This window comes from Chroicocephalus ridibundus, chromosome 7, assembly GCF_963924245.1.
Source record: "Chroicocephalus ridibundus chromosome 7, bChrRid1.1, whole genome shotgun sequence".
Taxonomy (NCBI): Eukaryota; Metazoa; Chordata; class Aves; order Charadriiformes; family Laridae; genus Chroicocephalus; species Chroicocephalus ridibundus.
This window is the reverse complement of record NC_086290.1, coordinates 31,695,820-31,756,767: the sequence shown is the minus strand read 5'-3', so window position 1 is coordinate 31,756,767 and position 60,948 is coordinate 31,695,820. Positions and strand designations below refer to the sequence as shown.

General features: G+C 46.2%; 3 protein-coding genes and 1 long non-coding RNA gene across 10 annotated transcripts; 2 read left to right on the top strand and 2 right to left on the bottom strand.

The window, feature by feature from the left end:
- Positions 1-2,216: 2,216 nt before the first annotated feature.
- FZD5 (frizzled class receptor 5) lies at positions 2,217-4,043 on the top strand. The gene has a single exon (XM_063342086.1). The coding sequence runs from the start codon at positions 2,313-2,315 to the stop codon at positions 4,041-4,043; it is 1,731 nt and encodes a 576-aa protein (XP_063198156.1). The 5' UTR covers positions 2,217-2,312.
- Positions 4,044-10,202: 6,159 nt separating this feature from the next.
- CCNYL1 (cyclin Y like 1) lies at positions 10,203-45,289 on the bottom strand. Its single transcript, XM_063341093.1, has 10 exons — positions 44,821-45,289; positions 32,114-32,188; positions 29,826-29,860; positions 28,060-28,160; positions 26,814-26,849; positions 26,064-26,115; positions 21,692-21,811; positions 19,469-19,635; positions 14,778-14,940; positions 10,203-11,973 (listed from the first exon to the last, which is right to left on the bottom strand). Exons 1-10 carry the CDS (start codon positions 45,059-45,061, stop codon positions 11,857-11,859), a joined length of 1,107 nt encoding a protein of 368 aa, XP_063197163.1. The 5' UTR covers positions 45,062-45,289; the 3' UTR covers positions 10,203-11,856.
- Positions 45,290-47,879: 2,590 nt separating this feature from the next.
- Positions 47,880-57,196, bottom strand: LOC134518604 (uncharacterized). 6 transcript variants are annotated; one of them, XR_010072009.1, is made up of 7 exons: positions 57,088-57,196; positions 55,548-55,647; positions 54,700-54,987; positions 54,260-54,371; positions 52,999-53,510; positions 52,386-52,434; positions 47,881-51,343 (listed from the first exon to the last, which is right to left on the bottom strand). It is a non-coding gene; the product is annotated as an uncharacterized LOC134518604 (long non-coding RNA). The 6 variants fall into 6 exon arrangements; XR_010072008.1 differs by lacking the exon at positions 57,088-57,196 and having other exon boundaries at positions 47,882-51,343; positions 54,700-54,825; positions 54,900-54,987; positions 55,548-57,077; XR_010072007.1 differs by having other exon boundaries at positions 47,880-51,343; positions 54,700-55,647.
- METTL21A (methyltransferase 21A, HSPA lysine) lies at positions 57,164-60,810 on the top strand. Of its 2 annotated transcripts, none has more exons than XM_063341583.1 (3): positions 57,164-57,613; positions 58,924-59,035; positions 60,020-60,285. In XM_063341583.1, the coding sequence occupies exons 1-3, from the start codon at positions 57,467-57,469 to the stop codon at positions 60,142-60,144; spliced, it is 384 nt and encodes a 127-aa protein (XP_063197653.1). In that variant the 5' UTR covers positions 57,164-57,466; the 3' UTR covers positions 60,145-60,285. The 2 variants fall into 2 exon arrangements, with proteins under 2 accessions (XP_063197653.1, XP_063197652.1); XM_063341582.1 differs by having other exon boundaries at positions 57,171-57,613; positions 60,078-60,810.
- The last annotated feature ends 138 nt before the right edge of the window (positions 60,811-60,948 follow it).

The following is a 60,948-nucleotide window of genomic DNA, read 5'->3' as shown; positions in this document are numbered from 1 at the left end:
AGGCTACAAGAGTTGATAGATTAACTGCAACGAAGAGCTGCCCCATTTTCCCCTTCTTATCTTCTCCCTTCCCTCCTAAGGTACCTGTTCCCCATTGCATGTTGAATCAAACCAAGATACTGCCCAAGGGAGCGCTTATAAAAATTAAAAATACCAGCAAAAAAAAAAAAAAAAAAAGAGAATGTCAGCTTTTGTGGAGCTTCATCAGCATTTTCTAATTGTACAGCAATGATGATAATAAAAAGGCTGCCCTCTGCTCTCAGCTATAATTTGGATAATCAACTGAAAGCTGTAATGAAACTGTCTGTGATTGCTTTCTGCTGAGCTGCTAGTTCACAGAAACTCATTGTTGGGGAGAATTAAAAGTTATGACTCCTGCTACAGGGGTATGCCACTGTGTTCCAAAGGAACACGTGACTTGTAATTCTCTTCCATATAGCTTTATTACAGGCAAAACTTCCAGCATAAAGCAAAGAGGCATAGGGATGTCAGCTTTTTTTTTGGTTTTTTTTTGCCTTTTTTTAAAAAAAGTTGTTAAGCTTTGATAAGCACTTGGTAAGGTTGACAGTGCCAAATGACACGCACGCCTAGGCTGGGTGGGCTTGTAGACACAGAGGATTTCGGGGGTGGCAATGAGGGTCTCTGGTCTTGAAACCCCCGAGGACTTTGGCGTGTGGTTGCAGCGGTCACCGTGCCGCATAAGAGCCAGTGGCCAGGGAGCGATGGGCAAGCCAGATTTTACCTCTGGGAGGAAGGCAGGAGCCAAGTCATGCTTTGAGTCTTTGCTTTCTGGGCTCTGGGATGCAGTCGGGGATATTTTGGGTGCTGGCGCTCCCCAGCACCAGGCCTGAAGGCGTGCTGTCCCTGCCTGTGCCGTGGGTATGTCCGGACCAGCAGGTCTGGTCCTTGGTGGGGGTGCTTTGGTCCAAACCGCCCTTCCATCCGCATCCACCGAGGAGGAGTGAGGAGCCCCTTCCTGTGCAAGGGCTCGGGAGCAGCCTTCCTCCTTGGCCAGCGCAAGGGCGCTGCCATAGCGGGTGCAGCCTGGCACCCCCAAATCTGGCTTCTGAAGCCGGTCTGTTCCCCCGCGTGGCCTGGATGTGCCGTGGGCTTCAGGAGCCGCGGAAGCCGCTGCAAACCGGGCGGGTAGTTCGGGTGTTTGCTAGTGCACGGATTCAAATTCCGGATGTCAGCCAGCTGAGCGCGGCCACCGCCGGAGCCCCGTTTCCCAGAGCGCCGGGCAGGGACGCTCGGCCCCGGGCAGGGTCTCCCGAAGGCGCCGGCACGGTTCCGGGGCCTGCCGCCCGCCGGGGAGGCGGACAGCGGCTCCTCAAGCGCCTCCGGGGGCTGGGCGGGCGGCGGAGCGGCGAGCCGGCCGGCGGCCCGGTGCCGGGAACGCGGTAGCGCCGCTGCCCGCACCCCTCCGGCGGGGCCGGTTTCCCTTCCCCGCCGAGGCGCGGCTTCCCCGGGGGCGGGAGCGCTGCCCCGCCGGGCGGCAGGAGGTGCCGCCGTGACCCTCGTACCCGGGCTGTGGTACGATCGCCGGCAAAGGCGGGCAGGACCCCCCGCACGCCTCCTCCCCCCGGGTTTCCCCCCCCCGCCCCATCCCGTTACGGCGGAGCGAGGCCCCGGCCCCTTCCCGCGGAGAGGGGCTGAAGGGCTCGCGGAGGAGGGGGCGAAGCGGCAGCGGCACCGCAGACGCCGTCTGCCTCCTCCTCCTCCTCCGGCCGCTGCCCCCCGCCGTCCCGCTCGGCCCTGCTCGCCGGCGAGGGCAAGCCGGCACGGGGCGGCCTCGCCGGTTCGGGCGGGGGGTTCCGGGAGGGCCCCGGTGGGTGAGACGGGAGGGAGGTGGGATCCCCGCGGCAGCCCAGGGGCCGGGGGCGGTGAGCGGTGAGGCGGCACCGCCGCCTCTTCCCGGGCCGGGTCCGCCGCGGGTGTCCGAGCGCCGGCGGGGGGGTCCGCCCCACACAGCCGGGGCCAGTCGGTGGGGGGGAGGGCCGGGGGCAGCGCAGCGTCCCGGCGGGGCGCCTCGGGGGGACTCGGTGCCCGGGGCGGGGGCGGCCGGTGGGAGCCCCGGCGGGGGCGTGGCGGGGGGGGGCGTTCCCGGGGCGTTCCCGGGGCGGGCGCGGGGCGGGGCGCGGGCGCGGCGCGGCGCGGGGGCGCCCGCCCGCCCCAGAGCGCAGGTGGCGGCGGCGGCGGCAGCGGCGGCCGCGGCGGGTCCCGCTCCCGGCCCGGCGGCGGCGGCGGCGGCGGCGGCGGCGGCAGGTGGCCGGTGGCCGGGGCATGCGGCGGCGGTAGGACGCGCGGCGGCGATGGGCGGCCGGGGGCTGCCGGTGCCGCTGGTGCTGGGGCTGCCGCTGCTGCTGGGGCTGCCGGCGGCGGGGCGCGCCGCCTCCAAGGCGCTGGTGTGCCAGGAGATCACGGTGCCGATGTGCAAGGGCATCGGCTACAACCTCACCTACATGCCCAACCAGTTCAACCACGACACGCAGGACGAGGCCGGGCTGGAGGTGCACCAGTTCTGGCCGCTGGTGGAGATCCAGTGCTCCCCGGACCTGCGCTTCTTCCTCTGCAGCATGTACACCCCCATCTGCCTGCCCGACTACACCAAGCCGCTGCCCCCCTGCCGCTCCGTCTGCGAGCGGGCCAAGGCCGGCTGCTCGCCCATCATGCAGCAGTATGGCTTCGCCTGGCCCGAGAGGATGAGCTGCAACAGCCTGCCGGTGCTGGGGGACACCGAGATGCTCTGCATGGGATACAACCACACGGAAGCCACCACCCTGCCGCCTTTCTTCGGGAAGCCCACGCGCCCGGCCAAGGATGCGGCCAAAAACCTGACGCCGCTCGGCGGGCAGCGCCCCTCGGGGCCGGACTGCGGCCGGACTTGCAAGTGCAAAGCGCCCCTGATCCCCATCTCCAAGGAGTCCCATCCGCTGTACAACCGCATCAGGACTGGGCAAGTACCCAACTGCGCCATCCCCTGCTACCAGCCCTACTTCACCCAGGATGAGAAGACCTTCGCCACCTTCTGGATCGGCCTCTGGTCCATCCTCTGCTTCCTCTCCACCTCCACCACCGTGGCCACCTTCCTCATCGACATGGAACGCTTCAAGTACCCCGAGCGCCCCATCATCTTCCTCTCGGCTTGCTACCTCTTCGTCTCCATGGGCTACATCGTGCGGCTGGTGGCAGGGCATGCCAACGTGGCTTGCAACCCGGAGTACCACCACATCCACTACGAGACCACGGGTCCTGCCCTCTGCACCGTGGTTTTCCTTCTCCTCTACTTCTTCGGCATGGCCAGCTCTATCTGGTGGGTCATCCTGTCCCTCACCTGGTTCCTGGCAGCTGGCATGAAGTGGGGCAATGAGGCCATCGCTAGCTATGCGCAGTACTTCCACCTGGCTGCCTGGCTTATCCCCAGTGCCAAATCTATCGCTGTACTGGCACTCAGCTCTGTGGACGGTGACCCAGTGGCCGGAGTTTGCTATGTGGGCAACCAGAGCCTGGAGAACCTGCGGGGCTTTGTGCTGGCACCACTGGTGGTTTATCTCTTCACCGGCAGCCTCTTCCTGCTGGCTGGCTTCGTCTCGCTCTTTCGCATCCGCAGCGTGATCAAGCAGGGTGGCACCAAGACTGACAAGCTGGAGAAGCTGATGATCCGCATCGGCATCTTCACTGTGCTCTACACCGTGCCCGCCACCATCGTCATTGCCTGCTACATCTATGAGCAGCACAACCGGGAGGCATGGGAGCGGGCACAGAACTGCTCCTGCCCGGGGGACCCCCACCGCCCCAAGCCTGACTACGCCGTCTTCATGCTCAAGTACTTCATGTGCCTTGTGGTGGGCATCACCTCCGGCGTCTGGATCTGGTCTGGCAAGACGCTCGAGTCCTGGCGGCGCTTCACAGCCCGCTGCTGCCAGGCCAGGAAGCCGGCGGGCGCCTCCGTGTACGGTGAGGCCAGCCCGGCGCTGGCGGGCAGGACGGTGCTGCCCAGCATGGCCTCCTACCACAAGCAGGTCCCGCTGTCCCACGTGTGACCGGAGGGAGCCTCGGTGACCCCAGCTGCAGGGAGGAGAGGGTTGCAAAGACCCCGGGCCACAGAAGGGGGGGTGGCAGCTGGGCCGCCCCCGGCATCCTCAGCCTCACCGTGGCGGTGCTGCCTGGGACCGAGCGCGTGCGCCTGCGGGGCACGGAGCAGCCGCAGCCCCAGGCAGGGCAGGGAGAGGTGCTGCCAGTGATGTGGGGGCAGAGGGACAGGGAGGTCTGGAGCCTGGCAGGGCCACATATACCTCATTTGGGGTCCCACGCCCTGTTTGGGGTCCTGGGGTGCTGCTGGCTGCCAGCTGGTCAGGTGGCAGGTAGCCCTTGATCACTGATTTGTGTCCCAAAACGAGCCCCAGGGCAGGTCTTGCTGGTGCCGGGGTGCAGGGGGGAGCTGCAGCAGGCAGGGTGGGCGGTGGTCCCCGACCCCGGGCGATGCGCAGGCACCAGCACCGAGCTGCTTGCCAGAGCCCAGAGGGGGCCGGGGAGAGCTGGCAGTGGGGGCTGCCTCCCTGCCGTGCTGTGTCTGGGCCCCCCGTGTGGATCGGGACAGTGTCCCCAGGGCCCCCACAGCCCCTGGGCACAGCTGTGTGTTGCAGAGGAGAGAGCTGGGGGTTCCCGGGGGGGACGCTGCCGCTGGCCCCGCTCGAGCAGCAGCACGCTGAGCGGCGGGAGGGAGCCACGCGGGCCGGGGGCTTCGTGGGTGATGGCGGTGCAGGAGGAGGGGGCTGCGGAGAGGAACTGCCACCCAGCCCTCGAGGCGGGCAGGGACAGGGTCCCAGCTGTCTGCAGCGCAGGTGGGGACCCGGCAACACCAGAGGTCCTTTCTCCACTGGGCAAACGTGTGCTGGCTCTTCCTGGGCAGGGGGCTCGGGGCTGGGCAGGGGCTGGTGCCAGTGGGGCTCAGCTGTGCGGCACCCACTCCCGGGTTTGATCCGCCGCCCTGTGGTGGGCAGCCAGCTCCGGCAACTCGCCCTGGCTAGCCGAGGGGTTGCATGGGTGATGAGGCTGCCATCCCAGCACCGGCTTCGCCCGGGGCCCCTCTGGCTCTGGCAGTGAGAGCAGCCTCCCCCTGCACTGCCGTGTGCTCCGGGAAGGGCCGATGCTGTGGCGTGTGGGTTACCGGGGATGAGGCTGGCGTCCCTGCCGGCTGTGGCACAACCAGCCCTAAAAGGGTGGTCGTGCTTCTGCAGCAGTGGGTGGTGTGTGCGTGGGGGTGTGTGGGTTCCAAGCCAGGCGGCAGGCTGTCTCTCCTGGGGAGCAGCTGGGGTTTCCAGCCAGCTTCAACACTTCTTGCTGCTTCTTTTCAAAGCTGCACCTGTGTTAGAGACAGCGCCGGGTTCTTCGAGAGGGAGCAGTTAATGTAGGAAAACAGCAGAGCACTCGCTCTCTCTTTGCTCCAGCTTCCCCAGCCCAGGTCAGGCAGCAGCAGAGCACTGACAGAGCCGGTGCCTGCTTTAGGCGGTGGTGACAGCTGGGTTTGAATGAGTAGCGTGACGGCGGGGGGACCTGTTGTCAACTTCATGGAAGGCAGCCGGGGCGAGGGGATCTGGCTGTGGCATGGGATGGGGCACAGCTGGCGAGGGGTGGCTGCCTCTGGCTTCAGCCTGTTTGTGAAAGCACCTGATTTTTAATTTTTTTTTTCCTTGCCCTAAGTGGTGATCACGTATGTAACCACCCAGCCGTTACTCGAGTCCTTTTTGCCTTCCTTCAAGCGTGGCACCGTGACCCGGCTGCTCCAGCACCGGAGAACAACTGCTGGCTTTGCTCCCGTGGGACTGCGGGGATCCGGGGTTGTTCTCAACACCCTTGGACCACTTCAGTCAAGAAGGTTTCCACCTCATTTTAAAACCAAAGCCTGGGACGTGAAGGGGGGGACACGCTCGAGTGGCACATTTACTGATAAAGGCACTGCCAAGGCACAGCGTGAGTGTCTCCCGGTGTTCTGGCCAGAGGAGCCGGCGGTGCCGGGCCGGGGGGGCTCGGGGAAGGCTCAGCCGCACATATCAGCACTCTTGCGACAGCGGGCTCGCTCCCTCCGGCGTGTTGCAGTACTTCATCGTGGACAGAATTGCACCACGTTGTGTTACAAACTGTAAATAGTTGTATTATAGCCTGCTTGTACGCACGGAAGCCGTAGTGACCTTTGATACGGGTTTGGGGCAGGTGTGTTCTCAGCAGCAAGGCAGGTCGGGCGCAGAGACGCTGTGGGTAGTCTCCTGGTGTAATCCAGGGCATTAAATGACTCCAACCTGCTCCAGTCCTCGCCTCGCTGGACTCCTCTCTTTCCATAGTGCCTTTTGTAGATACAGCTAAACACACATCATGCAATACAATGAACAAAACCATGTCAAAGGTGGTGTTTTGTTGTTTTTGTTTTTTTTTTTTCAAAGCGCAACTGACTGTGTAAAGAAAAAAAAAAAAACCAACCAAGATTAGCAACAAACCGTTGCCTATTGAAAAATGCAAGAGCGTTTTCAGCTTTGATCTAACGGTAGGTTAATACAATCAACTTGTGTCTGAGCCTGGCTTCTCGGCAACAAGTGGCCGGCGGGGGAAAGGAGCTGTTGCCGTGTGCCCCGTGTGCTGTAGCCAATTTACATGATGGGGGTCTTTTTGCCTCTTCCGTTACTGATGCTGTTAAACATTGTTTAAATAACTGTGCTATATTTTGTGAAAGAGCCGAAGAAATTTTATTCAGAGAGAAGTATTGAAATTAGTTATTTATGAGGACCAACAACAACAACAAAAAAGTGTGTGTTGTTTTCTTTGATTCTGATGATAGAATATTAAATACCATAACAACTTAACTGGGGGGGGGGACGGGGAGGCATGTGCTGGAGGGCTGTGCCGGGCTCTTATCACTAGGGATCGTGGGGGTCTGGTGAGGCAATTACACAGGAATAGCATGTCCCATGTGCCTGAACCCCACGCAGCGCTGCCCTGGGCAGGTGGGGTGTCACGCACCCATGCCCTCGCCGCGAGCGTGTCCTGGGCCACCATGGTGTCCCAGCCCGGCTGCAGCAGCCCCGGGCTCTGTGCTGAACCGGGTTTAACCCTGAGGGGCTGCCGCCCCGGCTGGCTGGTGGCCGTGACCTCGCCGACAGCGTGTTTCCTTGCCAGGCCAAGGTCGCGCCTGGCTGGCAGAGGAGGGTTAACTATCAACTTTTATTGGCGTTCTGCAGTTTGTACAGTGTTGGTCCCTCGCCCTACGCTGAGCTCTGGCCCTGAAGAGGTGCCCTTTGATATTTGTCAGGCCAAGCAGCTGACGGCTCTGCACCCAGCGGGTGCCGCACGCCCATTTGAGTGTCCGTGTTGCCATCTGCTGTGCGCTTGCTGGCGTCGGGAGGAGCGTTCAGCAAGGACACCAAGGGGTTAAGGCCGGCTCCCTGGTGACTAATGGTGCAGGACTCTGCTATCTAGTTAGGTGTGTAGGCACACACCAGGTCCCACTAGATAGGATCTCTTACCTGGAAGCAGCATTCCAGCACCCAGTGATAAACCCCACAGCCGCAGAGCCTGACTCACCCTGTTCCTCAGCGATCTGCACCACCCCCCCACCCACCATCCCCCCCCCGCTCAAGTACAGGCAAAACACGCTCAGGGGCAACTGTTTTGGGGTGTGGAGGGGACACGCACCATCTCAGCACAAGGTTCTTACCGCAGCCCTGCGGACACTTGCCACCTGCCTCTGGAAGTTTCTCCAGCCCCTCACTGGCAGCCTTGTTGTCATCCTCACCCGCCAGGAAGCCGCCGTGTCCTCCGCTCCTCAGTAAATAGGAGTTTGGTAGAGCTGCCACCCACCGCCTACCTGGAGCCGCTGTTCCGGGGCAAGGGAAGGGCCATTACTGCAGGCAGCCCTTTGCGAATCACCCGCAGGACCCTGTTCCTGTGAGCACACGCATGGTCACGCACAGCCCAGCCTAACGCTTGCGCTGCCGTGTCACTCCCATGCTCTCCGTGTCCCATTTGGTCAACTGAGGCCACCCTCGAGGCAGTCGCTGGCATCCTTGGGCGTTGGAACAGCGCACAATTTCAGGCTGGGTGGCATGGGGAATGACAGCGTCTGACAGCGCGGGAACCATGTGGCTTCTCAAATAGGTTTTAATATCACAAAGCAGAAGCCAAAATGGTTGTTCCACCTAAAATAATGCCTTGTCCACAAAGGCAGCCTGAGACTTTTCTAATCCTATGGCAAACAACCCCATGTTCAGCCAGTTCAATGCTCTGTCCCTGGCCAGTCAGCTGGGGGGGGTGGCATTCATAAGCGCACTACAGTCACTCTGGCAGCACCCTGTAATTCACTGTATATCGTCAAACAACTTTTTGGTGCAAGTGCAGTTTTCCCAGATAGCGTTATGGACCATCAGTCCTGTGTAATGTCACTGCCCTGTTGTGCTGTGGAAACGCCAGCGCAGGATGGGGTCAGCAGCCCGCCCGTGCTGAGCTCTGAACACAGCGGCTCTCCCTGCCCCATGCAAGCTCTTGCCTCAATTGCTCTTCTGTCCTCCTCTTCTGCTTGCTCAGGTTATGCTTGATGCCTATACTCTTATCCAGAAGTGATGGTCTTGACATTTATTCCATCCCTGAAGTGCCTGTCCTCTTAACTGCCAAACCCACACTGAAGTGGTTCTCATAAAATTCCCTTAGAAACAAAATACACAGTCCCCGTACACAAAGGGGAAAGGCTGCTGAAGCCCAAGGGCATCACGTAGCCCGCAAACACATCCGTGACTTCCTGCCCCTGCTGACCGCTAAAACAGGATTCTTGTCGGTGCTCACGCTATTCTTGCTGGGCTGTAACACAGCTATCCTCCCTGCAAACAGCACTGACTGCCAGATGGGGAGCGCTGCCCTGCAACTGAACACAGGCAGAGGTCACCTCAACATAGATTAAATATTATTGAGCTGTTGGGTTAAGAGAAACAAGGTACATTGATCCCATAGATGGCTGCTCTTCCCTGGGAGCAGAGGTAGGTAACCATCTCTGTAATTCCAGTAGTCTGATCTGCTATTTTTCCTTTGCCTTTTTGAGAAAAGTGCTGCCAACATATAAATAATAGTGAAAGTTACAGGGTATCCTCCCTCCCCCAGTTCACCTTCCAGCAGAACCACCCAAATGTAATTCCTTCTGAAACACCACCACTGCTCACCCCTTCAAAAGGGAGCTGTATGGTTTACTTTTTATTGTTTACCTAAGAAACACACTAGCTGTGTTTTCCAGAATCAAAGTCTTTTAGCGGGATCAGAATGTTAAATGGGATTCCTATTTTTCCTCTCTTAAGAAGCTGAGTTGTTGTTGAGCCCTGTTTAGCATCAACTGAACAGATCAAAATCCTATTGACAATGTGCTCTGGGCTACGCTACGGTAAACCTAAAGCCAGTTAGGGTTCGAGGCAAAATTAAGTTTGGAGCAGCAGTCTCCTGCAGGATGTATCACAGGAGCAGCCGTCAGCCCGAGTTGTCATTCACCTGCCATCCAGATCAGCAGGAGGAGCCTCCATCACATTTGGCAAAAAAGGTAAACGACTGCCCCGAGTTTCTGCTGAGCCCCGCACAGCTCAAGGGCTGCACTGGCAGAAGCCATGTGCCAGCCTGCAAAGTGCATCCAGACCCTTCCCACAAAGTTGAAGGCACCTGGCGGTGCTAAGGAAAGAAAAGCTCTTTAGCAATTAGGTCACAAGTCAATCCAGGAGTCGGTCACCTGTAGCTTCCAATTTAATGCTCCTCAAGGGAGGACTTAAAAAACATCAAATCATCTCCAGAGAGACTGGCCCTACCTAAAGGCCGTTTAAGTGCAAAGAAACTGTGAGTGAGTGTTTATTTGAGCAGCCAGAGTCAAATCCTAAATCCAAATGACACGTGGGAATAGCCAGGCAGCTTCGCAAGACTTTACCTCTCCTTCAGCCCAAGCAGGCGGCCAGGGCCCTGCCCCACGCTGCCGACCCAGCGGCTCGCAGTTGCCAGATGACCTCTGCTGCCGGCTCTGCAGACGTTCACAGGTCACTCCGCCAAAATGAAGGGGAAACAGATTAATGCACACCACTGGGTTTTTTCTTTCTTTTTTCATACTTCAGAGAAGCTGCACAGCACCAAATACTTGTGAGGGGGAATGAAATCAGACAGCTGTACAGAACACACAATTCACCTTTAACTTTAATTAAAATAGAGTTTATTAGCTTTTCTTTTAATACAAACATGAGAAAGGAAAACCACCTGAAGATGTAGCGTTATTTTCAAAATTGAATTGTGATCAATACCTGAAGTGCCAAGTTCCATGGATTTGGGAGCCAGGGGCTGGCGTGTTTGCATGCTGCAAAAGGCGACATGCGTCATTTTAACAGCTGAGTGCAGCCAAACTGATGGTTACGCTCAGCCAGCCCCGCTCTCAAAGGCACATGGACTTGCTGCTCAGTGTAAGTTTCTGGGCCTTGGCTGGAAGAGGAAGTGCACAAAACCCGTGCCATTCGGAGGGAGATCTGCTCCTAGGACAAACCGCCTAGAATCCTATTTGGATCCAAGAAGGGAAGATACTACAAAGACTTGTAACAGGAAGAGCCTAATAATACTTATCCTGTTTAGAGTTCAGTTTCAGAGCCTGAAAGAAAGCTCCATTCCAAAGTCTCAGAAAGAGCAAAACCCAAGCCTCTAGAGCAGTTGCACAAGATAAAATTCACTTGGCAGAAAAAAAAAAAAAAAGAAAAAAAAGGGTTTTATAGAAAGCTTTTTGATAATTCTCAGTTGAACACAATATTTTTCAATCTACCTTGCTAGGTAGTCCAGGATTCTCAAACTCATTACTGTCTCATTATGAATGTAAATCCCTCCCAGGAAACAAAATCCCAAGGAGGGCCAGATGGATGCACAATATCAGCTTTAGGAACTCCACTGTATATAGCACAAGAGATCTGCAGTAGAACTCGGAGAAGCAGTGCTGCACACACGCCATTCACCACTGGATTGCTACACTGTTTGGGATGGTGATGATGTTTCCAGACCAACTTTCTCATTCAATGCCTCAGAAAAATATACAGATTGCGTCTCTTCCAGAGCAATATAAGTATTAGAAAATGAGAGAAGCACCATAATTCACAAGAAATGCAGCATGGACCCTATACATTTTAACAACACATAAAACCATATCTCTGCCCCCAGTCAAAACATTCAAAGTCTTTTGACAATCTCTACTGGAGTGAAGTTGTGGGTGCAGAGCTGGAATTCCTTCCTGCTGGGCAGCTTCTTGCTTATGAACAGATCACCAATAATAGCAGCTTTTAGTAGCCAAACCAGGGAAAAGCTGTCAACACGTGTCTATGCTACTGTTTTCAGCTCCAGAGTGGCTTTATACTTTAAGAGTCCCATGTTTTGTTTTGTTTTTGTTAACACTGCATCGACCTGAAATACAAATGCAGTGAGACTCTGGATGACAGGGGAGAGGAGGGAAGAACATTGTAACTATAGTCATGTGGTTAGTGTTTAAATTCTAAAATTTAAAACTACTTATTATTAAAAACCTCAAGAGTTCACAGCTATAGGCCTACATAGTAAGCAAACATCTGTGGGGGAGAGAAGGAGAGAAGTTTGTTTTTGCACCTCTGGATACATTAGAAGGAGGAGAGAGTTGATTTGACAAAGGTCTTGTCTTTTGCACCAAGTATGCTCCTCAAGCTCTGGGCTCTCTTGGCTAGTTTACCCTCCACTCCTCCTCTTGCTGGAAGACACCATCACCGCTGGCTTGTGTGCATGGAGTGGTGGTATTCCTCCCATTCATACAGATGCTGGTTCATGGTGCTGCACCTTTCTCTCTCCTCAGGAGAGGATGGCATTAGAACGGCGGATACCAACTAAGTTATCAGCACTGAAAGATCGTCTCATAGCAGCTTTTGACAAGTCTTTGTATTTGTCTTCACACAGCCGGGAGATAGCCTGGATACCATGTTCAGAAACAAAATGAGAAGTACACATTAGAAAAGTTTGAACATTTCAAGGAAGCTTTTACAAGCGTAATATCAACAGAGCAGGCACTCCGTAGCAGTGACGCTATGAGCTTTTTTACCTAGAACAACAGTAAATAAAAACTACTTTGGAGGGAAAATATTAAAGGCGTCTGTCCTCATGCTAACAAGAGCCCTATCCATCAGAAAGGCATAAAGGCGGCAAGTGGTTTCCATATCCAAGTATCTTCATTCTTTTACCAGTCTTACTATCTATTGGAAAACTTGGATCCATTTCAGACTTAAGAGTTTGTGGAAGTTATGTTCAAAATTGCACCCAGTAGCTAGGTCTGGAGCACACAGCAGCACAAAATCTATTAACAGTACAAAAATGCACACAGTCGTTTCTATGAGAAAAGGCTCAAACTGAAAAGGTCTCTGCTCAGTGCAAGTGAGCCTAGGAAATTAAGTTCTACTAGGACATCCATTTTGCCTTTACCTTCTTTACACCCTCTCCCCCAACATGCTCCTTCTGGGATCGTTCACACGATCAGGTTCCTGACAAGGTCTGAGAAGGGAGGGCAGCCCACTGCTCCATGGCATGGCAATAGCCATGGCACTTTAATAGAGCTATTAAATATCAGCACATGTGGACAAACAGTATTTAACCGCTTTTCCACCCATTTATTGGCTTGTGTCTGCTCTGCTTATCTAGCTAGTCAAACAGCCTTTATTCTGGTGCAACTGTTCTAGTAATAAGCCTAATTATTTAAATCCTAATAACACATGATTGTCCAGAAAACTCTGTGTTTCCTCCCCTTGCAAAGCCTGTTTCTGATTGGAGCCTTCAGGCATTATCAATGCAAATAAATAGGGATACCGGTAATAAAAGGCTGAATTTCAGTCCTGAATATTCACTTCCATTAATAATTTACCACCTATCACCAGATGATCTTTCAGAGTCCTGCGATCAGCCACAAGCCTACACCTTCCCTTTAAGGCAGCACCCATTCAGCACAGCCCAGCATTCTGGAAGTTCAAAAGGTGAAAGGCACTCTGAGCATGAATAAACTTCTAAGTGTATTTTAAAATAATTATTTACATTTATTCCTGCTGACCTTCTGGAGGCATACATTTGGCTCGAGAGTGGCATTCTTTGAGACACTGGCTGCATGAGCTCCCGCTGCAAGACCAGACAGACTCTCCATCCTGTTTTAATGCTAGCACATCAATCATAAAGCAACCTGTGTTGACATATTTACCCCCAGTCACCCATATGGTGTAAATCAGTTTTCAGTCCCTGCAATACTAATTCACTGCTCCACGCAGGCTCCTACCAACTGCTTGTGTGCTTCTAACCAAAAGGTAGAATTAAAAATTTTAGCAAATGGTTTAAATATTTATCACATTTTAGAATTAAAAATCAAAGTGTCCTATATACATGCATTAGTAAATGCATTATAGCAAATCACATACTGTACTGAAAATCACTCTGGTTTTAAATACCAAGCCCCCAAATGCTAGCAAAGAAGAAACAAAACAGGCTCACAATCTGTAAATCATCCACTTATGCCTGGGCACTGAGCGGTTCAGTAAACAATTTCATGTGGAATATGAACTGCCCTACAACCACATTTACAACTAGTGACAGTGTTAGCTTAAAGCGCGAGTAAAAAGGGTGAGACAAAGCAGAAGAGCTGCATTGCTTAACTTTACATAGAGGGATTCATCAGCATATCATACCTATCATTCCAAAGGACCAGGAGGGATCACACTTATTGCCAAAGTTCAGCCACTTCTGGCACTTGGCAGAATTATTGGGGGTGGACAATAGAACAATATAAGCCAAGAATACCATAGCACACCCCTCTTTGAAAGGGCCTATGGTATCAGTGCACACAGGGCCTGCAGTAATGCCTTTGTTATAAGGTACACAAAACAACATGCAGAGTCATCAATTAAATCTGGACAGATGAAAGAACAAGAAATTTTGCCTGGGAACCCAGGTAATTCAGATATTTTCAAAATGTCTTACATATCTCCGCCAATTAGGGAGACTGACTCTGCAAAAGTTCCAAGTTTTTTTAAAATGAGCCTTCGTACCAAAGAAGGCTGCGGGGACTCACAGAGGGGCAGCCTTTCCCATCGAGGAGGAAGGGCCAGTAATCTGTATTTACACTCCTCTGGACATTCTGAAGGACTCCGAAGAAGCAGCTATTCCAAAATTTTATCTTAAAGAATAATTTCTTTGGAAAGGTGAGGTTCTAAGAGTTGTGAAAAGAAACATATTATTTCTCCAGCTGTCCCCAGACAAATGGTTTATTAAACCATGAGAGCAGTAAGAGCGCTCCCTCTAAATCTAAAAGCAGCTGTGCAGTGGGATGCAGTGGGAAACCTTCAGCTGGTAGTATTTAGAAAGGTCTGAGTGTGACTGTCTCTAGGTGCTTGGAATACAGACTGTGACCAGGGAAGGACAGACAATCCATTACATATGACAGTAATCCTTTCAACCTTAAGCAGCCTAGCTGAGCTACGGTTCCCAAAATAACATCCATTTTATTTGGCAATCTGCTAGACTTCCGTAATCTCTGTCCCTTCCTTTCCTCAGAATACTAGCTTAGCCTAGGCATGGTTTTAGAAGCTCTAACTGTAGTTATAAAGGGGTTAAATTAGCCTGTAATACACTGATCTAAAAGCTTTTTAGTTTTTCTAACTGCCACTTAACATGATTAGCAACAGATGCTCTTACTACACATACAGACAGAGTCCCCTGCTCAGCCAATCTCAGACCATTACCTCCAGTTTCTGTGCTCTCTCTTTACTGAGAGGCTCCAGCAGAAAGCTCAGGTTATTGTCATCTGCTAGGGAGCGAAGATCGAAGTAGTATTTGGCGTAAACACTGGCAGGAACATTGATATTAAACTGCAGTAGCTCCAAGAAGTGCCTTTCCATCTCGTTCCTAGGAGGCGTAAGGGAAAGAAGACAAAAGAAAAAGAGATTGTTTTAGCTGGCTGAAAACACCGAAGAGACCTCAAGCTTGTTTTTAAAACCAGCAACTTTGAAATAGTCATCGAGAGCTCTGCATTATTAGTTTGGAGAGACAGGCCATTCACTAGTGCTCAAAACAAGGTGCAGCTTTTGAGTCCTGGCACCTCCGGCTCAGAGAGAAAGGTAGTGCCCTGTCGTGCTCTCGCTCGGCTGACCGGGGAGGTTCATTCTTCGGAGTTCCATTAGTGCAGCTGTACAATTCATGCGCCATTCTCACTCTCGTACGGCCCCACACTATAGTGATCAGATGAAAGGAATGATGTATGCTGTTTATTAGCTCTGAAGAACTTGCAGACATTTTCACCAGGCTGATAACAGGAAGGGGGTTTATTGAAGTAGAGGCGGACTAACAAAAGGAGTAGGCAGATCACCACGGCAACAAATGGATCTATGAAGAGCTGCTGCTATTATCTCACAGAAAAAAGCCTCTTGAAGCAACATGGATTCATCTCCAATAAATAAATAAATAAGCAGCATTAGGTGGGAGAAGGAATTTTCTCCTCAATAGCATTAGGCAGGATAACAAAGTACTATGTCAAAGGGCACTGTCCAGTTTTTACTCACTCGTCTATTTTCACTGGGCAGAATATCTGGAGGAAAGTGGGGAGAGTGCCATGACATGAAAAAGGCTGCTTCAGCTACTGTACCATGGTCAGCTAAGAGATGTTCTATGGATGAAAAACTATGTTTTACAAATTAACCTAAAAGAAACTGGTGGCACCCAAACCAAGCAATTCAGTTCAACCCTAACTCCACGACTGTTCCTACTGGTAGCAGACCTGTCTCAACAGAATATAGCAGCTGTATAGGCCAATTGTGAATACACCAGAAGATAAGTTGCACAAATTCAGTGCCAAGCCTGTTCTTGCTTTTTTTGAGCTTTTAAAATGGATGTTTTACCTATCAGAGGGAGGGAAATAAATCAAAGAATCATCCAGGTTGTGTCCTGTATTGGATGGCGGGTCCCAATATGAATAGCAGCTTTGTGCTTGTTTCTAGCATAGTGGACTTGAGTATCATTGAACCTAGTGCCAAAATTAATTTCCTGTTCATATGGTCATAAGCCTATAGAAATGTAAATCAGATAATGTTTTGATGATCAGCTGATCAGAGCTTGATTTACCCTGTGAATAAATGCTCTTCACTGCCCCTTTTGTACTCACTACGCTAATACATTTTAATTGTGTAAAAATACAATTCTTCATTGGATTAACAAGTCTATTAACAGTGGTTTAAAACCTGGGAAAGGATAATGCCCATGTGTTTTCTGTGCCTTATTTACAAATATATGTAGCCAAAAGAATGAACAGCATGTGTCCCTTTACAAGCAATCATAGCAAGATTAGCAGCTGCACAGTTAATTTTTCAGTGATTATAGATTCACTCTCATCAAAGCAAGCAAGTTTTGACAAAGGATGACTTCCAAATGTCAATAATAGTTTCCTTTGCCTTTTTTTCCCCCCATTAGAAATAAGTAAAACAAAACACCCCCCAAAATCCCCAAGAAAACCCCTTTTCAGTAAAAAACCCACCCTGCCTTGGTTAAATAGGAACAGGCTTGCAATAGAAAAAATAAGATGAACACTTAACCTACGTTGAATAGGAAGAGGCTAAGGCAAATGAACTCATCTGCCAGTCGCGAGGCCTGGATCGTGTATCCTTTAACCCACTAGCAGTTTCTGCAAGGGCCACACAGCTCACACTGCTGCTGTATGTTGAGTGTTGTGGGGTGAGGCTGCCAAACAAGTGTCTTTAAGCAGTAAGGACAGTGTGTTTGGTGGGGATGAGGTGCACCTAAGCTGCCTTTAGAAGAGGTGCCTAGCTTGTACACATATGCACACACACCGATTTGTAAATTGGGTGAACTAAACCAGATATAAACCCTTTTGCCCCGTTCCAGAGTGGTGTAACTCCCATGCTTGGCTTGCAGTGGCTCAACAAGAGTATCCGTCAGGTTAGTGAGATCATTCTAGATACAGAGTGCCAAGAGGAAAATTCACGGAAAATTCACAGAAAGTTCACAAACAAAACTTGCCGCCAGGCCTTGCAGACAGGCCTTTACTGCACAGGAATGGCCCACCGTGGGAGCAATACCTGGTAAAGTCCTGCCAAGCAATCTTTACCTGGGGAGCTGCTGGGTTTTTTTGGATGGATTTTTTGGCAGCATCACCAGCCATCTCCAACGTTACAATGCAACCACGCCTGAAATCCTTTGCCAATTGTTTTCTCTCAGCAACACTTGTGTTCAGAATGCCTAATACTCACCATCAAGTGACCAGTTAAAAAAAAAATTGGAACTACTAAAGCTGACAATTAACTATAGCACCAACTATTAATTGAAAGTAGACTTATAAACTTTAAAATTCAGTTTTGCTGAGTTTTTTAAGCAGTTTTCTAAGGTCCTGATTAGGGTGATATTATCCAACCGAGGAGCAGTGAAGACCCTGCCAAGGGGCTTCACATCCCTGTGTGGGGCATGGGATGGACACCCCTGGGCCACTGTCTGAAAGGGGTTGTACAGTTTCTGCCCATACCTAAATTCAAAGGTCTAAGTCATTTCAAATGAGATGGGATTCCAAAAATCCCATCTTCAAATTGGAGGGGAAAAAAAAAAAAGAAGCCTAAATTCAGTCTATTTTCCTTACCACCATCACTGCTTTGAAAATGTAAGTACTGACAATTTCAGGAGTCCCAGCATCGGCAATAGAGAATAAACATCCTGCTTGTTACAGATATTTTCAGTGCTATCAATTTGATTTGTCCCAAATAGGGCTAGAAGAAGAGACATCAAAAAGAGCAAGATGTATCCTCCAGCACTCCTAGCATCGCTGACCCCACTTCAGCCATCTCAGAGTTATTTGCAGCAGCACTTCAAGTATGTTCCTCAGATAGATGAGCACTCTGAGCCAGGTTGAGTGAAGATGTACATTGTATAAAATCACTAATTATGCCTTTCTGAAAGCAGGGCTGGCACAGCCCTGCATTTGGAGACAAAGAACTCCCAGGCAAGGGGCATGTATAAAACAAGGTACTATGTTTGCTGTTGCTGTTTGCGAGGTGAAATAACTTGAATAACAAACTGTTTTGGTGCAGATAACTCCCACGTTTTTAGAAATACTGCTCCCCACCTAAAAGGAAGAAAACTGTTATTCCTCCTCCCAAAGAGTCACAGATAAGTAATTACTTACTGTACTTTAAACATTAGCTTTAGGCTGAATCCAGGGAAGAGAGCTTGTGGCAAGAACAGACTCTCTCACACAGGTAGCCTCCCACAGCTGCCTGCACACCTCGACCATCTCAGCCTGCTCCTATGCTAGAACAGACTGTTACTACATAGGCCTGGACACATGCTCAATTACAGCGCAGCAGTGTGATAAAACTCAAAATGCACATAAAACGTGTCATGAAGTTTATTAAGGCCAGAAAGCCTGATATTAAGCTAGCCTTCTAGCACTGTGATAATAAGGGAAATAGGGGAACAAGCTGGCAAACAGAATTAAAACAATAATGCTGGCATCTCAAAGGTCTAAGAGACAGAACTTTGTGATGAGGAATTTAACAGGAAATCTAATGGGCCAAAACACGCTTCTAGCCCATAGTATGAGCCCAGAGGCACAAGGAGGAACATCCTCTGAAACTGCAGAAATTGTAGGGCTTAAAGCTGAGTGCACCAAGAAAAGACAGCAGATTCAAAATTTCTGAAAAACGGAAATCTACACGAGACAAGAATATATACAAGGAACAGCCTTATGTAAACAAGTAGTAGTAAGATTGAGGATTTTCTTCTCAGCACTGTAGGCTAAGAACTAACTAAGAACTCACCCAAAGAGGATGAGCTGTATCAGTAGCTGGACGTAACACATGCAAACATGGATACCAACACACTGACACCTGGCTGCCAGCAGCAGTGGCTAGGAATTCAGATATTGAGATATTTAGTCCTTAGCTGGATACAGGAGCAGACACCTAAGTCACAAGTTATGGCTTACCTTGCAATTTTTCAAATTCTAAAACAGAAAAGGCAAAGAACAAGTTTAGTTAACTTTTTTTTCCCCTTCCCAAAAAGACTTGTGATAAGACTATAAATTAGACATTTTAGAGATACACCAATGCAAAAAAAATCAGTGGAAACAAGCAGCCAGTCCCATGGTTCACGACTGGGGGAAAGACGATAAAGAAAACTACCTTTGAAGCTGCTCACCCAAGTCACTAGAAATATTAATACGGATTTGTCTCAAAGTAGGGTTATCCAAAGTTTCCTAGGTTAAAAAAGGGAATGAGGCCAGACACTAGATATACATCTTGTACGTATATCATAGCACCAGAGACAGACATTTTTTCAATATGATCACAAAAATTGCCATTCGAAAAAAACAAACAAACCCCCAAACCCACCCCAAACCCCCACCACTGCAGACTGGCCAATTGTTGCAACTTACATGTCCTCAACAGTAATGTCCTTCAATATTTGGCAATAATCCACATTCCACACAGCCTGATCATCCCAGACTTTAGAAGCCAGCAGAATAGCTCCTAGGACTATCCTCTTCCAGTTACTAGGGCATATGTCAATCTCTGCATAGGTCAAAAGCCTTTCCAAATAAACCTATAGAAAGAAAAAAAAAAAGAGTTTTATGTGTGTAGTTCAGACCTGGAGCTGAGTTCTGAGCAGCAAGCAGGCCAGTCCAACACAACTATTTTATCCCATTACCATTAAGTGTGTCAAAATAAGTATTAGTGATTACTACTTACACTTTATAATCTAAACTTTCAGGAGTGACAGGTTCCATTTTACTATACCACAAAAACTGGACCACCAAGGTATACAATAAAGTTACTGAAGAATCTGTCCTGAGCAATGAGCAGTGCTGTTTCAGGCAGACACTGCTAGAGTTCCTTCTGTCACCGAGTCACGCAGTCACTGACAGGTTCTCATTAGGGCCTATCTGGGATAGCAAATCACTCAACATCACACTAGCATCTCATCACAGTTAAGGTTCAGCACTTGTAGCTTAACAGGAAGCGCTAAAGCATGCACTGTGATCTCTAGTCATGGGACAAAGATGCATTAATTGTCATCTTTCCACAATGAAAAGCGTTATAGTGCTGTTTCTACTTCACCCTGTAGAGAACAGACTTAACCTACAACGTCATCCTCTGCTTTCGTCTACATCACCAACTGCTTAGTGAAAGATCCCAAGTCCAAAGATAGGTCTTGCCCTTTTACTCATTCCTCCCATGTAACCTCAAATCATCCCAAAGATGTTCAATCAGTCCCTTGCTTAAAAATTTTCTGCTATTTCACTCCTATAATGATCCACGTACTAAGTAATTTGCACTTTCAAATTTGAATCTAGATTGTTTTTAAGGTTCTATTCCCTAAGCTAAGTCCAAGGTCCTAATGAAACCTCAGGTAAAAACAGGAAGCTGTTGTACAGGTCTAAGGGCAGGATCAATCTTTATTACTAGGGTCTCCCCACACTTTCTTCCCATCCTTTGCTTGTAGCCTTCAAGTGGACTGAAGGTGTTCCTATAATAACAGAGCCATCTAGTGGTAAAATCCACTTTAAAAACTACCTCTATTTCTGGTTTTTGTAAATACTTCAGCTAGTTAGATTGTCCGGGGTTAGCTATCATCTTGTCCTGTCAAAATTGCTTGCCACGTTCTTTGGAAAAGCAAAAACCTCAAGCTACTTTCAGAGTTCCAGTAGCCCTAACTATCCGGCCTTTTTAATTACTTATTTCCTTATTAAAGAGAGTCCTTCAAGCTGAGTTTGCCTAACTGCCACATTGTTTTTTTGGTGACAGTTCTCTTCTGTTCTCCTTTCAGACTGTTCTTCAGAAGGAAGCCACAATGAAGACTGAAGTCTAGTACAAAACAAAGCGCGAAGATATTGTCTAATGCAGCAATTACATAGGTTGTGGTTTTTTCCTTTCCCTTCATACACATATATGTATATGCATGCATATATGTGTGTGTATAAATGAAGTCATCAGTATCATCGTCAGTTTTTAATATCCATCTTGCTTTCTGAAATCAAACAACAAACTGTAATGAGATTATTTTCTTACTATTGTTCTAAAGTTCCAAGTACCTGCATGTCACCTGGGGAAAAAAATTGTAGCCTCTTTGGTTTAATAAAAAAAACCTGATAGAAAGGTGGTAGCGATTGAAGGACATAATAATGAGAAAGTTAATCTCCTGGAGTTCCTACAGTATTGATCCTCGACCTCTTAGGTGGTGTTACACTGTTCTCATTAATATGAACTCAAAACTCCCACTTTCCCCTCCACAAAACTGAAATAAAAGATGTCTTTGTGTCTGATCTTATTACACCCCACTGTTTAAGATGTCCCACTGTTCTGCCTTTCTCAAGGTTCTTCATCGAGTTATATATTATGAAACAATGTTTGATTGGACAAGTAATTAAGCATTACATATTCATATATAGAAAAGGTAAGCTCTTTTTTAGTTAACCACTTCAGTGACTACTTAGAAAATCTTCTCTAATGAACTTACTTGTACAGCATCTTCATTATTAACAAGATTTCATGAGATACTGTGATTATTTAAATGTCAGTTCAGCCCAGTTCACTCATTGAGGGGAGGGGAAAAAAAAGTCTTCCAAAAGCTCAAGTTTCAGTAATCAGGCATCTCTTACCAGTGTCACTATTGCACATTCAGCTGTCAGCTGTGCAGCACTGAAAAGTGTTCGAACGAACCGGTAGATGTGCTTGTGATCAGGGTCATGCTTGTAGTAGTCATCTGGAACTTCTTCCCGCTGCAAGAAAGTTCCCTGAATTACTGAAAGATCTGTTTTACTCAATACTGACTTTAAAGAACAGCCACACACATTTGCTGCTTCTCACTGAGTGGAAGTGTATACAACTCTTCCCTGCCACAGAGACACAACAAAATCATATACTGAAAGCAGCAAGCAGCCTTGCAATATTATGAATATTCCAAGCAAAACATAATAGCTTTAGTTGATACCTTTGTTTTGAACACTTTTTTAATCTGTAAGGCTAATGAGAAAGAGCATGAACTACCATCATTATTACAGGTCCTAACTATCATCCATGGAACATTTCAAAGACAGATAAAAGACAGATAAAGACAGATATCTCATTTTAAAGAGATAAAAAAACCAAAAGGTTTCTCCCTGCAAGAAAAATCACAGATATATACACACCAGGGAAGCACTGGCTCTTCAAAAGGCAAAATTAAGAGACTTCACAAGATTCCCCTTCCAGCTGAGGAAGAGCTGAAGAACACGTCAGTAATTCTGTCACAGACAGAACTGGATGGTAACTTACGCTGTATTCGTAGGACTGTTCTTGAGAGATTCCAGAAAGACAACAAAGCTAATGAACAGCTAGATTTGACATGATGCTAAACTATTTCTAAATACAGGGGAGAAGAAAAACTTAGAAATAAACCGACTGTAAAAGCAATCCTAAACCGAGTGTTTGAGTGTTTAGGAATTCCGACCCCGTTTCCCCAGACATTCTGATATTCAGCACTCTTTCTGGAGGGATGAAACTTCAAGAGCACCAACTTTACCCACTGGTTCTACAACACTGATATTGAATAGGTTTCTATCAACAGTCCAAGTTAGACCTATAGTACGGTAAAGATACCAGATGAGGACAGCATAGCTGCTTGACATTAAACAAACAGTCATAAGGTAAGCAAAACAGCAAGCATTTTCATGTGGTTTTGTAGTTTAAAATAGCCAGGTAAGAGCATCAAGTGAAACAAAGAGGTAAGTTAACTTGCAGGCTCTATACGAGTCAGCAGTGTGCCCCGGCGGCCAAGAGGGCAAATGTCATCCTGGGCTGCATCAAACACAGCACAACCAGCCAGTAAAAAATGGTGACTGTCGCGCTGTATTCAGCATTGGTGCAGCCTCACCTTGAACACTGTGTGCAGTTCTGGGGCCCACAATTTAAGAAGGACGTGAAGGTCCTTGAAGGCATCCAGAGAAGGGCAACAAAGCTGGTGAATGGGCTGAAAGGAACATCCTATGAGGAGCGTCTAAGGACTTTGTGCTTGTCTAGTATGGAAAAGAGGAGGCTGAGGGGCAATCTCATTGCTCCCTACAGCTTCAGGGTCCAGTCCTGTTCAATATATTCATCAATGACCTGCATGAAGGGATAGAGCGTACCCTCAGCAAGTTTGCTGATGACATAAAGCTGGGGGTGGTGGCTGACACACCAGAAGGCTGTGCTACCATACAGAGAGACCTAGACAGGCTGGAGAGTTGGGCGGAGAGAAACCTTATGAAATTCAACAAGGGCAAGTGTAGGGTGCTGCACCTGGGGAGGAATAACCCCATGCACCAGTACAGGTTGGGGGCTGACCTGCTGGAGAGCAGCTCAGTGGAAAGAGACCTGGGAGTCCTGGTGGACTACAGGATGACCATGAGCCAGCAATGTGCCCTTGTGGCCCCAATGGCACCCTGGGGTGTATCAAGAAGAGCGTGGCCAGCAGGTCGAGGGAGGTCATCCTCCCCCTCTGCTCTGCCTTGGTGAGGCCACACCTGGAGTACTGCGTCCAGTTCTGAGCTTCCCGGTTCAAGAAGGACAGGGAACTGCTGGAGAGGGTGCAGCAAAGGGCTACCAAGATGATTAGGGGACTCAAATACCTCTCTTATGAAGAAAGACTGAGGGATTTGGGTCTCTTCAGACTGGAAAAAAAGACGGCTGAGGGGGGATCTTATCAACACTTATAAATACTTAAAGGGTGGGTGTCAGGAGGATGGGGCCAGGCTCTTTTCAGTGGTGCCCGGGGACAGGACAAGAGGTAATGGGCACAAACTTGAGCATAGAAGTTCCACCTAAACATGAGGAGGAACTTCTTTACTTTGAGGGTAGCAGAGCACTGGAAGAGGCTGCCCAGAGAGGTGGTGGACTCTCCGTCTCTGGAGACATTCAAAATGCGCCTGGACGCGTTCCTGTGCAACCTGCTCTAAGGTGAGCCTGCTCTGGCAGGGGGCTTGGACTAGATGACCTCCAGAGGTCCCTTCCAACCCTACCATTCTGTGATTCATGAGGAGGGGAAGTGGAGAGGGAGGTGCTGAGCTCTTCTCCTTGGTATCCAGTGATAAAACACATGGGAAGAGTGCAAAACTGCACCAGGGAAGGTTTAGACTGGACATTAGGAAGCATTTCTTTACCAAGAGGGTGGTCAAACACTGGAACAGGCTTCCTAGAGAGGTGGTAGATGCCCAAGCCTGTCAGTGTTTAAGAGGCATTTGGACAATGCCCTTCGTAACTTGCTTTAACTTGGTCAGCCCTGAATTGGTCAGGCAGCTGGACTAGACGATCCGTGTAGGTCCCTTCCAACTGAAATAGCCTATTCTATTCTAACTTTGTACTCTCCACACAGCCTTCTAATACACCACTAACCAACAGAGGTTACCTCTTCAAGGTGTGCGTGCAACATTAGGAATACCATGAGCAGGACCCTCCTTGCATAATTCCTGCACTATGAGCAGTACAAAAGCACATCTGGAAGTGCATTTTTGCATAGGAGGAAAGGACTGATACTGGTATTTGTTGCTAAGCCCTGTGATGCTGGTAACTTCAAGTTTACTACTTCTGCTATGAGGGTCAATAGAGCCCAGATTTTGACTCCTTTGACTCCTTCTGAATCTTTAGAGAACAAGGTGTTCAGAGATTTCTTCCAGCTAGTAAACATTTTTAAAGCAACTGTAGGTACCTGCACAAAACCTCATTGCTATAGAAACTAACATGTCATTTGTATCTTTCCCCTCAGCAGTACGACATACAGCCATTACTATATTTCTGTCTGTACAGTGCAGTAAGGCAGAAGAGACCTTTAAGTGTTCCCTAAAGGACACAATGATTTTCCTTTATTCATACTCATTAAATTGGAGATAAGCTATATGAAAGGATCAAATGATGTCAGTTTGCTCAATAAAGAAAATAAATTGTCTGATGGACTTCATCTTAAATAAACAATTTTCAATGTGAGACAACAGATTCACGCAGTTGAAAACAGTCTTGGACCAGACTTTTCTCTTGAAGTGACACAGTCCATATACAAAGTCTTCTATATAGCTCTTCTCATGAAGTTCATTATTTTTATTGAGTAAAGAGTTGTATTTATTCAAGTGTACAATTCCTAGCACAATGGATTGCTTAGGGATGAAACTCTAACAAGCTTAGAATATTTGTTTATCAAAAACTGTTTATTAATAAGCCAAATCTGTGAGACAGATTAAGCTACATTCAACTAAGATAGGTCCCAGAGCAAATTGAATTTTTAAAGCCACTAGAACTTTGCTAAATTAATTTCCAATGAAAAACAAAGGAAGTGGTTCTGTAGGACAGTCATTAAGCTAGTAGTGCTCAAACTGGACATAAAAAGCACATGCTCCTCTCTTGAGCTTGCCTGCACTAGGAGGTTTTGCATTTAAAGATTGTCCAAAAAAAAAGTGTACCAGGACCAGTCACGTTAGAATCACATGCTGAATGCTCCTAGCTGTTACTGCAAGGAGCGTTAAGCATATCTGCTTTAAAATTTTGCCTTTCAGGTTTTTTAAAGACCAGACTCACTGTCTCCTACTTTGTGTGATGCTTCATGTATTACATTCTCCTGTTTGCAGTCATTTAAAAGGTTAGGCACATATCTACTAACCATGTCTTCCTAAATAAATAGGAAAGACTTTTAATTAAAGTAGTGTTAGAGAGGGGAAGAAAGGAGCCAGACAAGGAAGTTCCGACACAAAATATGCAAGAATCAGCACATGCTTACTTTTTATTTATATTTAGACAAAGCATAGAAACCTTTGCAACATTTAGAGAGACTGGGTTCTGTTCATGATTTAGTTGATATCAGAAGTCCAGAGGACACCGTCTGCGCTGTTTTATATATAAATACACAAATTAAGATCAATTTGCTTGTGACCTGGTACAAAGACATTTTGATGACTTATACAATACAAATAAAGATGTTAAAAACAGGTATATTGATACACATTCACAGGATCAAAAAGTTACACTTACTGTGAGAGGATGAGATTTTTCATCAAAAATATCCAATGATCTGTCGGAATCTCTACAAAGTAAAAATCTCTGTTTTAGCAACAAGAGTAAATTGGTAATGCTATGCTCCACTAAAAAGTATTATTCATTAAATGGAATAAACGGACACATTTTATAGTTCAGCTTTTCCTAGAATATGGTATGAAGTTATATTTTATTTTTGCAAAGCATTTAACGATGAGATCTTACAACTGAATATTTAAGCAGCTAAACAATGAATAGCTATCCATATTCTCACATTATGCTTAGTACAGTTCTCCCTTAAAATGTGAAACAGTCTCATTAATAGCATTTATTTCAAAAAGGCAGCTGCAATTTTGAAGCATATGCTGTAACTAGCTATAATGGCATGGGTTATTTGTACAGGGGACAGAGTGTTCCTTCACCCATCAAAACTAATCTGTACCTCTGCATTCAGGAAAAGCTAAAGAGCTGACTCCAAAGGCTGACTTGTAGCGAGTTAAGTGTATTTTCTTCAGTCCCTCTGTTTTGACTTTTTATGCTTCATTCTCAATGAAGCACATGCCATTGGATGGATACTGACCATTCCATATCGGCTCAAGAGGGGATACAAAGAGGAAGCAGATACAGCACAAAGTTACAGATTTTTAAAATCCTTTAAATTATACTAGCTGTTACTGAAGTGACCAAGACCATATCCCCAGCTCAAAAAGAAAGTTGTTATTTTTCAGAAAAAAAAAGTTCACTCACCTGTTCTTTATATGGTAGAATATTGCTAATGTTACACTAAAAAAGAGAAAGAAAAAAAAGAAAAGACTAAACAAAGCACATTCTGTGCACACTATTCCACTGCAAAAGCTGTTCTCCAGGGCAAAATGTTTAGAATCCATTACGTATTGGCTTCCTCTTACATTTTCAAGTACTCTGTATCTCATTTCTGACGTTTACCTGCCTGAACAGAAACTGGCCAAATCAAATTTGCTAGCCAAACTACTTTTATATTCACCATACAGATGTTTGTGCTGCAAAATAAATATTATACCACATTTTAAACACACACCTTCACTGCCTGATTAAGTGACATTTATTGACGATGTGGACATTTATTGAAGAAGCTCTGATCTGTTGCAAGATGTACACCACTTCAAAATGGCACAAGCACCATCTTTTAGGTTTTTTTCCTCTAGAAAGAGAGTGACATGCTAGGTACCTCTTGTTTCAAATCAAATTTTAAAGCAACAGATCAACTTAGATATTTCCAAAGTCTATTATGTTAAAACAGTAAAGCCTTCTGGGCCTAAATCTACTTTTCCTTACTTTCCCTTCAAGCACAGTGGAACACTTCTCAATTCTCAGCTGGTATTGTCTTTGCACAAACAACTGTCTCTGTGGTACCCAGAACAATAGGTCAAACAGCCATTTCCACTGGAGAACCAAGACGACTAAATAATTATGAAACTCACCTACCTGAAATAACAAATACATGAAGAAAAAGTAGAAAGGCTACAACTAAAACCAAAGCCAACAACATACTTTTATCCACAACTAGAGGGCAGACTAATACCACTGGCAAGTAGCAAACACAGTCCTACAAACTTTTCCTGCAACTCCATGCAAAATCCTTTTCAAGTTTTCACAGATCGGGAGTTTCTGGATTTGACTTCCAGTGTGAAGACTGAGCTCCCCACCCCCAACACACACTTTTAAACTGAAAATGCTGACACACTTCTGCACACCGACCCAGATTCTCAAGTACACAATGATAACTACTTTGAAATACAACAGTATATTAGTTCTGTAACTAAAAAAAAAGCTCACTTCAGCAGTCATAATTAAGCAGACCTCTACACCCCCTCCATGACCAACCTGAATAAGCAGTGCTGTGCTCCTCCCATTCAAGTGTCCAACTGGCTTTGGAACAGACAAGACCACCACAAAATCCCAAATAAGCCTTGCAATGCTACTAAGCCCCTTGTTGGCGACAAATGGTTCTTACCACTTTATTGTGCTTCTAAGGTTAGGTTGACTGACGGTGCTGTCATCTATAAATATTGTTGAGCACGAGCTGTATTTTTTTGTAAGCTGCCCAGGAGAAACCTTAGGGACGAAAAAAGAGAATACATTCAAGAAGAGGGATTCTGTAAGCTTCAGTTTCCCACACTGAATACTTGCTTTACATCTCAAGTAGTTACTGCAGAGAAGGGCTTTGTAGGTGATTGCTCCTGCTACGTAAGCTACTCTATAGCCACCAAGCTCCTGAGGACACTCTTTGTGCAAGCTAGGTTTAGAAATCACTGCTTTTATTATACAACATGATGTTTTTACGTAAGTAATTTTCAGCAGAAATAGCTGCAAGTCCTCTGATTTTCTCAGTTCTCCTCCATTCCATTCTTGCCAGTTCAGGTCTCAGCCTTCCCTCTCCGATGTACTTTATTAGATTTCCCTGTGACTCCATAATTAACTTCTCCCTTCTTTTATACCCTATACCTTTACATTTTCTGGTTATCCAGTATAATTTGCATTTGGGGTTTTGTCTTATTGTATTTTAGAAAAAAAGAAACCTCTTCCTGACATTGCTCACTTCACTCACACCTTGTTTAGCATCTGGAATCTGGAAATAAAGTACTACTGTTACCCTTACTTCTAGTATTTAGAGCTAGCAATATGTTCCATCATCTACCCTAATCCTTTAGACGAGGGAGAAATCTTCCTATATAACACCGAGTCAGGCTTCCCTGAGCACGTTTAGAGAATGCCTTGCACTAGACCTAGGCCATCACAATTGAGGGAGGAGTTTTAATCAAGCAATTCAAGACTCATTAGTTTTTGCCAGGATCTTTTTAAATGCCTTGTCTGAAAACTTGAAAGTCTTCCATATAAAAATATTGGCACCCTTCACAACTCAGTGGCTGCCTGGAAGTACCTCCCGTTCCAGCTGAAATTTGCCAGCAAAAACAATCCAATCACACTTTACCTTGGTGCTGGCAGACTAAAGCTGGAACTGTAATTGAAAAAGAAAGAAAAGGGAAAAAAACCACCACACCTCCCCCCAGTCATACTAAATACAACAGACTCAATATCATTATCTTACTAGGAACCTATCAGCAGACAATTCTGCTAGACAGTATTTTTAAAAAATTGTGTTAACAACTTCCATTCTTAGCTTTACTAGTTAATAATTTTTTTTATCCACTTGTTAATGACATTGCATCTTTTTTGTATGTCTTTTTTTTTTTTTACAAGTGAAGTGTCAAAACCAACCAATATTTGTGGAAGAAGCTTAGAGCATATTTTCAGATTTAAAACTAATGGATTATCATTTGTTTATCACACTGATTACAATGTTTGTTGATAATTCTCTTTTCATGCTGGATACATTTCTTACAGCAAGTCCTGTAGTAATGCTCAAACAGCAAGTCATTTAAGACTTGTCATCTCGGCTAAGAAATGATTTGTTTTATTTCTATTTAAAAGAAACAATGTAGGCAGTTTAACTTATATTTTCTCCTTTACTGTTCTGAAATGCTCAAGACTGATACAACAAAAGAATCCTTTTTTTTTTCTGACATCACCCATTCTTGCCCTGTGATACTGTGCCTGATTGTTTATTTTTTAAAGACAGGTACCTTTATCTTGCTAAGGAGGGTTTGGAACACATGTAGGACTAAACCCCTAGAATTACTACAGTTGTTTCTCGAATTCGTCTTTGTCCCAATATGCTCATATTATCTATATAGCACACTAAGAATTTGTTTTACTTACATGATTGATGTGGTTACTCTTCCTCTTCTCTCGCACTATAGAAAGCGGGAGAAAGAATGTGAACTGAAAGGTTTCTAAAATACAATCCAAATTTACGTTCAATAAAGTCATTCCATTAACCTAGTCTTCTGAAGTACACAAGTATTAAAAGTTTAAAATTTGACTTTAGGTTTCTGGAAAAGTAGTTTGAGGGAAAAAATGCTGAGTTTTATCAAGCTAGCAAACTACTTCCAACTATCCACAGGTACACTTAGGAACTACTTCTACCCATCACACTAAGGGAAAAATGTCTTGGCTTTGAAAAGATGCTATGCATCATGAAAAACTGGATGATTTCAGATAGTTCAAGTAGACAACATCCAACATTCAACAGCAACCACTTAGCAACCAGATGCAAAAACATCACACCCCCACCTGACAGAGACACACAAGGAGGAAGGTGCCCAGCATTATATATGTGTGTCATGTCTCCTCCTATTGTCAGCAGAAAGTGAAAAGGTATTTCACTATACAGAAGATGCTGGCACAAGCCATGCCTATTCATCATATAACTGCAACCATATTATTTGATAGTTTTAAACTGTGTTAGCCTTTCAAAAAATATTGTAAGGTTTAACTTTCAGCTATAACAGCAATAGTAAACCAGTGCTGTTAAAGGAGAGCTGAGAGTTGCACACATGCAGAAAGCTATACAAATGTGACCAGCCCAGACAGATGACTTCTCCAAAATTTTCACCTCAGCTCATTACCACTTGTTATCAGGACACATTCTCTTAAATATTTAGAAAAAAAATTAACATTTGGAACATAGATTGTCCAATTTTTTTTTTTGTCTTTTTGCATAAATTGAAAGTCATGAACCTGGTAACATACCAGTGAAAGAGAACTTACAGATATTAATTCTACTAGTTCTATGAAAGGTTAACTAGAGAAGATCCAGCGAAATTAGAAAATAAATTCTTCTGCTGACTTGTCCATTAAATTACCCTGTAAAAATCAATTCATCCAACTAATACAAACTTCAGAGAATAGTTAATAGTTATCATCTCACCTAGCAGACCCTTTTTCTACATGAACACAAGTGTATACATTTCAATACATTACACTTGAAGAATACCAAATCATGTTTAAAAGCAATACTGCCCCTAAGAAAGATGTTCACGTGGTTTGAACTTTACTTGCAGCAAGGCTGAAAGGCTGTACAGTGAAGCTGCACCACAATGTTTAAGAACTCTGTCAACTTGCTAACTGCAACTTAAGCAGCGCTCATCTCAGAGGTGTTTGAGATGTGCAGGTCAGATCCTCTGTTTGAAGCAGTCTTCAATTCCTTGGCATCACCTCTTCTGGAGAATCATGCTAGTGCTTGTTTCCACTGCTTACGGATTATCTGAGCATTGCAAAGTTGATACAACTGATAATTTTACTACTTGCCATAAGACTCTGAATAGCAGGACTGCAACTGAAAGATCTGTCAAAACAATTCTACTTTTCTGTGGCACAGCTATGCCAAGGTAGAAGATGCACTGCAGCTTTCCATCAACACATCCAATCTCAAATGAAACACTGTCTTAGAAAAAATAGCACTTCAAACAAAAACCAACTATAAAAGGGACGGAAGCACTTTTAAACTAATAGCTTAAAATCCTTTTGAATTGCAACTTAAAAATTTACTATTGTCAGAATTCTTTTTTATTTGTGCAATATGGAAATGCCTCCACTTTTTAAACAGCATTTTGAAATGCACAAGCTATACTAATCCTTCAAAATTGACTTTATTAGGTAAACAAGGGATCTGCAAAGAAACTGAAAATCCCAATACATCCATGTAATTAAAACCAAGATTCAAGAATAATTATGCTACTGAAACTAAACATATTCAAAAGTAACTGATATAGACTGACAGCTAAGGCTTATTATTCTTCACAGAAAACTGTCCTTTAATTTTAAATTATATTTTTTTAACTTAATTTTTGAAACAGGCCTTATCATAAAAAAAAACCACCACTGCTTGAAGCATGGATTGCAATAGTGAAGGAAGCCTTGCTCCTTTCCACTACTAGGACTCAAACTCTGAAATCTCCTGATATTTAAGTGTTTAGAAGAACAAGTGATTTTAGCTGTTAAGTAAAACAGCCTACAAACACACTTCTGTGTAAACATGCAAATTATTAATCCCTATGCTTTGAAAGAGTTAAAGCAATTTAAGTGTTCTTGAGCTGTATATTTAAAACAGGCAGTTATTTTTCCATGTTTTCTCCCACCTTTTTTTAAATTGGAAAAAAGCTTACCATCTGTTTGAGACTTGCTCAGGAAAATTGTGCTTGCTCTGGGATGATCAGATGGATTAGATTCCAAGGCTAAATCTGAAACAGAAAGGACAAAAAAAAGGAGAGACCTTTAACAGAAGATGATTACTGCAACGATTCCCACCCAGCCTTAAAATGCTCAAGCACAGTGATGGAGACAAGACCAGAAACACATGAAAGGGACTGTCTCTCTAAAGCAAAACCTTACTTTTGCCAAGATAAATAAAAATCTGACATTTTTCGCCTCTGAAGAAAACAAAGCCGGTGGACTTAATCCTACTGCCATGAAGCTCTGAAGTAGCTTATGGTTTCCATCAAAACAAAATCTGGTAAGGCAGATCTCAGAAAGCAACATACATCTTCAAAAGTAAGTATGTGTCCCTGCCTGTGCTCAGTAGAGGGCAGAAAGCTAGAACTTTATCAAGAGCATAATTTAAAAAAAAAAAAAAAGAAAAAAGAAAGAAAAAAAGACAGACACTGCTGACCTTTTACTCTATGCTTTAAGTAGCCAGCAGGAAACAATCTCTGTGGTCTTATAAAGAACGTAATAAGTAAATTTTACAGTGCTGATAAATATCAAAACATGGATCATACACTATTCTTTTATTTTGGGATTTGAAGTAATACCTTGTACAGCCAATATGTAATTACTGAAGAACAAAATGACTGCTTTAATCCTTTGCCACAATGAACAGTGATGACATTAGATGAGGACATATTACTCTCTTAGATTAAGAAGGGAGTGATCTCTGAGAAGTTTGTTGATGAAACTGTAAACATCATGATGAAATTCTGAGCTGCGTTAGCTTTGACAGAAGAAACAGCTGTTCTGAAGAAGTCATGCTACAGACACACTGACTTACGTGAACATATGAACAGAATAATCTAGTACTGTGATCCTGCACATCCTGGAAAAAGCAAATTCACATCCATTTACATTTGTCAGTCTGATCTTCCTGTGTGCTACTTAGTCCATGCTAACCATAAAAGCATGCAAAACTGCAGACTTGCACATGGTAGTACTTCAAGGTGGTACACCAGTGCAGCTGCCACACCCTTAAAAAACGTCATCTAAGAATCAACATCAACTTTTAATGAAAAAAAAAAATATTAAAATCTTAAGAGCTTTTTACGCACTCAACCAACAGAACTCTGGTTAAATAGTAGCCAAAGTACGCACAAGCTGTCTTGGTGCTGGAAGTCTTAACCATGTGAATGTGTTGTGCTACTGCACCTAGGCCATAGCACAGCCACAGCCCTCATGCGTCAGCGAGTGAACGTAATTGCAAAAGTACGTGTGTCCCCAAGACTTCTCATTCCAGATTCCCACTGGTACACAACATTGGTATCCAGACCTGGATGTTTTCCAAGTACTTGGCTTACAACATCACTGATCTTAGTCCAACAGTATTGCTCTGACACTGGTCCAGGATGCAGAACACTGCAGTTCTGAATCTCTATTGTGTTAAGTAAGGTAGCCAACGTCTATTTAGGAACATAAAGATAGTTCAATCAGGAATTTCCCCCCTTCTCAAAAAAGGCCAGAGTCAGCTACAAAAGCAGACCATCTCGAGCAGTTTTTAAAAGCTAACTTACAAAACCAGTATTTCTATTTTCATCTTACTGTGCTTATTCACTGCACACAATGAACAGATACCTGAATTTAATCACGTAGTTAAAATGTAAGAAGTCCTGGTTTAGAAGCCCTAGAACGGAATTTGCCTTACAGCTCATACCTGAAGCACCACTAATACATGTTTGATTCTCGGAAAAAAACATCCAGCACACAATAGTATGCCGTACTGGCAAATTTTAACTACTGTTTATAATGTCTCAACAAAACAGTGTAACTGTTTTTTTAAATTTGTCCACAACGTTGAGAATTTTCTAACACTGATTTAGCAAAATCACTTTTAATAGACAGTATAGAGACCAACTCTAATTTCTAATGCCAGCGCTCTATTAAAAAAAACCAAACCAAACAACATACTTCAACACAGACCACTAATAATGGCAAATATTAAACAACTTTTTAGATTTGAGAAAGGAGTGATTCAGAAATGAAGGTATTTTGCTAGTTTACCGAATAACTTAAGTATCATCAACAGGCAGAACAAGGCTGCAATATGCAGATATAAAATACAGATTATTATTATCAGGTTACGATGCAACAGAGCAAAGAACTCAGAATTTATTTACTTACAGTTCAGTAGCAACTTTTAGAATAACTGGGTAAGTCAGGTTAGAAAGGACCTGAGGAGGTCTCAAGTTCAACCTCTTGCTGAAAACAGGGTGAGCTACAAGGTAGAACTAGGCTGCTAAAGGCTTTGTCCAGTTGAGTCTTGAAAACCTCCAATACGGGTCGCCAGAGCCCAGATCACCTTTCCCACCAAGGGGGACGAATGCCTATAGGTCTATGGGACTCACTATGGAATGGTAGAGAACAGCATGCAGGAGTGTACAAGACTTGCGTGATATTTAGGGGAAGGCAACAAGGAAGACTGGGGAGGAACAAGGACAGGCAAAGAGGGAAAAGGGCTACTGAATTCAGTAATTCCTAACAGAATTTCATGTTTCTCCTTCTTGAATTTCAGAGGGTTCCTGTTGGCCCAATCCTCCAGCCTATCTAGGTCCCTCTGAACGAGCAGCCTCCAGCCTATTGACTGTTGCCCAATTGGGTGTCATCTGCAATTTGGGCGCACGCCATGGCCTCCCCCAGGTCATTGATAAGTGTTAAACAGGACACGTGCTTCTCTTCCAGGGAAGAGGCAGTAAGGGGTAACGCCCATCCTCCCTCACCTCATAAAAAAAAATACACTAACATCTTGACGTCCCTGAGGTTTTGATTTACTTGGAAACTATATGACTTGTTAAAGCTCACTTCTTACATTGTTTTTGCCTCTTGTGCTCCACCAGTTCCTATATATCCATGCTGCTTAGATGTTAGATATCATTACTTGGGCTAAAAGCACTACGAGAATTAAAAACATGCAAATATAACCAACTTTCATCCCAGACAGAAAGGTCTAAGATCCACAGCACTGCAGGATGCACCAAGGGACACAATATTGACATGGCCACACAAGTCAAACTTGCCCCCCTGAACCCAAGTAGACCCACACTTTTGAGGAGAGAAATAGCAGCAAAAGGAAAATAGACTTTGCTGGCTCCAGTTCCACACTGGCTCTGCCAGACACAAGATGCTTTCTGCTAGACAGTCAGGTGTATCAGCACCCACAGCACATTAAATCCACAACACAGACTATACAACTGGAGTTACGTTACAATACTAATGAAGTCCAAGACACACGTGCAGCCCCTGTTACAAACCCCCTTCAAGAAGTGATCAAGACCAACTGTGACTAGGCTTCTTATCCCAGAATAATGTGGCATTACTAGAAACAGTACATCTGCTTTTGTCTTGCAAGAGACAGAAGAAAGACAGATGCATTTAGTAGACTGCCTCCCTGTAGCTTTCATCTTCTAAGCAGCCAGAGAATTTTGTCTGTCCTTTCTATGCTGTTCTCCCTGGACAATGTTTTTTTCCAAACAATGGAAAAATTAGTCATATGATTTGCTTTTCCTAAACCGCCAGTGTTGCTCATGAAATACCAAAATGCAAGAGCCATAGAGCTGATGAAGGAAACATAAGACAAGAGGCAGATAAGAACGTGAGAAGAGGCAAAATGTAATGGGAAACATGGCAAAAAAAAAAAAAAAAAAAAAAAAAAAAAGCCAGAGGAAGAGATCAATCAGTCTGCAAGTCTGCAAACAATTTGATTCATAACCAAGCGTAACTCCTAATACTTCCATCCTGGGAGCACTTACAAGTCCAAAAAATCAAGATATCTAGCCCTGAAAATAAGGGTAAGTCTTGATTAGGAGCTACATCAGAAGATGTATGACAGAAAGCTCAAGCTTCACAGAAAGTTAACAGGAAAAGAAAGCAGCATGGTATGCGACAGGATGAACAGAAATAATGGGAATTAAAACATGCAGAAACAAGGATGAGAGAAATGAGAGAAGGAAATGGATGATAAAAGAAAACAACTCCAAAACATTTTCGTTCTAGAGGCTATCAACTCAATAGAACTCAAAACACATTTTCTGTTGGACCCTCACACTTAGTAATAAAGAGGTGAGAAGGGAAGATTCCCACCAGAAATAAGGTCTGTCGGAGCAGCACAGTAATGTTGCCACGCTGCAATGGCCCTCCACGTCTCTCCAAGAGCTGCGTATTAAAAATAGCCTTCCCTCTTATTTCTCTCCATCTCTCAGTGCCACTTACTCACGTTGTACTACCAAGGCTGTCAGATCAACCCTGCAACTGGAGCACAGAGAAGCCTGAACTTGCTTCCCTCTCTCGCCATTCCCATTTTAAAGAATCCCTTGCAGCTTGCTTGCCCTTCAGACAATCTCAGCTACCTCTGCTGCTGCTGTGCACTCCATGCGCCGATAAGAGCATACAGTCCCCCGCAGGGCAGCTCATGTTACTTTTAAAAGCAAACCTCTGCCCCTAGCTCAAGATCTCATGTCCTTTCCTCAACACAAAATCCGCATGAAGACTTTACTTTTACTCATCTATGCCATGTAAGAACATGTGTGGGTTTTAGGAATTTATAATGCTAGCTACTTAGGTACTGTTTTACACACCTCCACAGGTGATTTCTAATTATTAAGAACACATTTTACACACTGCATCGTGCTACATATATTATCTCACGAATAAAACTGACAGTCAAAGATGTCACTGTTACTAAGTAGCAGCCTTTTGACAATTTCACTACTTCAGAACACTAAAATATTGCATTTCCTTTAATAGTTTTAGCCCCATCCTCTGCTTTATTAGACAGCAGTAACATTTTGATACAGCACATATTTAAAGCATTAAGTCATAAAATAATCTCTTTGCTGTAAATTGACAGTGGGTTACTAGCTTTGATTAATGTTTGAGCTTCCCTTATATTTCATTACCTTACAGTGTGAAAGATGCGAGTTACTCAACACTTCCAATAAAGATTTAAAAATTAAGACAAATTAGACTAAAAAATTTTCCAATACGTTTCAGAAAGTGTGTTATTCCTAGCAATAGCTTCATTCCCAGAGGGACCTGGACAGGCTCAAGAAGTGGGCCCGTGCGAACCTCATGAGGTTCAAGGCCAAGTGCAGGGTCCTGCACCTGCGTTGAAGCAACACCCAGTATTAATACAGGCTGGGGGATAAAGGATTTGCCCTTTCACACCACAGTCCTGAGTTGGGCTGGTTCAACAGTAAATGGACACAGTCAGCATTTCAAATTCGCTACTAAAAATCAGAAGAATTTAGAAAGCAAAAGTGTAGACCATCTATTAAATACTGTGGGCTAACCAGGGTTCAAGTTTTCTATTCACTTCTGTGACTTTAAAAAATAAAAATAAAAATCAATATAGTATTGATGTTGCATTTTTTAAACTTCAGGATGATCCACACCACTATCATTGGCCTCCACAGCAAATCCCAACATGACCCTATTGCACTCAGCTCCCAGACCCTGTTGGGAAACGTGATTGAGAGATCTGTTCCACCAGACACAATACCTAGCCTTTCTAGGACCGAAAGAAGTTGAGTGGGCTTCCATGTGTTTCATGATGGGTTATAATCACTTCTACATGTCTTAGCTAAGCAGAACAGCAGGATGTCAAGAGTACTCCAAATTCCACAGTGAAGGCAGGACCAGTTAAAAGAAAGGAAAACTAGATGTCCCTAGGATTTTATGTTGGCACTAGAAGGAAAACAGTAGTTCACAGGCTAGATCTTAAAAGTAACCAACATTTTGTTAGAGATGTTTCTGTACTGCATGTAACACAGGACCACTTAGACAGACAAGGAGAAAGAATTGGTTCCATGCTGTCCACTTTTTATTCCCCAGACAGACCTTTACATGTAACATAATTCACTACCACGAGAAGCTAAAGCAGAACTCTTCAACCTTAACTTTTTAATTGATAAACCAAAATAAAGTTTTCTAACTGTACATACACATTAAAGATAAACCAAATTTTACATTTCCATGTACTGTGTGCTAGGTGTCACATGCCACCTGATGGACTGGCATATGTTAAGTTTTTTTCAACTTCCAATTGCTCACATTAATGCAAACTTCAGATGAAGTTTGGGCTTTTATGAAAGTTAACAGTTTCATCAAGTTTTGTGCCATTTTAGGCACAAGCTCAAACGCAGTCACTCTTTAGAGTGGCTTTGTGGATTCTCAGCGTACCTGCAGTATGTTCTATAAAATTAAATAACTTATCTGCATAACAAAAAACATCCAACAGTTTTACAGAAAAGCGCCTTTTTTTTTTAATCTTTTAAAGAAACTGACATTCAACAGTTTATTATCCAAGTCTGACTGACATGTTTGATGACAAGCCAGTGTTACTTTTCACACTGGAAAAAACCTAACAACTATGTTTGATTGCTGCAATGACTTCAAGACCCTTTCAGAACTCCAAACAAAAGCAAAGCTGTGCTATAAACACACAGCTCATCAGACACTGCAGAATGCTACCTGGTTGACAGTGGGATTTTTGTGTAAGCTGTTGAGGTAAAACTGATATTTGCATCACCTGCAAGTACGAGTTTTAGTTTTATTCATCTGGCTTCACTACACATTTAAATAAATAGCACCAAGCTTTTTAAGCCAGTTGCGTCTTTGTCCCTTCAAGTGGAAACATTTGGCATTTTCTTCTGAAAACATGGGTTTTCTAGTGAGTGAAATAGAAGTGCACATTCAAACTCCAGCTATAATAAATTAAAAAAACCCCAGATTTAGAAATCTCACGATCAGCTTGTTAGCAAGGATCTGTAGATCCAAGGTCTGGGTTCTTAACGTTCAATAGCATTTTCCTCCTGCCTCCCACAGTAACTTCTTCCTTTATGTGGAAGAAACATTGTTAGAAACCTTAATTTAATGTGTAATGCAAATTTGGGAGGAGTAGGTTTTTGTGTTTTGTTGGCTCGTGCGAGAGTTCATTCCCATGTTAGTCAGCTTTTCAGTATGATCTCACCACGCTGATCGCCCTTGAGAGAACAGATACTTCTAGCCACAAAATTTCTGTTGCTCTGTAACATCTACCCTGACAGGAGGGAAAAAGCAAGTCTCCTAAAGAAAGCCAGAAGAGGAAAGGATCCTAGAAATGAGTTACATGGAAACCATAGTGTAAAAAAAAAAAAAAAAAAGTCAAGATTAAAATGAATTCAGTTTCCTTAATTCCACGAGTTTCATCAAAACCCTCAGGAGAGGATTTCATACAAGAGAATCAGAAAATCATTTGGTGGGAAGAGATCTTTAAGTTCATCAAGTCCAACCGTTAACCTAGCACTGCCAAATCCCACTAAACCATGTCCCTAAGTGCCACATCTACATGTCTTTTAAACACCTCCAGGGATGGTGACTCAACCACTTCCCCAGGCAGCCCGTTTCAGTGCTCGACAATTTCCTTTCAATATTTCCCATTTTCTGAAAAATCTCTCTGTTATAGCTGTTACACTGGAAGCCTGAAGAAACACTCACCAAACCAAACCAATCAGTTTCCCTCCATATGAGCTTCATGTATGTATGTTCCATATCGACTCTTCTTAAAAACCTAAGGCTCACATAAACTTGCTCACTGCAGAAGTCTCCAAGATTTAGTGAGGAGAGAAAAGGACAGATTTCTTAGCTGTCAGCAGTACTCAAACATAAGAACAGGAATACAGATACTATGCTATGGCTATGACTTCTAATTCCCAAACTTGTAGATCGATTTCATCATTGTTTCTGATCAACTTATCGATTCAGTCATTTCCACTACAGGCATGTTACAGACCATTTCGTAAAGGCCATGACATCAGGCATCTTAAGCCAACAACATGGAAGGTGTTTCAGACTTGTAGAGAGTCAATTCTTTCACATTTGTCAAGACCACGTGTTATTTGTAACTGCTACAAACACCTTTGTGATTCTCTTTCCTAGGAAAGAGGTATTGAGAGTTCTGGGGAAAGAAGAGTGAGCTTTAAGTTAGCTGAAAAACTTGGCAAATACAAGGGAAAAAGTAGAGGGAACACCAGAACAGGGACCAGCGCATCAGTTGGTTTTCACCCCCAACTTCATATTTGTCTAACTAGACAATGGTATTTGTCAGCCTATGCAGCTAAATATCATCAAATAGAGGGGCACAAAAACCAACACAAGATGGTTAAGATTTTCTTGTGCTAAAAACTGCTGGCATCAAAAACCTGATCCTTGCATCAAAGTGTTCATATTTTTTTTCTTTTTTTCTTTTTTTTTTTATTTAACTTACACTTTAACCAGGATTTTAAAAAAACAGGAAAAAACCCCTCCACCCACATGCTTGAAGTAAGCTGACATTACATAAGAGAGGAACAAATGAACCATATTTAGACCTTCTGCAAGGAGGTTTATAGACAAGCTGCTAGTGAAATCAGATCACAGACAATCAATATATTCAAGTATCTGTTCATCTTCAACACTGCTTAATAACTGCAGCATGCAAGCAACTTGCAGCTTGCCCCTTTCAGTGTGACACAGCCTCTAGAAAGCCAGGGGGGTACTGAAAAAAGAAAAGTAGGCACACAGATGCTTGCAGAGTTATTCAGGCAGTAGTGTGTCTGAACCTGTTCAGGTAAATCTCACTTAGTTCATTCTCTATTAACGCTCCTCTTCAAAGTCCTCTACTGTTTGTTTTCCCATCTAACCTCTGTCTGATGTCTACATCCCACTCAGCACCTCTCTTGATACCATTTGCTGTTCCCTTTCATCCCTGATTGTCTTTTCCCTTGTCATTCTCCACCACCCACCCACCCCCAGTTCTTCAGGTGAAGGTACCAGGTCATTTTGTCCCACCAGTTCAGTAGGGCAACAATCCTCCCCTTGGCTCATGTGAATCAGGCAAACCTCTGCTCAGCAAAACTGCTGAGCTCAGTAAGCAGCAGTGGCGGAGGGAGATAATTCTTGTTCTAGTTTTATCCAAGGATCAAAGAATTTATGAAAAATTAGATCTGTGTTTAAATACAGGGGTCTGGCAGGAAAGTGGCAGCCATAAGAAGTTCCCCCCCAAATAACTAGAAAAAATAGCAGGAAAAAAAAAGCCCAAAATAAACATTAGCAGACACTGATTTGGGATAAAAAAATCCAAACAAAGCCCCCCCAAAAAACAGTAATCGGCACAGCCCAAATGGCACATTAAGATCAAAGAGCTGCTATTTCTAAACCTACAGAGGAAAGCCTTCTTGGTCAAATCAGACTGCTTTGGACTGTTGCTTGCATGCTGGAAGAAGGAACGCTTAACACTTAGCTGAACTGTCAACTAGTAGCCTTCGCTTTTGATATTTCGCATTAGCAGTAGGCATGAACCTATTTGGAAGAAACTGTTGTTTTCAAAGTTACGTTTATTCCCGTTTACTTAATACAACTTGGCTTAGCATATCAAACCACAAATGCAGGCTTATTTCTCATTCTGAAAAAGCATGCACTGGTTATGGATCTTGAGAATGATAGAATACAAAGTCATCCTTTAAATTCTCTCTTACAACAATCCCTTCCCATTTGAATTAACTTTTGTTGAAACACTACACTTCCAGTTTCACAGTGTGTTTTATCTTCATCCCACTTACCACTCCTTTTTGTCTTACATAAATACCGTTCATAACCTCCCCATGTTATGGAAGTGAGATTTTTTTTTCTTGTTTCATTCTGATCTGATACAGACAATCTAAGCAGTGCTGACTGTAAAGCAGTGTCTGTTAAGTAGAGTGATGGAGAAGATACAGAATAATCCTCATTTAAGAGCGTAGACCTGCAAGGACCACATTCCACTTGCTACGGAAAAAGCAAGTCAAAACATTACAAAAGAAAAAGTCCACAGCTCAGTTGGTAAATTCTGCATTCCTGATAGAACCAAAACATTCAATTTTAGCAAAGCAAGTGCAAAAGTATTAAGAAAGACTTAAGAACAACAAACAACTTCAACATAGAAATTTAAGGAATGAAGCATCTGCATCACATTTGGATGCTAGCTTTCTGATATATTTAGCTGTGTTCTTAGAAACTCCTAGAACTGAACAGCATGGAACAAAAATAGCCAAGATGATCTTGACTTTTTTCCCCCCCTGCAGCTTTCTCTCTTTTCCCCCTGCCAAAGCATTCAAGAAAAGGCCAGTCAGTAGTTTCCTAACCTTCCATCATTGACAAAATTGTCATCTTAGCAAACCTATGATATTATACATTAATAAATTACAGAAGTAATATTTATCCCTCAAATAAAACTGCTGGACTACTTACCACTATAGCAACAAACTAATGCTCTGTAGTAGTCAACAGAGCAGGAACACGCAGGCTGCTTGCATGGTTTGGGTGTGCTGACAGCTTTTATATCCCAGAGTTAAGAGGGATAAGCATAGCTATCTGGTATATGCAAGTGCTGCATTTACAGATTTATTATTTTCATAGAAGGTCTTAAATTAAACAGATAGCACTATCACTTAAAATTTCATTATAATGTCTGTTTCATAACACCCAATTTCAGACTTCACAAATAATGCCTTACGTTTTGAAGTTAACTGCTTCAATCTTACCCAGGTAGCGCTTTATACTGTTCAAAAATGAACACAAGAAGTTTTACTTCTAATATTGGCCATCCAGAATTGTATTTCCATAAAGATATCAAACTTTGATACTTTTTGCAGCCCTAAACAGTTATATCAATCAAGAAACTGTAGAAAAATGGCATCTATCATTTGTAGCAGATCTACTTCTGAGGCCATGCAATAATGAACCACATACCACTGTAAAAGTGATCTGTAAAATAATCTAAAACATATCCTACTTATGGAGTTCCAATTTTAGTATTACCTCCTGCCTCAAGACTAAAGCTTCCATAGCCACAAAAGTAAAATTTGTGATAGACAGCTGCTATCTTATTCTTGGGCTGTACACTTTTATTCACGTCTGCAAATTCAAAAAATGAAATACTTCCCTACTTCAAGGCCAGTTCTGACATCTGGATGAACTCACAATTAAGCCTAGTTACACACCACTGCTGACAAGATCACATACTAAAGATTCAAACAAATACAACCCTATTCCTGAGCAGACTTATTTAGTTTAGGCTTATTAGAATCTTTAGAGAGTTTAGCTCCACCTCCCATAACGAGTATGGGAGAGTTGAGACATTTCTGTAATATCCTCTCGCAAAAATGAAGTTTTATTTCTCCTAGGCGGCAAATATAATTTCTCCTACTGCTGTATTGCAGAGCTGTCTCAAAGGAGATCCAAGGGGCTGACTGTTCCATCTCGTTTCTGTAACAGCTGCACCATATGGTGCTGTGCAGAACTGTGCGAGTTTAATAATTCCATTTCTGAAGGTTTCCTCACACTCTTTTGCAGCCAGTTTCTCTCTGATAGCCAAAATTTTTTTCTTAAGTTCAAGACGAGTATGTAGGGCCAGTGTAAGTGTTACTGTATGCATCATACATTAAAGATGTCAGACAGGCCATCTTTTTCCAACTGAATATATTTCATATAGGTGTGGTTATAATTATAAAAAGGAATAGCAAGACGCTTGTTAATTAAACCAAGTTTTGAATATCACAAGCTATTACCCTGTGCTGTATGCTTACAGTATCGCGTGAACATACAGACAGACAGGAGCACCCCTAACCTGTTACATGTTGTCTCGGTAACTCACTGCAGCAAAAACCTTCGAGCTCTTCCCAGGCATGTCTGAAGAGGAGACGCATTACAGAGCACGCCTGTGTGACACCGGTGCTCCAGGTATCACTGGAAGGAATCTGAACAGCAAACACGTACTTTCCCATGAGCTCAAGGAAAGCAAACTGGGAACACTGAGCACTACATGACAAGGAACCTCGGTGTAATGAGTCCACAGCTATCACCAAGCACCCTGCATAGCTAGATTACAAATTACCCACGTCCAGCCGAAATGATGTCATATGCACACAATCTTTGTAATTCTTCCCTTATTCCCCACACACCCTCTTCCTTCCTCCTGTTCAACAGAGGCTGGAAATGCAGCAGCGTTTGCGAACTGCCTGGACATTACAACTGAGTCACGACTCCATAGTTAAGGAGAAACGAGCAGCCAGATCCCCACCTCGAACGGGAGCACCCGGGGGCTCTGCCACCATTCTTTCGGGCTCCCTGACCCGCCCTCTCCAGCGGGGCAGCCGGGGACCCGAGTGTGTGTGGGGGGAACTGGCCGCTTCTCCGCCCTTGGCCCGTTACTCGTTAAGCGGCCGCGGCTGTACTTCGGGAAGAGGTCCCCGGTGCGGCGGCAGGCAGGCGGCGTGCCCGCAGGAAGCCCCGGGGCTGTCAGAGCGCTGACAGCCGCAGGGAACTTTGCTTGGGGCGCGGCGCGGGGCCGGGCCCCGTCAGGCCGCCCCCACCCCCCCCGCCTTCCCCCGCGGGGCTCGCCGGCCGGCCCGCCCGCTCCCCCCGCCGCCGGGACAAAGGGGGCGCGCCGCGGGCGGGGAAGCGCCGCGCCCTGGGCTGCCGGTCCCCCGGGCACCCAGCCGCGGCGGAGCGGGGCGGGAGCACCATGGGGACACAGCCGCCGGCGGGGCGGGGATGCGGTGCCCGGCGCTCCCCGCCGCCCGCTGGGCCCCGCCGCTCGCCCCCCGCCGCCGCTCACCATCCGGGAACTCCCGGTCGCTGATGTGCTGGAGGTGGGGGCCGCCGCCGCCGCCGGGATCCGAGTCCCCCGACTCGGCCTCCGCCGATCCCGAGCCGCCGCCGCCTCCGCCGCCCGCCGCCGCCGCCGCCTGGTACGCGTCCGCCCAGCGGTCGGGCGCCGGCGCTGCCCCGCCGCCGCGGGCCCGGCTGAGCTTGGGGCTGGCGTCCGGCGATACGCAGCAGGTGACGGTGTTGCCCATGGAGCTCGGAGCTCCCCCGCCGGGCTCCGGCTACGCGGCTCCCGGGCTGGGGCGGGGGAGGGGGGCGGAGGGGGAGCCGAGGCGCCGGGCTGAGGGAAGGAGGGAGGGACGGCGGGGCGGGCCGGGCCTCAGCGCCGCATCACCGTCGCCTCCGCCCCGGCCGGGCGCGGCCCCCGCCCGCCCCAACGGCCGCGCGAGCCCCCCCGCCGCCTCCTGCGCGCGGGCAAGCAACGGACCTCTCGCGAGCGGCCACCTTCCCCCGGGCCGGGGGAGGGGCGGGCGGGAGGCCGGGGCGGGGGGGTGGGGGGAGGTGCGGCCCCGCCTCGCTCCCACCCAATCGCCTCCCGCCGCGGCGCCGCGTGACGCCGCTCCGCCAATGGGCCCGGGGCTCGTCACGCGGCAGCCGCCGCGCCCTTCCGGGCCTGGCACCCTTTGCCTTCCCCACGCGCACACGCACGGGCAGCGCCGGATCCACCCCCACCCCCCCGGCCGCGCCCCCTGGCGGGGCCACGCCCCCTCTCGCATGGCCACGCCCCCGGCCACGCCCCCTCGGAGGTGTGGGGGCGCCCGGCTCCCGCTGCCCGGCCGCGCACATGGAGCAGCTGCAGCAGCAGCAGCATAATAATAAATAATAAGAAAAAGCAATAATGTAGCATAATAAAATAATACATAAATAACGATACGACTGATATTCCGCCTCCGGGGTGGCTGCGGTGCGGGCAGGCCCGGGAGGGGAGGGATGCAGGCAGCCTCTCCTGTGTGATGCTCCTCTAAATTCAGGAGGTTGTTTGCAGGTCTCGCCAGCTCCTTTTCCCCCCGTATCCAAGGTCTGAAGGGCGTCCAGGTTGGTCAAGGGTGTTCTGCCTGCTTGTCCCCACGGGTGTCCTGGCACCGGGCTGGGCGGGGGGCTGCAGCCGCCGGTGGGGAGCTCTGGGGTTGGTTCCCAGTGACTTTTTGGTGAAGTCCCTCATGCCCAAGCGATGCCGTGTCCTGCTGCTGGCTTATATTGCTGCTCTGCGCTTCACCCGCAGCAGCGGCCTGAGGAGGGAAGGCAGCGCAGGGCGCTGGGATTCCCAGGGAACTGCTGATGGTCTGGGGTGAAAATCTCCGGCAGCTGCGCTCCTGCTTGGCGAGCCCCGGCTACCCCAGAGCTTCTCAGAGGGCTTGGGACGCCCAAACACACTCCAGGGAAGATGGATTAGAGGAGGAGATACCCGCGGCAGTCAGGGGCCCCGATAAACATGCACGTAGGTCATTCTGCAATGGATCACCTCACTGTCACCACAAAAATTTAACTCTGGCTCTTGATAAGAAGAATGGCGCTGCAGAAGACTGCGGAACACACACAGTATTACAAAACGCCCCTATCATGCTGGCAGTTACTCCAGAGATAGGCAGGCTGAGGGGTTTACTCCATTTTGCAGGACAAATCCTAACATTGGCTCTCCCACCTGATCCTGGGTGCCGCGTTTTCAGACAAAACCATGCCTAGTTTCTTTGTGGAGAGGAAGTCATAGGTGCTGCGTCTCTCGAATCTGTACGACCTAATCCCAGGCACAATAAAGGGAGGAACTAAATGATTTATAGTCTTATATGAGGATTATTCCCTTGGACCAATGAATTATGCTTTTTCACTCGCCGGCAAGTTCTCTAAGCTGTGTTGGCTAAGCCTCTCTACGCGCTACTGACAGTTTGTAAAGCCTCGTTACTCCGGAGAAACCTGACCTCGCTGCGGATTACGCGAGGGCCTCGGAGAAGATTTGCTTTCAGCGCCTTTTGAACCGCTTCAGCCCAGCGTCCCTCCGGAAAGCTGTGGGATGGCGGGTCCTACTCCCAGGTCTCAGGAGGACCGGGACCCAGCCGTCGAGTGGGACAGGAGACTGGCCTGAGTCAGGGAGGGAAAAGAGGGGCTACACACAAAACAGACATTCAGAAGTTGTTGGTGTTTTCTTCCCTCCGGCATTGTACCCACTGATTTTTGGTGAGGAGGGCGCGGGGAAGTGAAGAAAGCTGGAGGGCTGGCGTGGTTTAGTGAAGTAATTAATTCTCCAGCAAGAATAAGAGCTGGCTTGCATCTGCTCTATTTAATATTAAAACTGGCATAATTTACCCTCTTACAGCAGAGAAGCAATACCCTTGCTTGTTTGCACCTGGCTGACTCTGTTTTAAAAAGCGTCAGCGGCTGAGCAAGCTGACGGAGGCGAGCCTGCTCCGTTTGGAGCGGCGGTGGGAACCAGGAGGCAAATCCACACATCTCAGGCAGACAGTCACGGTGATGAGCATTCGTTTCTCAAACTGTGTCCGTCTCGTTCTGTGCAGCCACACCAGCACGTGCGATGGGGCCGCCCAGCTTTGGCAGAGGGAGGTACAACTCCAGCAAGCTGGGACCTCTGGGAAGTCCAGGCTTCGGAGCAGCCTCAGGGAACCCTTTGCCAAAGCTGTGGTTTTGGGCAGTGGGAAACCCTTGTTTGAGGGCAAAGAAGAAGTGAGCAAGAGTGGCTCACCGGGTGGCTGAGCACCGGGACCCGGCCGTTGAGGGCAACAGCCAAAATCTCACATATTTGTCCCGACAGATGAAAAATGCTGGGAACTCGGAGTGGCTGGAGTTATGTGACGTGTCTCACTGCTATTTGGGCGTGAAGGTTTGGGTTCCTCTGCCTCCCAGAGGCTGAAGTTTCCCGTGGGCCTCATACTTGTTCTCGGTGTGTAATGCTGCAAAGGGGAAGAGACGAGGGCTGCTCTTCCCTCGTGCTGGTGCAGTTGAAGAGTATCAGGATTTATATAAAAATGCAGGGGGAGGAAAGAAATCGGTAGTCTGTTTCCCTGTGTAGCCTTATTCATGTAGATCTTAAGCAAGAGGAAGCTGACTTTAATCCCTGGAAATCACAGAAACAGCAAACTGTCCCACCTCCTCGTCATTCCAGGAGAATTTGAGCTTCCGCTTCCACATACCTCAGTACACCAGTAAGGAGTATTTTTCCATATCTGCGTGTGTTTCCCTGTAGCTGCAGTAATGCGAAATATTCATTTCCCCCTCCATTTTGGCAAAGTAACTCTTACAATCTTAATACAGATCTGATTTATCAGGACAATATGGCAAAACTTGTTGCTGTGTGTATTTTCTGCAGACCTAGGTGATCCTTTTAATAGGTACAGCCTGAGCAACACCCTGCAGAGATGAAACACATTATCTTTTATTTATGCAGCTTAGCACTCTATTGACTTACTGCTATAGCAATATACTGAATACCATCTATCATGATTTATTACCGGTCCTGGTTCCCTTCCTATTTTCCATCTCGCTTTTCTACTGTTTTGCTTGATTTACCCCAGTGAATCATCAGACAGTTTCCATTATAAAAAAAAATCAATTACTTTGATGTACAATGGGCAGCACATACCTAGTTCCACATTTTGCATGATAAGTAGGCATTTTGGATGGCCGATCTTGGCAATAACAAATGTATAAGCTGAAAATAGCTTACTACAGACCGTGGAGACTAAACCCCTTTGTGTCCTGCTCGGGGAAGAGAGGTCTGTGCCGCGGGACCCTCGGTTGCTGCCCCTTCTCTCTGAGCAGGGCACCCAGTGGGCAGCACCCCCCCACCTTGCTCACAGGCACCAAATACTGTGCTTTTACATAATCCGTTGGACTGAACTGTATTTCCACCCTGCTTGAAGCATTTCCCTTTAGTTGCAGCATTCACACACCCCCTGCCCAGTTTCAGAGCTCTCCTGGTTCACTAGAGCTGTGGTCGGGGTAGGGCGATTCCCAGTGCAGATGGCAGTGCAAGGAGGGGTGATGGTGTCAGTTTTATTGAGCTCTCCTGATTACAGGGCTGGCCCATAAAGATTAATAAGTCTTATTGCAGAGTAGAAATAATGATGCCGCAGGGAATGGGGGAGAATCGCTGCTGTCCCCAGGGAGGAGCTGAGGGTAACACCAGCAAGCTCCAGTCCCACCGATGGCAGCACCCCGCTTGAGAGGGATGCTCCAGCTTCAAGGTGTACGGGGTGAAAACCACCGTGAAAAAGACTTGCAAGTTGATGGAAATGGGATTCACGGGTGCATTTGCCTGCTCACTTCAAGCCAGAGGCAGGAAGAAGCCTGATCACGAGCTACGGCCTGTTCTGAATGGGGCTCAAACCTGCATGTTTGCAGAGAGAATTCAAACAAATCAGAAAGAAATTGTGTCATCCTCTGCACGGGGCAAACACTTCATAAAATGGTGAAAGGTTTTTAATATGGGATGAGAAAACAGTTTATCACTCAGCTTTAAATGCATGCAGTATTTGTAGTTTGGATTAGCGCTGAGCATTCATGCTCAATTAACCTCTTAGGGATTACGTTTAGTTTCATTTGAACACTGCCTGGGCGCTGCATTTAGCCAGGATAACTCAGGCAAGGAGGGCACAGAACAAAGTCCTGGATTTTAGGCAGGTGTGATCCTCAAATGAAGGCATTCTGGGGTTTCTAATTCCCTCTCTTTTCTTGTTCCAGTTGCATACCTAACAGGCTTCAGTCGCTCACTATGGGGAAGAAGGACCTGCTCTCAGCGCTGTCCTGAAGGTCGGCACATAAAAATATCCCCCCGGAGTGTTGGCCGGACTCTGAGCTGCCAGGAGCGAGATGTACCTCTGGAAACCAAGGGTAGGAGTAACTTCAGTAGGGTCCCAAGGTCTGTTCCTCAAAAGCATACTGCGTCTTTCTCCTGGGGAACCGAGCAGAGCAGAGCAGAGCAGCCTTTGACTTGTTCTGGCATTGTAGGTTTGCTTTTTCTTTTTTTAAAAAAACCACCACCACGGAGTCTTGCTTTTATGAAGATAAAAGGTAATTCTCTTGTACTTGTGTTCACAGAGAAAATGTGACCTAAATGTAACCTACAAAGTAATAGCTCAAGGGTCCTGAGTGCCGAATGGATTCCAGCGGGTGTTAATGCCACTGCGGATGGGAGTTTATAAACTTGACACTTAATGTCATTGTTCCCTAAAGAGTGCAAGTTTGTTATACAGGCCTTCATTCCTCCTCCAAGGGATGGCTCTTGTTGAACTTTCAATAATGCATGGTGGGGAGAGGGTATGTTTGCTTTAATTTTCAGAAAAGGGAAAGCAACTTTCCAAAACGTGGGAAATGAATCCTAATTTAAGCCCTCTGGGAAAGTTGCTGTTATTACCAGGAGAACTCCACACAGCCTTTAAGGAAGGCCAGGCAGGATCCTGAAACAAAACCTAAGTCAGATCGTGATGACAGCCGACGGAGGAGCAACCTATACTCCCGAGATGCGGAGATGAAAAAGATCTATGATTTATTCTGAAAACACAAAGGACCAGATTCACTCCTGATGTGAGCCTAATGAGGTCAAAGGATCTATACCAGCGAGGAACGTACCCTGCCAACTACTGAATGCAGCTTCTGAGCTATAAGTTTAACTATAGGTATAATTATTTGCAGGGTGCATAATAAATGAAGACTGCCAGGCTTTACAGGACTAATAGTGCTACCAGCTGTGTTTTGGCTTGTGGGCTCACAGGGGAAGGTAATTCTGTCTCTTTACTTGGCCCATTTGCTCCATACACGTGAGCCACTGTCTGCTTGCGTTCAAAGGAACTCCACTTCTCAGACAAGTCTTTACATTTCCTGCGATGGTTACTTGTAGGTAGATTTGTGCATGTTTTTATTTAACTCCCTCTCTGAAAGCTTAGTGCTTGTGTTCATAACCACACAACCCCGAAGCCCCTTGCTTCATGATCCAAAACCAGACTTCCCTTTGTCTGTGAGCAGCAGTATCCCTCAGAGGAGACGTCTGAAACCATAGTTACCAACTCCTATCTGAATAACGACTCTTGAAAAATTCCCAAATCCAAGGGTATGTTCATCCCCACACCAACTGCAACAGGAAGCTGAGAGTCTCCTAAAATGCTTGAAATTAAATTCTAGGATCTTCCATAGGCCATCCAGCTTCACAGCCACCGTCAGTCTCAGAAATGGAGAATGGCTCCTTGCAAATGCTCAGCTGTGCTTTACAGGGCCGAGAATCTTAAATCCTGTAAATTCTGCTGCTGTCTTCACCTTGACTTAGTACTTCATGGGCCTTTCCAAGGCCATGTGCCTCCTTGCTTGTCTGCAGGGCGATAACACCAGCTCCGTGTTGTGTTTTGTTCAATTTCTCCCTTCTTAGAAAGTGTCCCAGCTGCGGGAGGAATGCTTTCTGATCTTACTCTCAAGCACTCTATGGATAACTTGGAGAAGAGCCAGGACTTTGTCTCTTCCTGGAAACGTAGCTGCAGGAAGAATGAATCACCAGGTTGAACCTGTATAACCAACTGAAAACAAAAGCTCAGACTTCTGTGTCTCACTGTTGCAAATAATGGGGGGAAAAATAGGCATCCTGTTTTGAAATCCACTACCAGCTGACAGGACAAAAATATTGCACGCGTGATTGTCTTTTGAAGCTGACAAGTAACATAAGACTATGGCCATTTAAGGGAAAAAGCCTGGAACAAAACAGTAGTTAGGGAAATAGAAATTTCCAACGTTTCCGCGGAAGAAAGTAACCAGCGAGGCTGTTCAGAACACACGGGGTAGATATTCAGTAGCCCTAAATTTTTGCACTTTTAAATCATCTTCTGTACTACCCTTGGCTAGCGAGGAATACATGCAAACTAGGGCCGCAGCCTGTGTTTCATAGCATCGGGACAGACCGCAGTGCTAATGTCATTGATTAAATCTGTCCTTTTGCCTCTGCAGTAATCTAAGATGTCATTACAGGCAATGCAGAGGCTTCTTGGCTCGCATGTGAGCATCTGGATGACTGCAGGGATACCAACAGCACAAACATATCAGAGTTAACGTGTCTTTACCTTAGCTTCTCTTTTTCTCTACCTTCATTTTGTCTTAAGGAAAAACAAAACTAGCTTTGCAGTTATCAAAGGCTAAGGTAGCGCTAATGGAGACTTAATACCTGAGAAGAGTATCTGAGATGTGCTGCGGCTGCCAAGAAAGACCAAGGCCTGCAAAGCTGTACTTTGTGTGCTCCTGGGTGGAGGGCTGGCAGAACTACTATTTTGACGTACCAAGTGTCAGAAATAGCTGCTACTGCAGGTCGTGGATACAAATTTCTGATGAGGAAAAGCAAAATGCTTTCCAGTATTTTAACACAAACATTAACATGGATGTGTGACTTCATTCAGAAAAGTCAAATTGCATGCATAAGCCCTGCAGTAAGTTTGTTTAGGGCAAACTTCTAAAGGTTTAATTCCAACCCTGGGCCACCAAAGCCTGGACAGAGTCTCTAAGGAGTACTTCCTATTAGCTTTAAGGTACCTGAAACTGCTGAGAGTTGACTCGACTCTTCCTTCTTCTCTATTGTATTCTAAGGAGTAGAGGAGAGAAACAATGCCATTAGAAATAACACTGAAACCCCCACATTTTTCATAAACTTGGATTTTGCTTGGTTTTAAAAGGGCAATGTTTGCACTGAGGCAGAGCTCGTGCATCTACATGAACGCTATGGCTGTTGTCTGCCTGTCCATCTAATTGTTTTTAAATTTTTTCAAATTAGTTGTTGTTAACTAGTTTTAAATTAATAGGGTGCATTGCTTGCACTGTAATTTCCTCTCCAATTATATAACGCTGCACCTATAGAGCACATCAGAAATTTGGCCACCTAACATTAATCCCCTAGATCTATCCTCAGACTCCATAAAAGGGTGGGTTCTGAGGCATTTCTCCCCGCCCCAGTATCCCACGCACCAGAGACATGTGTTACCCTGGCCTACAACCATCGACCAGCTGCAGCGTGTGCGGCAGAAGCTGGTGGCGGAGGGAAATCACAGCATTGCACAGCGATTTCCCTGCCACAGCCCCACGCTCCCCGCAGCACTGCTGGAGCAGACCTTCCCGGTATCCACCCCTGTGCGCACCGATGCACACTCACGTGTCAGTCGCGCTCCGGTGGCTTTAGGGACTCTCCTGTCACAAGACCCGACACGTGGCATCCCATGGCCTGGAAGTCCATCGACTGGAGACGCAGGTAAGGTCTGTGAACATCTGAAAGTGCAGCCGTAAGTGGAGGAGGTTTCCAGCAAATGAAGTGCTGCCGGAACGGCAGTGGCTGCTTACGAGGAAGAGCTTACTCGTTTTGCTTCTTGTTCCCTAATTAAAGCTTCAGAATAATGTCAGCTTTCAGACCTGCATGGCCTTTGAAAGATAAGTCACATAATTCCACTAAAAGCTAAGTGATCTTTCTGTAACAAGACATTTTAATAAACGTGGTGATTATGCATGACAGTTTATCAAGATGCGAGGTTGAAGGCGTGAATGTAACGTTACTGATGGGAACTATTCCCTCTTCAGGGGCTCCAGAAACTTCCTGCGTTTCAACTCAAGCACTTATGAAATTATACATCTTCAGATTTTTTATCATTACTTCCATTGTTTAATGTAACCCTGCGTGTAAAGGAAATGACACGACAGATCAGACCATACATTTACTTCAATATTTAACTTTTTTTTGTGAGGATCTTGCTGAAGCAGCAAGTTATAACGTCTACTGATAACCTGTCAGTTTCTGCAGCAACTTAAGTTTTTATTTTTAACTCACTTTAATTTCATTTTAATTTCAATTCAATTTTTAATTCAAAGATGATCCAGATCGGTAGAAGCTGAGGCTGTCTTGATTCTGCAACTGCAGGCTGTCATCAGCCAAATTAATCTCTGGTTTATTCCCTTTGTATTTAACAGCAAGGGATTCACCGCCCCATCTATCTTACTGATGTGGAGAATCTGGAAGCTACTGGTGAAGATGAAAATGTAAAAATTGTTAAATCCTTTCACTGCTAGTCATTTGAATGGCCACTTACAGTGATACTTAGGGAGAAAGACCGCTTTCTTTTCCGGGTTTTCCTCCAAGCTTTGTGTTAGCTTGTGCTTGTTTCGTTCATGAAAGCTCTTAGCAAAATAGATATTTGTCCAAACTTTACTTCAAAGACAGTTTTTGTATTTCAGCAGAACAACAACCAGAAGTAGTGCTATTTATTTAGAGAGGAAAGGATTAAATGTGTACGACCAGAAGTTTCTACACAAATGCAGAACAGAACCATTTGGAATAAGGCGTTGCTGCCAGAGGGTTATCAACAACACAGGCTTCTAGATAGAGTTTGAAAAAAAAAAATAAATCAGATTGTTTCTATTTATACCTGCCTTTGCCTTGGTAACCAGAAACTGCATGAGGGATGCAGTATTTTCCCCACATCATGGATGGCTCCAAAATCCATGCGCAGCCGTGCAGTACACGCAGTGTCTGCAGAACTATCAAAAGAACTGTCACACTCATTTCTAAGAGAGGATTTTAAATATTAAGCATGAAAGAGAAGATCTCAGGAAGGGATGTATATTAGTATAGCTTCAAAATAATTTGCTCTCATTTTTGTCTCATTTACTTGATTCTTTGATCTTCTGAGTATTACAAGGACCATTGCTCTTAAACACTTTATAATTACCCCAAGTAACTTACCCGCATCTGAGGTAGCAGGATTTACCTATAATTGGACATGTTATACCTTTGCTCTATCAAGTAGCTGAATAAGGTAAGAATGGACTTGAATTGGTGTTGATATTTTAACTCATTCTTGCTTACTTTAAATCAGCTACTCCCTACTTTGTGAGTTTATCTGCCGTTCGGTGCCCTTGTAGCCTTCTGCAGTGTTTAAAAGCTGAAGTGGGGTAGGTTCTTCCAACTTTATTGTTGTGCTAAGCTCCTGCCCTGCTGGGAGAAAAAGCATTTCAGTTCTGGGCAATTGTTTTAGTTATGATTCTTTGTTGTCGCATTTTCCTTACCCTTTTACTGTCAGGATGGGTGGAACAAATCAAGCCTCTTTCTCTGACGCTACAATACTTGGGTACTGTACCTTCTTAGAAAATGGATCTGGAGAGGGGAAAAGCAGGTAAATATAGGCTTAGAATGAATATGGGGAATCAGGGCCCTTACTGAGCTTCTAGCGGACTTGCTTCCCTTTTAATAGCTTCACTATCCAGTTATCATCTGGAAAGCAATTTCTGATCTCCTGTATAAGGCTCACAGAAGTCAGTGACAAAGCAACATTATCAGGGAAGGAGAAAGAGTTCTGGGAAGCAGAGCAGGATTGCTAGAGAACCTGCTGGGCTCCAAAGACATTCAGGGATATCTGACTTATAAAAACACATTCTTGGGATAAAAGCACTTACTGCGTTATCATCCCTGAGAAAAAATGTATAAATTTTCACACCAGCCTTCTTTCACTCTGGTTGCTATTTTGCCAGACACTAGGCCTTATGAAATACTGCAGGGGAAGAAAACCGTTCCAGGGGGATGAAAGGAGGCAGTGGGAAGCACTGGAGCCCTTGTTGCGCTCCTCCACATCTCGGCTGGGGATCCCAGGGCTGGCATGTGGTGCCGGAGGTGGAGGCGAAAGCTTTGTGCCATTTGGGAGTTTCCCCTTCATTTACCTGATGGTGTAGTTTAGGCAGAGCATAAGTGATTCAAAAACTCATCCAAGCAGATTTCCCATTTCAAGTGCAATCACTCTCATTGCTTTTCCCACACTGCCTATATAAATAATTAAAAAAATAATTGAGATAATAGCACAAGCAGTTTCAAACTCTCAAAAGCAGGAGTAGTGGCAAGGGACCAGCACTTTAGGACATAAAACCACAATAAGCTGAATCATCGCACCTGCTTTGGCATGTTTATGAGGAGAAGTCTGAGTTGCCATGAGACAAGTATAAACTGGTTTGGGGCAAGTGAAATTCTGATTTCCATTCCCCTACAGTAGCAGAACCCTAAAAACAAGTTCCTGCTACCCCCGTGTAGCCTGTAATGCTCCTCCACAAAGGCGTTCATGAATCTTGAGCCACTCTGTTGAAATCAACAGCTTTCAGATATAACCACATTTGCTTTTCGTCTGCCAGCCAGATTTGCTGCTCCCTGTGGGAAAGAGCAGGGATGTTTTCTGGAGCTGGTTACACTCCCCAGCTTTGAGGGCCAGCCTCGCCCTGTCAGTGGTAACACTGGGAGCTGCTGAGCCACACAGCCACTGGAGAGGGATGCAGGGAAGGCATGCTGCTCCCCTGCCCTGCTCCCTGACGTGTGGTCCTTCACACACAAGGCCTGGCCCCTTGCAGGGCTGAGGAGCATGGCTGGAGGTCCTGCTGCGCCTTTTGGAGGAGTACCTGGAGCAGCACCTCCAGGCAGCCGGAGCGCACACGCTGCCAGGATGCTTCCCCGGCCCTCCTGTGGCCTTTAGCAGTCTTTGGAGGCAGTTCAAGTAGCTGGAGATGGAGACACACAAAGGAGAGGAGCACTGTGTTGTTTTGCCAAACAAGAGATTAAACGGAGCCAAAGGTGAAGAGAAGCCCGTGCACAAACAGCGCCGCAGAAGCGTTACTGCCACACCACCACCCGCGAGCGGCTTTGGCCTCGGTCAGTGCTCTGACCCAGAAGCACAAGAAGTGTTGTGTTTCTGCAATGGTTCCCCCGTTATCAAGGGACTGCTTCCAGGCCGGTGGTGAGCACTTCCAGAGACAACGTCCACCATTCTGGCAATGGAGGACGAGGCCGGGGGGCTGGACAAACGCCTTTCCTTTGCACCGACTTCCCAAAACCCCTGAAACAAAAGCCACGAGCCAGAGCCACGGAGCGGCCGCGGAGACAGCAGACAATGTCGCACAGGCCGTTTCACACCTCGTGCCTTTTTGCGCAGCAACGGAGGTGTGAAAGTGCCAGAAGCCCCGCCGGCCCGGGCCTCCCACAGGACGCAGCGCCATGCTGCCCCTCGGACCCCCCACGGGCGGGCGCAGGCACAGCCCTGACCGAGCCAGCGGCCTCCCCCAGCCATACACCGGCCTACCAAGCCCGGGATGGCCGGCATCGCCCTGCGGACAGCCATGGCGTGCCTTCTGCCTTGCCCTCCGCTTCCCCCCCCGCCGCCGCGGCTGAGGGGCAGGAGCGCTCGGGAGACCTTCCAGCCCCCGCCTCATCCCCCATTACCCGTGATTTGATCGCCCCGCCCGGGCCGGCCGGGGGAGGCCGCTCAGCGCCGCCGTCCCCGCCGCCGTCCCCCAGCCGGGCGGCAGGCCGGGGAGGCCGCACCGACCCCAGGCGGCGGCGCTAGGGGCCGGCCCTGCCTCTCCCCCGCGGCCCCGGGCCTGCGACGCGTGAGCAGCGGGCGGGCCGGGCGGCGAAGGGCCGGGCCCGGGCCCAGGGGTGAAGCCGGGCCTTTCCCGGCAGCGGCCCCGGGCCTTCCCCTGCCCTCAGCTCGGCCTCGGGCGGCGGCGGCGGCGCGGGGCGGAGCGCGGCGGAGGCGGCGGAGAGCCGTGACGGCCCGGGGCTGCGCCAGCGGATCGGGAGGCGGTGGGCCGCCGGCGGGATGGCCTTGGTGCCCTACGAGGAGGGAGGCGGCTGGGGAGCGCGGCAGCTGCACAGCCCCTGGGCCACGTACCGCTTCGCCGGCAGCACCATCCGCCTCCGGCAGGACTGGCGGCGGCTGGGGGTGGCGGCCGTGGTCTGGGATGCGGTAGGTGTTCGCCCCAGGTGGAATGTTTCTGTACTCGATGGCTGCCCTGGCTTTCAGAGTGACCACAGAGAATTATTTAACACTGAATTATCATAGAATCACAGAATGGTTTGGGTTGGAAGGGACCTTAAAGATCATCTGTTTCCACCCCCCCTGCCCTGGGCAGGGACACCTCCCACTAGACCAGGCTGCTCAAAGCCCCATCCAGCCTGGCCTTGAACACCCCCAGGGATGGGGCAGCCACAACTTCCCTGGGCAAATTGTTAAGGGAAGGCGTTTTTCCTATGAGATTTTCTTATTTTTTTACAAAAAAGTTAAACTCTGCTTTACCTTTTTTTTTTTTCCCCCTTCCCTCTCTTAAGAGATCCTGGGGGACTGCAAGGGAAAGAGGCTACCTTAAACCCTGCATGGCCAGTGCCAAATACAGGAAATAATAATTCTGGTTCGCTCACAGAACTCTCACCCATTTCTTCACAGCACCCCGCGATGTTTGCTTAACGCCCTTCAGAGCACAGCAGGGATCCTGCTGCTTGTAGCCGTCAGGGAGTGCTGATAGGCTTTATCTTGGCAATAACAACCATCCAAACCAGAGGGGTTTGTGGTGGGCCCAAGGCTGCAGGTCGCAGCACCACTGTGGGAATCCAAGGGCTTCCCGGTCGGTTGTGTCTCTGTCCGGACACAAATGGCACTTTTACCTCTAGTTTTAAAGAGCAAGCGTAGCAATTTTAGCAAACTCCTCACATGAGTCTGTGCACAGGGCTGTTGGTCTTTCCCAACATTGGCTTTGACAGAACTTGCTACAGAGAGAGTGCCTTATCAAATTTCTGTAAAAAACACATTAGATAACAACCATATTGAAGTGTTATTACTTTACTTTTCCTATGTCCGTCCCGACAACATGCCAGTGTTGTGCAGAAACCTTTTGAAATACCACACTAGATACTATGAAACCTTATCCTGGACTTTTGCAATGCTGTGTTCATTCACTAGTGTTTGACAACCCCAGCTTTTCCTTTCCAAATGCAACTCTCTCTGCCTCCTGTTACATTTGGGGATCCAAGCCCTGTAACCACATCCAAGTTGTAGCCTCTGTGGTTCTTTTTTCCCATCTGCCTGTAAAGTCTTCCATAAAACTCATAAAAAGACTATACATGCACACAGGAGGCAGAGAAGGGCTGAACAAAATCTTACTGCAGACCTGAAGTGCCCGACCCTTCCCATAACCTTCTTTCTCAGTGTAAATCAGAAATCCTGTGTTCAGTATGACTGAAACGAGCCCTGTGCTTAATTGCCATTTTCTTTTGGTTTAGGCTGTTGTCCTGTGTACTTATCTGGAGATGGGAGGCATTGATCTCAGGGATCGGTCTGTGATTGAGCTGGGAGCTGGGACTGGATTGCTGGGAATAGTGGCCACGTTATTAGGTAAGGGCTTTTTTGTTTCCTTGTTTAAAGCAATTTACAACTGTAGTAAAACTATCACTTTTACATCTACATGCCCGGTATAGAAGTTAGCACCAAAGCTACATATGTGGACTGTGATGTTTCCTGAGTCATCTTTCTTTCTTGTTAGACTTCAGAGCCTGCTGCGTTATTTATTGTAGCGATGGTGCCACTGCAGTTTACTTTATGGTGGGACCCTGTTAAGGCTGACGCCTGTTACCATGGTGCTCAGCTCAGCAGCATTCAGTTCTGCAGCTATTCTCCCCCAGGGAGCAAGTGCGGTTCTTCCACTTGTCCTCCTATGCAGCACAGATAAAGCTACAGACAGAAACCACTCTGAGCTTGTGTAAGCCTTGTTAGCCTATCTTGCAGACAGGGGAATCAAGGTCTGGAGAAATGAAGTGCTTTGGCTGTGATCTGTCTGTGGCTGAAGCAGGGACGGGGTACTAGGTTAAATTTGTGCAAACTGTCCCAGGTTAACTTTGTAATTCAAAGCTCTTGTGGCTGTGGAAGGTGCCTACCGAAATAATGAAAACAAAGCAGTTTGACAAAATACAATCCTGACACGCAGAGTCACACAGGCATAACTTTTGTCTGATCTGTGAAAGAAGCTCTCTAGCTGCCTCCCTCCCACTGAACAAATACAGAATTGGAGCAGGTTAATTGTAACAGTCCCTGTAACTCGCTCTGTTGTCACCTATGGAAAGGCAGAAAGTAACTCCTATACTTTCATGCATTAAAAAAAAGCTCCAGAAAACACTTTTTGTTCCCTACCTAACTTAATTTTCATGTGGAGTACACTTTATACTCTTAAATGACTGTTGAAGGGTAGGATGTATGTAGATAGTGGACTTTTTGCTTGTTTTGTTCCTTTGTTTGTTTGTTTTTAATCAGGCAGTTCAGGGGAGTTGTTAATGTTTAACAGGAACTAAGGAGCCTGCTTGAATTAAAAGCATTGTATTCCAAATGCTATATTTATAGACATTGATTATCTGTCTGAGACATATTCTCCTGTTCTGCCTAGGTGCTCGTGTTACCATCACAGACAGGGCGGCAGCACTGGAGTTCCTGGAGTCAAACGTACAGGCTAACTTACCTTCTGAACTACGTCCGAGAGCTGTGGTGAAGGAACTGACTTGGGGAAAAGACCTGGATAACTTCCCTCCAGGAGCATTTGACTTCATCCTAGGTGCAGACATCGTTTATCTGGAAGAAACTTTTGCAGAACTGCTTCAGACGTTGGAGCACCTGTGCTCAGAGCAAACTGTGATTCTTCTTTCCTGTCGTATCCGGTATGAACGCGATCACAAATTCTTGAAGATGCTGAGAGGCCATTTCTCTGTATATGAGGTCCACTATGATTCCAGTAAGGATGTTCATATCTACAAAGCGCAGAAGGGCAGTCGCAAGGATGACTTTTGACTCTGTGCTTTGTTAGTAAACCACTGATGCTGTTCAATCCTCCCCTTGTTTCTACTCAATACACTTGTTCCTAAGCATATAATTGCAGTTGTGTTATTTCACTGGCTTCTTGTTCTGATGGTCTTGTCTGATCACTTGGTCTGATACAGCAAGGATTGTATTTCTGTTCCGCATAGTGAACCTCTGCTTCACTTCTCAGTAGAGTTGCATAGGGTCTTCCACTGACTTTTTATTGACGGTAAGTTTTGAAACTGATTTAAGTTGCAGAAATCTCCAGACATCAAAAATGTACTCAAAAGATCTGTTGTTTAAAATCAAGCCACGCTTAATTTCTCAGTGTGAAACTGAGAAATAGATTAGAGTGAGTTTTTTTCCCCTTACAGCTTCCTTAACTGGAGAAAAGTAAAAGTGGATGAAATATAAGCTAAGACTCCAGTTCTAAATGCTTTAACTCTTTAGGCCTTCTGCATCTT

What these genes read in the sequence shown, in the direction of transcription:
- METTL21A (XM_063341582.1), top strand. Translation starts at nt 57,467, where the DNA reads ATGGCCTTGGTGCCCTACGAGGAGGGAGGCGGCTGGGGAGCGCGGCAG. An exon ending in CGGCCGTGGTCTGGGATGCG is followed by an intron (nt 57,614 to 58,923) that starts GTAGGTGTTCGC and finishes CTTTTGGTTTAG; the next exon opens with GCTGTTGTCCTGTGTACTTA. An exon ending in AATAGTGGCCACGTTATTAG is followed by an intron (nt 59,036 to 60,077) that starts GTAAGGGCTTTT and finishes TGTTCTGCCTAG; the next exon opens with GTGCTCGTGTTACCATCACA.
- CCNYL1 (XM_063341093.1), bottom strand. Translation starts at nt 45,061, where the DNA reads ATGGGCAACACCGTCACCTGCTGCGTATCGCCGGACGCCAGCCCCAAG. An exon ending in CGACCGGGAGTTCCCGGATG is followed by an intron (nt 32,189 to 44,820) that starts GTGAGCGGCGGC and finishes TTTCTGTTTCAG; the next exon opens with ATTTAGCCTTGGAATCTAAT. An exon ending in TTCTACCATATAAAGAACAG is followed by an intron (nt 26,116 to 26,813) that starts GTGAGTGAACTT and finishes TTTACTTTGTAG; the next exon opens with AGATTCCGACAGATCATTGG.
- FZD5 (XM_063342086.1), top strand. Translation starts at nt 2,313, where the DNA reads ATGGGCGGCCGGGGGCTGCCGGTGCCGCTGGTGCTGGGGCTGCCGCTG.